We start from the raw sequence: 72,089 nt of genomic DNA on the forward strand, positions 1-72,089 counted from the left end.
ATTTTTCTTTGTTTACAGCTCAGAATAGTGTGAAATTAGAAGTTTAAAATAAAAGAGATGTGTTAAGTCAACTGACAAATCCACAATGTGAAGTGAATAAATGTCATCTAGGAACAGATGAAATATGACAAGTTTAATGGGAAAAAAGAAACAAGTCCCATATGATCTTAACTATGTATAAAAAAATATTTGTAATACCCGTAAGAAGAAAAAAAGTAAAGCAATGCTCCAGTGTTACCTCTAAGGGTTAGGATTATAAGTAACTTTCACGACGCCTATATATTTTATGTCTTCATGAATAGGTTTCATCTAAGCAGGCTTTTGCCAGACTTGCTAACCCACGTGAGCTGAGAGCCCTCTATCCAACTACGCTGCCATAAAAAACGGTGTACAATCACTGAAGGACATGGTAAGTTTATTTGGATTTGGGACAGTGCAGAGTTCAGTCTCAGCTCCCCGATGTCCTCCTGCTGTGGCTCCTGGACCTGGATGAGCTCCGGCTGCGGCTCCGGCGGCTGCGGCCCCTTCTTCTTCCTCTGCTTTGGGAACTGTGCTTCTCCAGGCTTTTGGACGCATGCTTGTGGGATTTCTTGCCCCCGGGGCTCCTCCTCCTCCGCGGCCTACTGTAGTAGTCGTCGTGGCGGCCCGGTCGCTCTCTCCTCTCTGAGTTCTTACTGAAGCAGGAGCCAGTCCGATCTGGAGACAGGTACATGTCTCAATTCGCTTCCCAAAACTCATTGTTGGGATTTCTGAACACGTGAAGAAAGTTGCAGTGTTTCCCTCTTGGACACTGCTGTATTTCAAATAAACCTGCAGGGGCAAAGTGAGGAAACAGCATTTACTGCTGGCACTTCATCCTTTTCAGAAGGTACATTTCTGATGTTTGCTTGTGATAGGACTATTTTCTCCTGGGTATTGCTTAAAAACAGCCTGCATAAATTGATTTCATACTTTAAGTTCCAAGATTTCAAAAATATTCAAATGTTCTAACAAATAGCATTCTGAAACGTAAAGTTTTAATTAACAAGAACATCCCATTTCCCCACTAGATTATGGTTCAGAACACAGCCAAATACTGACCACACTATTTTCTTCCTAGGGCTTCACCATCCTACTGACTGACAGTGCAGATCCCCAAATTAATACTGCAGAACCATTCCTTGGAGTCTAGATGGTAGTGTGATTTGATGCCATGTTGCTGGCAAGACAGAATTACTGGTGAAAAGGGAGCACTTACAGGTTTACAAGAACCTGTATTTTCTTTGTGTTTTAAAATATGATGATAAACATTGCCATACTGTTTCAAATTTTACCAAGTTCTGTTAATATGAAAGATGCTTCTCAAAGTGGACTCTATTTTTTAACAATCCCTTTGACGTTTTTAAACATTTCAAAATAGCAGTAAATTCCCCAAATATGTAAAACAGTTAAAAGTGAAATAAATACCTTCTTTCTTGATACTATATACAAAAGCTAACTCAAAATGGATCTTAAACTCTGAGATGAGACTATAAAATTCTTTAAAAATAAATGTATTCCACTACTTAATAATGAAGTTGTCACTGAAGAAATCAAAGAGGAAATAAAAAAATACCTAGAAACAAATGACAATGGAGACACAACGACCCAAAACCTATGGAATGCAGCAAAAGCAGTTCTAAGGGGGAAGTTTATTGCAATACAAGCCCACCTTAAGAAGCAGGAAACATCTTGAATAAACAACCTAACCTTGCACCTCAAGCAATTAGAGAAAGAAGAACAAAAAAACCCTAGAGCTAGCAGAAGGAAAGAAATCATAAAAATCAGATCAGAAATAAATGAAAAAGAAATGAAGGAAACAATAGCAAAGATCAATAAATCTAAAAGCTGGTTCTTTGAGAAGATAAACAAAAATAGATAAACCACTAGCCAGATTCATCAAGAAAAAAAGGGAGAAGACTCAAATCAATAGAATTAGAAATGAAAAAGGAGAAGTAACAACTGACACTGAAGAAATAAAAAAGATCATGAGAGATTACTACAAGCAACTCTATGCCAATAAAATGGAAAATCTGGAAGAAATGGACAAATACTTAGAAATGCACAACCTGCCAAGACTGAATCAGGAAGAAATAGAAAATATGAACAGACCAATCACAAGCACTGAAATTGAAACTGTGATTAAAAATCTTCCAACAAACAAAAGCCCAGGACCAGATGGCTTCACAGGCGAATTCTATCGAACATTTAGAGAAGAGCTAACACCTATCCTTCTCAAACTCTTCCAAAATATAGCAGAGGGAGGAACACTCCCAAATTCCTTCTACGAGGCCACCATCACCTTGATGCAAAAACCAGACAAGGATGTCACAAAGAAAGAAAACTACAGGCTAATATCGCTGATGAACATAGATGCAAAAATCCTCAACAAAATACTAGCAAACAGAATCCAACAGCACATTAAAAGGATCATACACCATGATCAAGTAGGGTTTATTCCAGGAATGAAAGGATTCTTCAATATACGCAAATCTATCAATGTGATAAACCATATTAACAAACTGAAGGAGAAAAACCATATGATCATCTCAATAGATGCAGAGAAAGCTTTTGACAAAATTCAACACCTATTTATGATAAAAACCCTGCAGAAAGTAGGCATAGAGGGAACTTTCCTCAACATAACAAAGGCCATATATGACAAACCCACAGCCAACATCATCCTCAATGGTGAAAAACTGAAAGCATTTCCACTAAGATCAGGAACAAGACAAGGTTGCCCACTCTCACCACTGTTATTCAACATATTTTTCGAAGTTTTAGCCACAGCAATCAGAGAAGAAAAGGAAATAAAAGGAATCCATATCAGAAAAGAAGACGTAAAGCTGTCACTGTTTGCAGATGACATGATACTATACATAGAGCATCCTAAAGATGCTACCAGAAAACTTCTAGAGCTAATCAATGAATTTGGTAAAGTAGCAGGATACAAAATTAATGCACAGAAATCTCTGGCATTCCTATACACTAATAATGAAAAATCTGAAAGTGAAATCAAGAAAACACTCCCAAAAAAAAAAAAAAAAAAAAGAAAACACTCCCATTTACCATTGCAACAAAAAGAACAAAATATCTAGGAATAAACCTACCTAAGGAGACAAAAGACCTGTATGCAGAAAATTATAAGACACTGATGAAAGAAATTAAAGGTGATACAAATAGATGGAGAGATATACCATGTTCTTGGATTGGAAGAATCAACATTCTGAAAATGACTCTACTACCCAAAGCAATCTACAGATTCAATGCAATCCCTATCAAACTACCACTGGCATTTTTCACACAACTAGAACAAAAAATTTCACAATTTGTATGGAAACACAAAAGACCCCGAATAGCCAAAGCAATCTTGAGAACGAAAAAAGGAGCTGGAGGAATCAGGCTCCCTGACTTCAGACTATACTACAAAGGTACAGTAATCAAGACAGTATGGTACTGGTACAAAAACAGAAAGATTAATGGAAGAGGCTAGAAAGCCCAGAGATAAACCGACGAACATATGGGCACCTTATCTTTGATAAAGGTGGCAGGAATGTACAGTGGAGAAAGGACAGCCTCTTCAATAAGTGGTGCTGGGAAAACTGGACAGGTACATGTAAAAGTATGAGATTAGATCACTCCCTAACACCATACAGAAAAATAAGCTCAAAATGGATTAAAGACCTAAATGTAAGGCCAGAAACTATCAAACTCTTAGAGGAAAACATAGGCAGAACACTCTATGACATAAATCACAGCAAGATCCTTTTTGACCCACCTTCTAGAGAAATGGAAATAAAAACAAAAGTACACAAATGGGACCTAATGAAACTTCAAAGCTTTTGCACAGCAAAGGAAACCATAAACAAGACCAAAAGACAACCCTCAGAATGGGAGAAAATATTTGCAAATGAAGCAACTGACAAAGGATTCATCTCCAAAATTTACAAGCAGCTCATGCAGCTCAATAACAAAAAAACAAACAACCCAATCCAAAAATGGGCAGAAGACCTAAATAGACATTTCTCCAAAGAAGATATACAAACTGCCAACAAACACATGAAAGAATGCTCAACATCATTAATCATTAGAGAAATGCAAATCAAAACTACAATGAGATATCATCTCACACCAGTCAGAATGGCCATCATCAAAAAATCTAGAAACAATAAATGCTGGAGAGGGTGTGGAGAAAAGGGAACCCTCTTGCACTGCTGGTGGGAATGTGAATTGGTTCAGCCACTATGGAGAACAGTATGGAGGTTCCTTAAAAAACTACAAATAGAACTACCATATGACCCAGCAATCCCACTACTGGGCATATACCCTGAGAAAACCAAAATTCAAAAAGAGTCATGTACCAAAATGTTCATTGCAGCTCTATTTACAATAGCCCGGAGATGGAAACAACCTAAGTGCCCATCATTGGATGAATGGATAAAGAAGATGTGGCACATATATACAATGGAATATTACTCAGCCATAAAAAGAAACGAAATTGAGCTATTTGTAATGAGGTGGATAGACCTAGAGTCTGTCATACAGGGTGAAGTAAGTCAGAAAGAAAAAGACCATATGCTAACACATATATATTGAATTTAAGAAGAAAAAAAATGTCATGAAGAACCTAGGGGTAAGACAGGAATAAAGACACAGACCTACTGGAGAACAGACTTGAGGATATGGGGAGGGGGAAGGGTGAGCCGTGACAGGGCAAGATAGAGGCATGGACATATACACACTACCAAACTTAAGGTAGATAGCTAGCGAGAAGCAGCCTCATGGCACAGGGATATTGGCTTGGTGCTCTGTGACCTCCTGGAGGGGTGGGATAGGGAGGGTGGGAGGGAGGGAGACTCAAGAGGGAAGAGATACGGGAACATATGTATATGTATAACTGATTCAATTTGTTATGGGGCAGAAACTAACACACCATTGTAAAGCAATTATACCCCAATAAAGATGTTAAAAAAAATAAATGTATTCAACTTCATCAAAATTAAAAACTGCTTCAAAGTACACCATCAAAAAAGTGAAAAAACATACAGTATAAGATAATTTGCAAAGCATTGTGATAAGGGACTGCTATTTACATTATCTAAAGAACACTTACAACTCAATAGTAAAAAGAAAAGAACCCAATTAAGAAACAGGAGAAGGAGTTCATTTGAGATTTCTCCAGAAGATTATAAAAATGACCAGCAACTTCATAAAAAGATGTTCAACATAACTGGCCATTAGGAAAATGCAAATCAAAACCACAGTGAGATAACCATGTCATAGCTGGTAGGATAGGTAAAATTAAAAGAAAATCAACTGTATTGCAGGCATATAGAGAAGCTGGTACTCATACATTGCTGGTGGAGTTATAAAATAATTCAGATGCTTTAGAAAATGGTTTGGCAGTTTTTCAAAACATTAAACAGAATTACCATATGATCTTGCAACTATGCTACTAGGGCATGTACCCAAAAGAAATGAAACATACTCACATAGAAATCTGTACATCTTAGTTGCATTATATGTAATATCCAAAAGGTGGAAACAACCTAGGAGTCCATCAACTAATGAATAAATTAATAAAATGTAGTATACCATAGAAAGCAATATAATTTAGATTATAAAAAGAGTGAAGTTCTGATACATGCTATAATATGTATGTGTCTTGCAAACATGCTAAGAAGCCAGACACAAAAGGTCAATATTCTATGATTCCATGTATATGAAATGTCCAGAATAGACAAATCTATGGAGAGGGAGAGTAGATTACTGATTATCAGGAGATGGGGGAGTAGAGAATGCAGAGTGGCTGCTTATGGGTGTCAGATTCTTGGAGGGTGAAGAAAATGTTCTAAAATTAGAGATGATGGTCACACAGTTCTGACTGTAATAAAAAACACTGAATTCTGTACTTTAAAAGGATAAATTTTGTTAAGTGAATTGTATATCAAAACTACTGTTACTACAAAAAAAAAAAGAAAAAGTAGAATAGCCTCTTCTTTTGGAGAAGTCTAAGTCATGAACAGATGCACGTCACTGAAATCAAATGGGATTCCCAGGAACTGACAAAAACGACCTACCTTTACAGAGAAAACAATTTTCTCCCTTTCATCTTACAAGTCTTAAAGCTTATGTTGAAATTGTTCTTTTAGTTTTACTTCTAAAAGCTACCCCCATGCCACTTTAACATGCTTTTAAAATGGCAGCATCTGCTACAAGCCGAATGCCAAACCACTATTGTGATTCAGAATTTATGTTACATTTTTTTTTAAATAAGAGATTTTAAGCAAGTGAGTACAAAGCAAACAAACAAAAGTAACAGGGAAGAAAAGTGTTCCCCAAACGCATTTATAGCTTCATCCTTTTTCATCTGAGGCACCTGACAATTTGGCTAAGCCCATCTGATAGAAAGAAATTTGAAAATAACAAGGCCAACAGAACTGCTAGATAGTCTCAGCAAAGGATTCACCCATTTTCTGATTTGGTGATCTGTATTCATGAATTAGTCTGACAACACCCTTAACAGATTCTAAACAGCTATAATCAACCTCTAACTTACAAAAGCAAGTATTTCATGTAAGGCAGAAAATATTACATGATGACATAACAAGATGATAGAATATTCATTAAGGATAAAAGATGGACAGAAACAAACCACTCAAGTGAGGGGAGTCAAAGAATAGAAAACACCTCTAGAAATGTGCTAAGTAAAATGTGGCCTATTAAAGTAGTACGCAGAACTCAGAATCAAAGATTAGATAACCTGGGTGCTACCAATACACTGTGAACTCAGTTACTCATGGCATAACATGACCCACATGGTCTATTACAGATCTAAAATGTGATGTCCTTTATATAATGCTCATGTGTGGGAAGATAAGAGCTATTCCTTGTGATTCAGTTTTTTTAAAAAACCCTTTAACAGGTTTTTTTCCTACTAAGAATGTCCTTTTATATAGCAGTGGAACAATCAAGGGAAAAAAATCATCATGGTATTTTACCTACCACAAGTTGCCATTTTCCATCGGGTCACTGGGCAGAATTCACACTGAAGCTTTCGTCCAGCATACCAATGTCCATTAAACAGAGAAAGGGCTGCTTGACATTCTTCTTCCCTTTACACCACAAATTAACAGATGCATTTTACAGTAATGTTCTAATATATAGATATAACCCTATTATTTATCAACCCTTTTTTAAATTTACTATAGGACTGCAAAGTCACTACTGAGGGAGCCCTTGTGAGATTATTCAAGCTCCTAAAACTCAACATACACTAGGAATCTTTTTACTAACCCTCCAAAAGGTTTTGATGGATGCAAACCGGTTTCTCAATTTAAAAGAGTTGACTATTAAAAATGCAAAGTATTTCCACTGTTAGAGCTTGTTCTTTTTCAGCTAGGATTGTTGTTGCTCTACAATGGTTAATTTAACCAATCAGCTATGTAATGAGGCAAATATCAAGACAAAATAATGATACATTAACTGTTTTCTTAGCTGGTAAAAAATACATATGATTTATATTGGCTTCAATTTCTGACACTTTCAATTTATACTTCTAAATTTTCTATTCTGGTTTTCCTTGCTTTCAAGTTTTGTATCTTAATTACTAAATTATATACATAATAATATAACTATTGAAACTTGTTCAAAACCATATAAATACACAAAGAATACATTTTCTGTATCAGCTCTTGATGTTTACATTGTTAAAAATATCATGCATATAAAAGATATATATCAGTGGAATAATCCCAGAAGTCAACATAAACAAAAGAGATGTGTTACAAAACATGGACATATTTATGTTCAGAATACTTATGATTGATATTGAACATACACATTGCCCCTCAGATGAGGTTCCAAGTTGCAGCTGACCTAAAGAACAATGAAGTATTCTATCATAAAAAAACTTAAGGAAAAAAAAATTCAGTTATCGAATACACTTTGTCTAGGCTAGTATTACCCCATGTAGTTACCAAAAAAAGATTTCAAAAGTGAGATACCTTACTCTCACTTTTATTAAAGGCATACTTCATCATGCAGCAGGACTGCAGGCCCCAATTATGTTATCTCTGTTGATCAGATTCATTCTTCAATAAATATAAAATGTTTCCATATGCATAAAACCACAATAAATATAAATCAGTCATATACAGGCCACTTTAATTTCCATTTTTGACTAAGATTGTAAAAAAATAAGTAGAATGTTAAAGTTGTACTTTCTTGAAATGCTGAAGCCATTTCACTCTATTCTCCCATCTTGCTCACATAAATGAACACCATCTTGAGAATGGGTATATCTTTGAATTCCAGACACAAACATATATACACAAATACATACATATGAATATATAGAGACACAAATGCATATACATATATATTTATATAATGGTAGAAAAACCTGCAAACATTCATAGTAAAGTTTAGATTTTTTTTCCCAAAATAATTTTTTAAGTTTACCAATTTATTAGAATATGTTTATTAGAGCACCCCACTCCCCAAAAGGGAGGGGGACAGTATCAGTATTGAATTACACTATATATGATTTATACTACTACCCTTACAGGAAGAGTAAAAGGCCTCAGAAGACAGTACAAGGGAACTTAGAGATGATTTAGCCCAGTTACACCAAGGACCTTTTAAAAATTTCCATAATAAATGTTTAAAAAGCTTTCATACTAAAAATTTACTAACTGCTTTCCATTTATAATTGCCAGTCTGATTAGCACAAGCTTTGCAATTAACATTATGGACATATCTCAGAGATATTTTGGGTTTGATTCCAGACCACTGCAGTAAATTGAACACTGCAATAAAATGAGTTACACAAATTTTTTGGTTTCTCAGAGCATGTAATAATGAAGTTTATCAAGAGTGCAAAAGCAGGCTTCCCTTGTGGCGCACTGGTTGAGAGTCTGCCTGCCAATGCAGGGGACACGGGTTCGTGCCCCGGTCCAGGAAGATCCCACATGCCGTGCAGCAGCTAGGCCTGTGAGCCATGGCCGTTGAGCCTGCGCGTCTGGAGCCTGTGCTCCGCAATGGGAGAGGCCACAACAGTGAGAGGCTCGCGTACCACAAAAAAAAAAAAAAAAAAAAAAGAGTGCAAAAGCATTATGTCTAAAAAAATGTACATACATTAAAATGCTTTATTGCTAAAAAATGCTAACCATCATCTGAGCCTTCAGCGAGTCATAATCTTTTTGCAATAGTAACATCAAAGATCACTAATCAGAGATACCATAACAAATATAATAAAGTGAAAAAGTTTGAAATATTGCAATTACAAAAATGTGACAGAGACATAAGCAAATGCAGTTGAAAAAAATGGTGTCAATAGATTTGCTCAACATGAGTTGCTATACACCTTCAATTTGTACAAAAACCTCAGATATCTGTGAACTGAAGTAAAACGTATGCCTGTAAAGAGCTCATACAGAGAGCCCAGGGAACTTGGTGCATAGTTCTGCTAAATTTGATCCCCAGACAGAAACCTTGCTGGCCTTTGATCCAGTGTGGGGAAGAAAACTAACTCATAGCTCCACCAACTGATGAGTACAGCTTTCAGTCCACCTATCAAGAAACATAACTGGAGCACATGGGAAGCTGTATAGCCCACAGTACAGCCAATGTTACAGTAACACTTGAGAAGAGCATAGCCCATAGCCTTCCCTGTCTGCAGAGTAAAGCCAATGATCCTATCTGGCCAAGAATTCAGTGCATAGTCTTGCCTGATTGATTTGAGTCCCCAAACATGCTTAACTGACCCTGGGACTTATTTTCCTGCCCTGTGAGGGCAAAGAAAATTTATATCCCTACCTACTGCTGACTATAGTACCCAGAACTAACCATCTAGGACAGCAGTCCCCAACCTTTTTGGCACCAGGGGCCTGTTTCATGGAAGATAAATTTTCCACGGACTGGGGGTGGGGTGGGAGGGGACAGAGGGGAATGGTTCAAGCGGAAATGCAAGTGATGGGGAGTGGCAGATGAAGTTTCACTTGCTCGCCCGCCACTCACCTCCTGCTGTGTGGCCTGGTTCCTAACAGGCCACAGATGGGTACCGGCCCACAGCTGGAGGTTGGGGGTGCCTGATCTAGGAAACTGAACCAGAGAACCCAGGCAACCATAGTCTTCCTTGTACAGGAAACCAAGCCAGCAATCCTCTCCAACTGTTATCAGCCAGCTCTGCCTCTTCCCCCACCATCTCAGAGCTTAGGCAGTGGCCCAGTGCAAAAATAGACCCTGACAAGAAGCCCCACCTGCCAAAGGACTCTATCAACTCACACTTCCAGGACTCTAAGTTAGGCTTGGAGAAGAGACTTCTGGCGAAAAGACTGCTTCCTCAAATGTATCAATGTTAAGAAATCAAGGACCATGAAAAATCAGGGTAACATGGCACCATCAGTGGAAACTAATAAAGCTCTAATAAGTGAACAGAAAGAAATGGAGAATTATAAACTGGTAAATTCAAAACAATCCTCTTAAAGAAGTTTAGTAAGTTACAAGAACACACAGGCAAACAACTTAAAGGAAATTAGGAAAACAATGTGTAAAGAAAACAAAAAGTTCAAGTAAGAAAAGATAAACAAAAATAAAAGCAGGAAAAATAAAAATCCTAGAGGTAAAGGATACAGTGACTAAACTGAAGAGAACCTCAATAGCAGACTTGACCTAAGAATCAATTAAGAAGACAGGACATTTGAAATTATACAATCAGAGGAGCAAAAAGAAAAAATAAAATAGAGTGAAGAAAGCCTACAGGACTTATGGGATACCACCAACAGAAACAATATTTGCATTATGAGAATCCCAGAAGGAAGGAGAAAGAGAAAGGAACAAAAAGTACATTTAAAGCAATAATGACTGGAAACTTCTCAAAGCTGTAAAGAGAAATGACAGATCCATGAGGCATGAAAGGCCCAAAATGGCTAAACCAAGACATTGTAAATTACCCTGTCTAAAGTAAAAGACAAAAAAAAAAATTGAAAGCAAGAGTAAAGTGACAAGTCACATACAAGGGGAAGAAATCCTCCTTACCCCCCGCATAAGAATATAGGTGGATTTCTCAACAGAAACCTTTCAGGCCAGGAAAGAATGGAATGATATATTCATAATACTGAAAAGAAAAAAAGTCAACCAAGAATACCATACCTAGCAAAGCTGTCCTTCAAAAACGAAGCAAATATAAACACTTCCCTGAACAAAGAAAATCTAAGGGATTTCATCACCACTAGACCTGCCTTACAAGAAATGCTAAAGAAAGTTCTTCAAATGGAAGTAAAAGGATAAGAATTACATCATAAAAATATGTTTCACTGGCAATGCTAAATTTTCAAAGTCATTACCATCTCTAATACACAACCGGTGCTGTATAATTCACTTACAACTCTAGTTTAAAAGTTTAATCATATTAAAGATAACCAGGGGAATTCCCTGATGGTCCAGTGGTTAGGACTATGTGCTTCCACTGCAGAGGGCACAGGTTCGATACCTGGTCAGGGAACTAAGATCCATGGTACCGCCAGAAAAAAAAAAAAAAGAGAGAGAGAGAAAGGAAATCACACAAGGATAAAGACTAAGGAAAACATATATTGATATACACTCCTCCTGTAATAGGAAGAGTCTAACAAGAGCCAAAATCAATAAAACATTGATACATTTGACTACATAAAAAAATTAAAGATAACCATAATTATAATAATTTGCCACTGGATACACTATATAAAAAACATGTAAACTGCATTATAACCTAAAGTGTGAGGGGAGGAAATGTAAAAGTGTAAAATTTAGGAATGTAAGACTCAAGGTAACAAGTAAAAAACCTGTAGTAGTTACACAAAGGAACATGATAAATAAGTCAAAGTACACTGATACAGATGACATCAAATCATTTTTTTAAAAATATTTTATTTGTCTTCTTCCCTCCCTCAGACTCAAGTCCTAGGCATTTTTGCATTTGATGGGTCAGGAACATGAGCCCAATGTGGGGATGTGCCATCTTTTTACTTTAAATACATTAAAAAATATTTTATTTATTTATTTTTATTTTTGGCTGTGTCAGGTCTTTGTTGTGGCATGCAGGATCTTTTTTGAGGCACGTGGGCTTCTCTCTAGGTGCAGTGTGTGGGCTCCAGAGCGCCTGGGCTCTGTAGTTTGTGGTACCCGGGCTCTCTAGTTGAGGCACATTGGCTTAGTTGCCCTGAACCATGTGGGACCTTACTTCACCAACCAGGGATTGAACCCACATCCTCTGCATTGGAAGGTGGATTCTTTACCGCCAGACTGCCAGGGAAGTCCCAACGTCAAATTGCAAAAGGAGGTAAAAAAAGAGAGCAGGATAAGAAACAAGCAACAATGAGTCTACAAAATAGTTAGAAAACAATGAAAAAAATGGCAACTATTATTTTCAAAAAATCTACAAAAAATAAATGCTGGAGAGGGTGTGGAGAAAAGGGAACCCTCCTACACTGCTGGTGGGAATGTAAGTTGGTACAGCCACTATGGAGAACAGTATGGCGGTTCTTCAAAAAATTAAAAATAAATCTACCGGGGTTCCCTGGTGGTGCAGTGGTTGAGAGTCCGCCTGTCGATGCAGGGGACACGGGTTCGTGCCCCGGTCTGGGAAGATCCCACATGCCGTGGAGTGGCTGGGCCCATGAGCCATGGCCACTGAGCCTGCACGTCTGGAGGCTGTGCTCTGCAGCGGGAGAGGCCACAGCAGTGAGAGGCCCGCGTATCGCAAAAAATAAAAAAAAATAAATAAATCTACCATATGATGTAGGAAACCCACTTCTGGGTATTTATCTGAAGATATTGGAACATTTATTCAAAAAAATATAGGCATCCTGATGTTCACTACAGCAGTATTTACAATAGCAAAGACATGGTAACAAACTAAATGTCTACTGATGGATGAGTGGGTTAAAAAAAAGTGATATATATATATATATATATATATACACACACACACATATATATATATACACACACACACACACATATACACACAGTGGAATAGTATTCAGCCATAAAAAGGAAGAAAGCCTGCTATTTGTGACAACATGGGTAGACGCTGAGGGCATTATGCTAAGTGAAATAAGTCAGACAGAGAAAGACATATACAGTGTGACCTCACTTACATGTGGAATCTTAAAAACAAATACAAAAACAAAAATGAACTTATTGAAAAAGAGATCAGATTTATAGTTAACAGAGTTGGGAAAACTGGATGAAGGTGGTCAAAAGGTACAAACTTCCAGTTGTAAGATAAATAAGTACTGGGAGGTACACTGATTATAGTTAACACCATTGTGTAATATATCTGAAAGTTAAGAGAGTAAATCCTCAGAGTCCTCATCACAAGGGAAAAAACTTTTTTATTAATTATATGAGGTGATGAATGTAACTAAACTTGCTGTGATAATCATTTTGCAGTATGTATAGGTCAAGTCATTATGTGGGACACCGTAAAGTTATAAAGTGCTGTATGTCAATTATATTTTAATACATCTGAAAGAAAAAATATACCATAGAGCTCAGAATTTTAAGCAAAAGAAAATTTTAGATAGTGGTTATGCATGAACAGCAAGATTTCCATTAAGGAGCCGTAAGGTTTAGAAGCAGTATGATTTAGAGATCTCAAGAAGGAATACAGTGATAATTCACTTTTGATATGAGGAAAATTCATAAAAAGGTAAAGTGACATGTTCTGGAGCACAGGGTTAGTCAAACCACAATGACTCCATGGCCTGCGCTTCTAACGATATTGTGCTGTGTCTGACAGGCACTTCCACTTCACTTTTTATTAGTTGTACAGTCATTCCTTGGTTTCCTTAGGGGATTGGTTCCAGGACTCCTTGGATACCAAAATCCATGGATGCTCAAGTCCCTTATATAAAAGGGTACAATATTTGCACATAACCTATGCACATTCTCCCATAAACTTTAAATCATCTCTGGATTACTTATAATACCTAATACAATGTAAATGCTATATAAGTAGCTGTCAGTGTGTGGCAAATTCAAGTTCTGCTTTTTTGGAACTTTTTGGATTTGGGGGTGGGGGCTGGGGAATACCTTCAATCCACCGCTGGTTGTATCTGCAGTTGCAGAATCTGCAAATGTGGAACGTACAGATATAGAGGGCAAACTGTACTGAGAATTAGTGAGAAGTCAGGACGATATATACAACAGTAGCAAAAGATAAGAGGAAAGAAAATTTTAAAAGAAATTAAAAACAAACTCAGAGTCAGTAAACAAAAGTATAGCTCTGAATTTAGAAATTAAATTTAGTCTTGAACTGTGGCAAGAGTGTCCTTTACTAGAAGTTGCTGTGTTTTTTACTTTCAATTTACCTGTTATTTCCAACTATCAGAAAAAAAAAATCCATAGCTTTAATTCCATCTTTTTTCAAATTACATGACAGCCTCTGCTTTAAGATAACAAAATCATTAAGGTCAGAATCTGATCAAAGCATAAACAAGGTAGGAGGCTTCTCTATCAGGATTCCACTATTGGTTCTTGAGAGCAAAAGACCTGACTTTAAGACCTGACCTTTAAAAATATATATATATATATTTTTTTTTTGTGGTACGCGGGCCTCTCACTGTTGTGGCCTCTCCCATTGCGGGGCATAGGCTCTGGACGCGCAGGCCCAGTGGCTGTGTCTCACGGGCCTAGCTGCTCCATGGCACGCAGGATCCTCCCGGACGGGGGCACGAACCTGTGTCCCCTGCATCGGCAGGTGGGCTCTCAATCACTGCGCCACAAGGGAAGCCCTAAAAATATTTTTTAAAAGTTATGTGTAATTTGCATTCCTTTACTCAGTAACACAAATCATGATTTTTGGAACATTATGTTTTGTTTGAAAATATCCAATCTATAAACATGATCTAAAAAAAGGTCAAGGTTTATGTTCTTTGGTAGTTCCAGAAGAAATAATGCATACTTTGGGCAGAAGTTGCAAGCTGGCACTATCAACATAATACATCAATCAGCAAGCTGTGTTACAATGCAGTTGTAGCTGAGACCAACTACAAGTAAGATGGTCCATTCCCCATCATATGCAGCCCCTTAATAAATGCTTGGACAGCTCTCTGCAGAGGACCTTATGCAGAGAATTCACAGGCTGGAAAAGAGAGGGACCATAAAGGTACTGAGTGGATGAAAGATCTTTTCTCATCAAAACCTCAGAACCCAGGAAATGTCATGCTAGTACCTCTTTACAATTTCAAGTAGTATCTCTACTGTATTGCACTGAGGTGGATGGAGAGGGAGACAAAAGGAATTAACATTTCCTTCCAACATGGCACCAGACCCTACACCACAGTGCACGTCCCACCCAGGCGGAGAGCCTGTACCCTTGCTTTCCCATCCCATCCAGTACTTCAGAGGGAGGTGAACTTGTCCCGTCCTCCATGCGCACTGCATGTGCCCACCTTGAACTGGACCACTTTCCCCACGTTCTTGAACTTGGGGAGCATGTCATCATAGAAGTCCACGAACTGCTGGTAGGTCTCCTCTTCGCTGTACTCCAGGCTTGCGTCAGGGTCATAGTCGTCCCTTCTGCACTGCTCCATCCCAAACGTCGTAAACATGCTTTTAATAAGAAGGGGGGACTTGATGACGGGAAACTGTGTTTACATGAACACTGTAACAACAGTTAATCTTATTCTATATATAATATTTTACAGTTTTCATGGCATTTTATGTTTTTCTCTGATCCTTGCAACCCACTAAGACAATCATGGGTAGTATTTCCCCCACTTTGAAAAGAAGCAAGCTGAGGCCTAAAAAAGCTCACTTGTCCAAGTCACACGGCTTGTGAGAAATGATCCAGATCTGACCACCTTACAGTCTAGGGCCTGTTTGTTATATGGCATTATATATATATAATTTAATTTTTATTTAAGAAACAATGTTAACGTTTACGAAAAATGGGATTCTCTTTTGCAGTTTCAACTGGGTCAGGGCTGTGCTGACTTAACTCACTGGTACTTGAATAATTTAAAAATGCTTCATATGACCTTTATTATTTTTACTTTCTTGTCCTAAGATAACATGAGAATATAATTTTTATTTCAAGGTTCCAAGTAATTAACAGTTCATGGTTAATATTTTGTAGTTAAAAACTGGTCAGTCGTGGATGCCAGCGACCTGGGGGAAGAGAGAAATGCAGAGTTGTTTTATGGGTATAGAGGTTCAGTTTTGTAAGACAAAAAAGTATATAGAGATTATACATCTATGTACCTACTGAGATAATGCATACAGAATGCCCAATACAAATCATGCATAGGTCTGAAATGTTCAGCGCTAACTAATGTGAAATTTTCTACTCTCCAAATGACCTTCTAGATTATTCAATCTGTAATGTGATCCATATTCCCAAGTAGCTACCTACAGAATTGGGAGGACTTACCTTGGTTGGCACTGTTAACTGTAAAATGAAATTTTATAGCTGTAAATAAATATAGTAGCAAACAAGCACCTTAATTAATGAATTTAAAATTCTGTTCACAGGATTATAACCCAGATCTAGTTTCTAGGGTGTCAAATGAGCATCTGGGAATTTTGGGACACAGCCGAGTCACTGTTTAGGGAAAATCCCCACTGTACCTGGAAATACCCACACAAGCTTGAGTATGTTAAAAAATGATGGCCTGACAGCTCCTATTGAAAAGTTAGCTAAGTGGTATTTTTGAAGGCATGGTACTGATCCTCTGTGATTCCAAGAATCACCTGAAAAGAACTGGAACGCATTAAAATGCAGAGTCAAAAGTACTGCATATTCAAAATAACTTGTTTCCTTCTCTCTGCCTTGCTTCCCATTTCCTCTATTTTATTTAACTTAGTATGTAGCTTTTTACAGTCACTTCTGGAAGAAGGTAAGATATGAATAAATACTCAAGACAGATATGAATATCTTCAGTATCATTAGTAGTTATGTTCTTTTGGGGGGCAGGGGGAGGAAAGAACTCTCAAAGCCGTGACTCCAAAAAATGCCAATTCTAGAAAGATTCCAGATGAACTTAGTTCTACTTATAAAAACATGCAACCAAAGAAATGCTTAGGTTATGAATGTATTTTTCCAATGATCTCGCAAACCTTAACAGAAAAGAATGCTTGAAATGATCTGGGGCAAGTCACTACAGTTCTCTGTAAAAGTGGAACAGTAAATTTGTCTGAGAAGATGGCCTTAGATTTAACTGCTAATTCCACAGACTTCTATCTCACAATTCGTCACCTGAATGATGAAAATGCCTGAGTAACTCATATACATATATATATATATTTATATATATATATAATATATTATATATATATTAATATATATATAATATATATAAATATATATATAATATATGTATATATTTCTTTTTTTGGACAGTTTTAATGCTAATTTCATATGCCTGTGAAAGTATTAAGAACTGTCACAAACTAATCTGACCACTGTGGATATTTCCTTGAAACAGCTCTCAGGTGTGGGTTTTCAGAGTGTGAGGTTCCTTTCCCCTTTCCGCAAATTAAGTACAGTCAACTGATTTCCTAAAACTGTTTAGGATATCTCCCTTCTTCTCACATAAACCCAATAAAAGGACAGTCTTTTTTTTGCCTTGCTGTGTGGCTTGTGGGATCTTAGTTTCCCAACCAGGAATTGAACCTGGGCCCTCCAGAGTGAAAGTGCGAAGTCCTAATCACTGGATCACCAGGGGACTCCCAAGTATAACCTTAAAGTCTTAAAATTCACGGGAATATTGGGAGTACAACATAAACAAGGGATCAGGCAGCTAAAATCTTGAAACTTGGACTTTAGTTCAACTATGCACACAAATGTGAATACATTTTGAGTCTCAGCTGTCTTTCAAACATAATCCACCAAATATTTATGAGGGGGAGTATATTAAATCAATGAATTATTACTATTTTTGATGAAATTAAACCTACATTTGGGTTCTAAAGGTTACTAAACAGAATAAAATCCCTCTTCTTGGTTAGCTCCTGGTTCCTCAAGAGGAAGCTTTCACTGTTCACCACATTTTATGAATCCCTTCACAGATAACCTGGGCAAGTATAATCCCAGCTATAAAACAAAAAGGGAGTTAAATATTCTACGATAATGGCTCTCAATCCTGGGGCACACTGAAAACATCTGGAGACATTTCAAAATGTCTGAGATTTTGATTAACATAATTTGAAGTGAGGCTAAAGAATATTTTTCTTTAAAGTTTTTAATATGATCCTAATGTGATTCAAGGTTCAGAATTACTGTTTTTAGACATGTAAAAAGGTGAAGACAAGTTTAGGGTGGAAAAAAAAGAAAGCAAAGGTCAGTATTTTGAAGAAGGAAAAACTCACAGCAAGGATAATTTTATGAGTAAAATATAAAAGAACCACATAGTTTCATGGATTTGGCATTAATAGGACATAAAAATTATGATTAGATCTTCTCCTCTGTAGAATACATAATAAATTTACTGAATTACTTACTACTGACAGAGATTACTCTAATTACTCAGTTTGTCTCCTGTTACCCATCTTTTCGTTTATCCTTGGTCAACCAGCATCTTAAAACATTAAATGGGGGCTTCCCTGGTGGTGCAGTGGTTGAGAGTCCACCTGCTGATGCAGGGGACATGGGTTCGTGCCCTGGTCCGGGAAGACCCCACATGCCGCGGAGCGGCTGGGCCCGTGAGCCATGGCTGCTGAGCCTGCGCGTCCGGAGCCTGTGCTCCGTAACGGGAGAGACCACAACAGTGAAAGACCCGCATGCAGCAAAAAACAAACAAACAAACAAACAAAAACAAACAAAAAAAACATTAAATGGAAAATTCTGGAAATAAACAACTTGTAAGTTTTAAATTGTGCACTGTTCTAAGCAGAGTCATGAAATATTGTGCTGTCCTACTCTATATCCTGCCAAGGATCTCCATCCAATGGCACCACCTGCTCCTGGCATCCAACCATCAATATCATCATGGTTTAATGATACAGTATCACCAAAACAGATGATCTTCCTTCCTTCTATCATCATCAACAGAAGCCTAAGTCATTTATCTCATGTCATCTCATCATGTGGGCATTTCAGGATCTCACATCATCATAAGGGTGAATGTAGTACAAGATATTTTGAGAAAGACAGCACATTCCTATAACTTTTATTACAGCATACTGCTATAATTGTTTCATTTTATTATTATTAATCTCTTACTGTGTCTATTTTAATAATTAATCTTTGTTATTGGTTTTGGTTATTGGTTATTGTTATAGGAAAAAACATAGCATACTGTGAGTTTGGTACTTACTGTGGCTCAGCCATCCACTGGGGTGCTTGGAACATATGCCCTGTGGATAGGGGCAGATTATTGTGCCTACTTTGAATTGTTTATTTATTTATTTCCCAAATGCGGGCCTTTCACTGTTGTGGCCCCTCCCATTGCGGAGCACAGGCTCCGGATGCACAGGCTCAGCGGCCATGGCTCACGGGTCCAGCCGCTCTGCGGCACGTGGGATCTTCCCGGACCGGGGCACGAACCCATGTCCCCTGCATCGGCAGGCGGACTCTCAACCACTGCACCACCAGGGAAGCCCCCAAATAGTTTATTGATAAATGAACCAAATTATAAAAATGACAAGTGCCTGGAATACAGATATTTGTTAAATGAATGAAGAGATCAACACTTAGTTTTCCACATGAATGTCCTGTTTCAGAAACACTGATCCCAAAGAGATACAGAACAAGAATGGTTCAGAGAACTACAGAAACAATGATCATAATGAAAACACAAGCAAACACTTAGGGCTTGCCACATGCCTGGCACTGTTCTGTGTGCTTCCCATGTATTCACTCATTTCAGGCTCACAGTCACCTTATAAGGGTGATACTATTTTTAATCCCTGTTTTATAGATAAGGAAAATACGGCACAGAGATCTTAATTAATTTTCCCAAAATGACAGCTACTAAACCTAGTTTTTGAACCAAGAGGGCTGTTCCTGAGCCTGAGTATACTGAGAATGGTTAATGTGAATACTCCCTCTCTTCACTCTGATCCTATCCTGCGCAGATATCCATTTAAACAAAGCAATTTTAAAAAGCTCATTTTGTGCAAGTGTTTTCCACTGGAAAAACAAAGCCAGGGTTCTAAGGTTCCTGGAAACAGCACAAATGTATTATTTCCCCAATCATGTTGTCCACATGGACCAATGCAAGCACAGGGTAAAAAACAAGAAGCAAAAGATCTTTATAAAGTGTGGGAGCAAAGTAAAGGAAGCACCACCAGAGAACTAGGTTAAGTCTACCCAAGAAATAGGTATGGGGGAAGCAGAGTACAGTCAGCTGGAGGACTGGAAAAGTGGCAAAAAGGCAGCAGATACATGATCAATAATTTAAACTGAAGACTGTGTCTCTCCCAAAAAAAAGAACTCAAGAACCTCAATGGTTCAACTCTCTTAATTCTGATGTGATAAAACAAAACTGGTTACCTATCTCCAAATCTGCAGGCTCCCGTTTTACTGTAGAATGGACAATTAGCTCGATCTTTCTCCATTATTCTTAAGTCCGTGGGTGGTTCTGGATTTTGCCATGTGGCACCACTTTCCAACTGTTGAAAATAACCATAATTTTACTGGTAGTTTTAAAAATCCATCAGAATTAAAGATTTAAAGTATATTCGAAATATTGTGGTCAAAAATAAAAACAGATTCATGTAAGAATATACACATTTAAGTTGTATCACAGAATCTAGACTCTACAAAGAATTGTCATGAGACAGGGGCTATATGTCTCTCCTGGCTCCCAGTCACTGCCCATCATCAGGCATCACTATGGCTACGAGGAGCAGTCATCAAGGTTTCCCTTCTGTCCATCCATTCCGAAAAGTGTTGAAGGACTTGTTAGGGAACCATTCCCTGAGAACAACCTAAGTTACTCTGAATCAAGTTAAATCATCCCTATGGGCATAAGAGTGTGTGATGTTGTTTACATACACTTTAAGGACTATAAACAATTCCAGTCCACCAGGGTGATTTTTGTTTTTGTTTAGCAGTTCACTTCTGTTGTTGCTGCTGTACAAATCACACACCTACAGAGTGATTCCCACATTCAGACAGGATCTAAGTAGTTTACCACAAAATTAACATTACCAGAAGTATTCTTTTTATTTATTTATTTATTTATTTATTTATTTATTTATTTTTGGCTGTGTTGGGTCTTCGTTTCTGTGCGAGGGCTTTCTCTAGTTGCAGCGAGCGGGGGCCACTCTTCATCGCGGTGCACAGGCCTCTCACTGTCGAGGGCTTCTCCTGTTGCAGAGCCCAGGCTCCAGTCACGCAGGCTCAGTAGCTGTGGCACACGGGCTTAGTTGCTCCGTGGCATGTGGGATCTTCCCAGACCAGGGCTCAAACCCGTGTCCCCTGCATTGGCAGGCAGATTCTCAACCACTGGGCCACCCGGGAAGCCTCAGAAGTATTCTTTTTAAAGAAATGTTCACTGGTATCAAAATTTTAATGAAAGTTTTGAAAAATACCTCATTTTCAGCCGGTTCCAGCATCTTCTGCACAGATTCCTACAAATGCAAACATGGGATTAATAAAAATCTGGAAGTCAGGTAACTCATAGCTAGTTTTTTTTTTTTTTTTTTTTTTTTTTTTTGCGGTACTCGGGCGTCTCGCTGTTGTGCCCTCTCCCATTGTGGAGCACAGGCTCCAGATGCGCAGGCTCAGCAGCCACGGCTCACAGGCCCAGCCGCTCCGCATCATGTGGGATCTTCCTGGACCGGGGCACGAACCCACGTCCCCTGCATTGGCAGGCGGACTCTCAACTACTGCACCACCAGGGAAGCCCCATAGCTAGTTTTTGTGGTTAAGAATCTCAACTTAAAATTTTAAAAAGCTTATACATGCAAGGTTTTATGTTCTTATTTGCTTTCTACAGCACAGATCTTCTGAAAAGCTTTCAAAAGGATATAGGTGAGAATTTTTATTGAAATAGAAAATGTAATAAAACACATTATAAAATATTTAAGAATATTCCTGTAAGTTTCAGGAACAACAGTTACTATGTTTAAGCATATATACCACATACAAGTTTTTAAGATGAGGTATCAGTATTATAAAACACAATGCTAGCCACAACATCATTAACATTTTAAAAAAGTCAAAAATATGACATGAACAGTAGTATTTAGGATTTATGAGCTATTTCAAACTTTTTGATAAGGCAAAGTAAGTTCTCCAAAATTTCAGTAAATTTCTATTTAACTGACATTTAAACAAATTTTAATCATGTTAGACTTCTCTTCTCTAGCTCCTTAAAGAATTACATAAAAGACTTGATAAATCTAGTTGCATGTAAGAGTCCTCCAAGCTCAAAACAGAACTTTTGTTTCCTCCTTGTCGACCCTCTAAGTGTCACATCTCAGTAAATGGTGCTTCCTTTTACTTCCCCTCTTATTCAAACTAAACACCTGAGAGTATGACTTGGATTCTTCCATTCCCTTTCACACCTCTACCCTCAATTTACCATGAGCAATCTTGTTGACTCTGTATTAACGTACCCCAGATCTGTGTACTTATCTTTGTAAAGCACTATCATCATACAAATTACCAACATATCATATCCTATTTGAAACAGCAGCGTATCTTGACTCTTGCCTCTTTGGTCACTGTTCCCTACTCCCTATTCTTTTCTTTTTGCTTTATAACAAAGTGAATCAGTTATACATATACATATGTTCCCATATCTCTTCCCTCTTGTGTCTCCCTCCCTCCCACCCTTCCTGTCCCACCCCTCCAGTTTCCCTATTCTTTATACAAAAGTGATAAATGATTTGTTAAAAGTAAAGACAATGGCTTTCCATTACACTTAACATGAAGTCCAAACTCCTCCTTCAAATCCAGGAGGCCTTAAATGATCTGACCCTGTCTACCCTTCTGATCTCCTCCCTGCCCCTGCCACTCTCTCCTTTGGTCTCTGGGATTCAAACATCCTCACCTCCTTTCAGTTCTACGTTCTGGGCCCTTCCCTCTGCGTAGAGCCCCTGAGATTTTTGTACTCAGGTAACAGCATAAAACATCGGCTTCTCAGAGAAATATTCCATGATCATTTATCTAAGGAAGTACTCAACTATGCCCATCACTCTATCAGATCACCTTGTTTTATGTCTTTGTAGCACTTAACACCACTGGAAATTATCTTTTTGGGCAACTTATCATATGGCTCCCCCATCTAGCAAAGTAACACTAAGAGCAGGGACTGTATCTTTTCCACTGTCTTATCCCATTAACTAGACAACTGTCTAGCACATAGCAGAATCACATATATTTCTTAAATCCACTTAGAATCTACAGTCATTCCTCTGTATGTGTGGGTTCCACAGCCATCAACCAACGATAGTACAAAAGTATTTGGGGGGCTCCCCTGGTGGCGCAGTGGTTGAGAGTCCGCCTGCCGATGCAGGGGACATGGGTTCGTGCCCCGGTCTGGGAGGATCCCACGTGCCGCGGAGCGGCTGGGCCCGTGAGCCATGGCCGCTGAGCCTGCGTGTCTGGAGCCTGTGCTCCGCAACGGGAGAGGCCACAGCAGTGAGGGGCCCCGCGTACCGCAAAAAAACAAACAAACAAACAAAACAAAAACAAAAACAAAAAAAAGTATTTGGGAAAACACCCCACAAAGTTCCAAAAAGCAAAGTCTTAATTTGCAATGCGCTAGCAACTATTTTTGTACCTTTTAAAGTGTATTGGGCATTATAAAAATCTAAAAATGATTTAAAGTATATAGAATGATGTGCCTAGGTTATATGCAAATCCTACACCATTTCACTTGAGCACCCACTGATTTCAGTACCCTCAGGCAGGGGTCTCCAATCCCTGGGCTGCACAGCAGGTGAGCAGCAGGCAAGTGAGTGAAGCTTCATCTACCGCTCCCCATGGCTCGCATTACCACCTGAACCATTCCCACCCTGTCCACGGAAAACTGTCTTCTACAGAACTGGTCCCTGGTTCCAAAAATGTTGGGGACTGCTGCCATCAGGGTCCCTAGAACCAATCAATCACCAGAGATACCCAGGGATGACTGTACTTTATGCTTCTCTTTAATGCCTTCTAGACTTCCTTAAAAAAATCAGAGCATTTAAAAGAAGCCAGAGCTTCTATCTGAACCCTGGAAACCTCAAATGAAAAAAATTCCATAGTTAAAATGGCAATTGAGTCCTCTCTATAAAAAAATTTAAAAGTTCCAAATTTCTTGTCCCCTGATACATCTCACCTCATCTAGAAAGTAGTGCTCAAATTAAGGTGCCTAAAATTTGCACTGGAGTTAACTAATGGCTGAAATACAAAAAACAAAGTTGTGGAGACTATTTCTACTCCATTATGACCAAGACACAACCAAATCCATTTTTCTCCATTATGAGATGGTTAACTACTCAATTTTATGTTATTCAAACTTAGAATACAGAAAAGAAAAATGCTGATGAATCATTTCAAGTAAAGATGGGTTGTGAATTTTTGAAATAATCACCCTATTAAGGAAAGCAGCAAAATACATCAAATCAATGTTTAGAAAGAATCCTGAAAGACATGAAAGATATGTACATACACCTTACAGATTACCTTTTTAAATTAGCAAACTGTCTGTTAGCTACAGGTTTGAAAGCAAGTCAAGATTTAATGAGAACAACGATAGCAAAAATCTAAATCTTAAATATTCGATCCCTGCTTTCTCAAAATCAAATAGTTTTGGTGGCAGGACACAAGCTGTTAAGCCTTTAAGGAATGAAATAAACATGTCAAGTATACAAAATGTTTTTTCCTAAACAAGTCAACTCACACAGTTGAACCTGAGAGTCACATCATTTGCTAGAGTGGTACAAAGTGTAAAGCAGGGGCCAGCTGTCTGCTTCTATATAAAGCTTTATTAGAACATAGCTACACCTATTTGTTTCCATACTGCCATGGCTGCTTTTGCACTACACTGGGTAAAGCTGAAGAAACCGTTAAATTAAGATAGTCTTAACTGCTATTGCATGGACACAAAGAATATGTATGTCTCCACTAAAAAATACGGCTTTTTAAAAACAAACCAAAGAACTACAAGCCCTCACATGCCCATAGCTTCAAATCCATCATATAGCCTATCTGCACACTATACACAGTGTATTTATCCTCCTATGATAAGAACCACCTCTTTTTCTCTTTTCTCCTGTAGTTTCTGTTCCTCCTCTTCTCTCTCTCTTCTCTGATATTCTTCCCATTCTTCCCTCAACTTTCTCTTCCAAGAGAAAAGAAACGTATTTTTCCCCCATACTTAATTTTTAAAACATTCAACATATGGGATAAATAAATTAAAAAAATTAAATATATTGGTTACAAAGACCATCACTTTCAAAGATTTTTTTTTTTTTTGCGGTACGTGGGCCTCTCACTGGTGTGGCCCCTCTCGCTGCGGAGCACAGGCTCCAGACGTGCAGGCTCAGCAGCCATGGCTCATGGGCCCAGCTTCTCCGCGGCATGTGGGATCTTCCCGGACCAGGACATGAACCCGTGTTCCCTGCATCGGCAGGCGGACTCTCAAGCACTGTGCCACCAGGGAAGTCCTCAAAGTATTTTTGTTGCTGTTGTTCAAGGCATGTAATTGTTAACGTGAAAAAGTCATTCTCTATTTTAATTAGAAGTTATTTTAGTTAACTAGTTAGGTAGTTGATTAATTTGACTAAAAGCATACCTCTTGTTCTTCCTGCTGTTTACTAGCTGCCTCTTCCTTTTGCTTCTTTATTCTTAAATCCTCTTGTGCTTTCTGCTCCCTCAACAACCACTCCTCATGTAAGTTTTGCCTATTGATATAATTATGTAATCAAATAAAAGAATTGGCATCATTCTACACACACACACATATACGCTATATATAATAGCAAATAACACATTTTCAGGATGGTTAAAATGTCATGAAAGTTATCTTACATAAAGCCTTTAGGAGGTGCAAGAGAATTAGAGGACATAATAGAGCACCTGGAAGAGCACTACAATCAGCATCTTCCTAGAAGGTAACAGCTTAAAGTCACTACTTCTACATTCTTGCATGACATTTGTTCTGTCACTTTTCTCATATTAAAAAAACCAGCAGTAACAATGAAGTTTGTCCTAGTCTGATCACAGAGATGCGCAGGTGCCAATAAGGCAAATAACAAGTTTCAAAGCAACATCCAGGTTTCTACATTTAGAAAGTATAATCCTTCCATTCTATGCATTTTAATTTTTTTTTTTTTTTGCGGTACGTGGACCTCTCACTGTTGTGGCCTCTCCCATTGTGGAGCACAGGCTCCGTACGCGCAGGCTCAGCAGCCATGGCTCACAGGCCTAGCCACTCCATAGCATGTGGGATCTTCCTGGACCGGGGCACAAACCCATGTCCTCTGCATCGGCAGACGGACTCTCAACCACTGCGCCACCAGGGAAGCCCATGACTTCAGCTTTTTAAAATAATCAATACTGGCTATAGATATATAATGATAATATATATAAGATGTATATGTAACAGATATATACCTGGTTATATACATATATCAATCCTGGATAACATATACAGCCGTTCGTATATCATACTACTGAATTCCTTTCATTTATATAGATGCAAAGTTGGTATGTTCTGTAGAAAAATGTCATACTTTAGAGATGCAAGCTGAAATATTTAGGAATGAAGCATCATATATCTGCAACTGATGTGTAAATTATTTGGGAAAAAAAATTTAGGTGTACATGGATGTGTATCTATCTGTATGTATTTATTCATATATGGATATACATAGAAATATATGTATGTACATACATAAAGAAAAAGAGAGAGGACAGAGAAAACATGTTCATTAGCATATCTAGATAAAGAGTTCATAGATGTTTATTGTACTATTTTTTCTGTATATTGAAACATTTTCTGTATTGAAACTTTCTGTATATTGAAACATTTTCAAAATAAATACATTATTTTTCCCATAATAAAAAATTATATGCTGTTCCATTTAAAATTTAAATTTGAGAGAAAAACATGAAGACATGGAGAGCACACAGGGAAAACTGAAGCAACTTAAGGAAATGCAGCATAAGCTTTCCATGATTCAAGATTAAAAGAAAAATATTTTATATCTGTCACATATGTATTATAGGTCTAACCAAATGCTTACCCATTCCTAGATTAAACTGCTTTTCTAAGCAAGTAAATTTTATTATTTCAGCATTTTAAATTGAAAGAAAATAGTGTCACACATATACACCAAAGAACGGTAACTTCTAACTGATACAATTATTCAGATAAATAAGTGACCTAATCTGGTACAGAGGATTTGACTCTGAATTACTTACAGAGATTATTTCCACTGATTGGACACTGCCTGGATACTCAAAAATATCTGCTGATACTCAAAAATATCTCCTCATTCACTTAATCCCCTAAACCTCCAAAATCACGTTCACACACTCCAAAGAAGTGATTATAAACAATCTGAGGTGTAGCATTTTCTCTACAGATATAATCAAATATATACAGCATATATTTAAGTACAAAATATATAAATGTATTGTGCATGTAACTCTTTAAAACAAAAATAGAATCGTGCTACAGTTTTGTAACTTGCTTTTTTACACTTTATCTTAATTTGTGACAAGACAGTTTATTTCAGGTTATCCAAGGTTAAACTAGATGCCAAAAAGGCTACCAGTAACTGCAAGCTCAGTATTCCACAAATTTCTAACAATCATTAGCCAACTCATTCTTATAGTAATATTGTCTGTATTTTAGAGAATATGTGTGTGTAATGTTTGCCCATCCAATCTGTACTACAATGAATGAACAGAAATGTTTTTTATTCTATACATTCACTAAGTATTACTAGATAAAGAAATGTGAGTCAATGTGCAAAACCAGGAGCAAAGCTCATAATCGAGAGACAACTGCTTAGTTTTGGATATGGCATTATCTATAAAATCAAGAGCAAAGCAGCGATCTATCCTTCAACATACTAAATCTACCAAGAGAAATTATCAACTTGACTACTAAGGCTTGCTGTGAGTGTACCTTATAAAGTCAAAAGGAAAAAAATGATGCAAGAAAACACAAACTATTACTGAATTTAAAACAGGGAAAGAAAGAGAGAAAGAGGCTTTAGAAAACTGTATGCTGGAAGAAAACAGATTAAATACACAATGGGAGATAGCTGAGAATTTTAGGAATTAAAAAAAAATAAAAAGTGTAAGTAACTCCAACCTATCCTGTTTATCCTTTTCTCCTGATGTTTTGTCCTACCTATAGTGGACTAGTTTCCACCTAATAATAGAGACATGTCATTACACATTGCATGTGAACACACTAATCTTTCCATTCCAAAAATTCCATGTTGTGGTACTAAAATCATTACCTGGGAACACCAATGGTAAATGAAATCTCTATGGTTGTTTTTCCAAGTCCAAGAATCCTGGTTACTTGAGGCCATAGTCCCGTAGTTCAAGAACTGTCTTGGACAATTTAATAAGTAAGTTCTGGAAAACATGTATGACAACCATTATAAGCCAGTATTGTGTGATTTCAGTGCATCCATCTGCATTTATAACCATGTTGGCTCAAGTAGTACTAAGTTTACTGCATTAAACAGACAGGTTTATACAAAAATGTTAAGGTCTGATATTTTAAGGCCAAATAACGTTATGATCAGTGTACAAATTAAGGTTCCCCACTTTTTTCCTACAGAAAAACACTGGTAAATAACTTTAGGCAACAATAATAGAGGCACTGCAAATGCCACGTAATGCAGTTATAGCCATGAGAACGATAATTATTTTTTAGGAATTTGTTCCACATAATCCCTAACATTACACTAATATAGATTTGAAAAGGCTGTGTGATTTTATTTGGTTTTCTTTTCTGTAAATATACAACGTTATAGTCAAATAAGAGCTTCACGACTAGTTTTACACTTGTAAATATTTAAATAACAATAGTTTGATTTATTAGTTGAGTCAATATAAAGTGTCTTACATTACTGCAGTCTGAGAAAAACTTGAACAATATGTAATTAAAACCCTTGACCAGTACAAAGGAAAACACTCCCTGAGTACTTAACGTGTCCTAGAGCTGTGCTAACTGCTGAAAATTCACAATTGTTGCATCTGTTACATCAAGTTCTTTAATATATACATATCAACAGTAGTAATTCACCATACCTTTCCCCTTTTTCTTCAGAATGTTAACATTTTCTCTTACATGTGTCTAACGTGTTTATTTGCAAAGAAGCAGACACTACACTTCATCAGGTACACACCTCCCTTCTGACACTGGGGTCTCAAGTTAGGGCGGCAGCTGGGGGGAAAAACTTCTTACACAAAAACAAGATGAGGAGTCCGTTACCTGAGTCTCTCAGTCGAGCGAGTTACCGGCGACGTTTGTTTCGTTTTTTCTTCTTTAGGGCGGCTCTGTATTTCTTGCGGCTGAAATATCAAAATATACAGCAACATTAGTGGTCCCTCGCGCAGCGCTGCCTTAGCTTCCCTCTCCTCTGCGTTCAGAGCAAGAAAGTCGCTCTGGTACTCGGGAATGAAATCTTGCTTTTCATATTTTGATTACAAAACTGTCTTGCCTTTCTACGCTCAGCCAGTAAGTCTCTTCGATTCCGGCAGCTTCCTCCTCGCCTTTCTGAACCCACCGACGCCAGTGACAGTACCGGGAGCGCTCTGGCTTGCTTGGCTTAGCCTGCACATCACCTACGCCCAGCCCAGGCCCACCCTGGCTCTTCTTGTCAGTCACTTCTCCCAGCCAGCTTACCTCAGTTTGTTGGGAAACATCTGCAATGATGCCACCTTAGTCATAACTCTCTGCCCTAGAGGCGGGCCTAACGCGGAAACGGTCATGCGCAAGCGCAGGCATCACTTCCTCTACTGTGACGAAGCAAAACCGGAAATCGAGAGGCGTCTGGCCACAGCTCAACTTATAGAGAACTATTAAAATAAATGTCTCCTTCCCGAAATTTACTTCTGCGGTTCTTTCGGCACCCTGGAATTAATTCTTTTCTACTTCGCACGTTACTGGTGATTTGTTCCTATGCTATAGTGTGAGTCTTGTGGCCAAGAGGCGAAAATCATCTCTCGTCCCTGTTCACTCTTACCTCCGAAGCCGACTTCTCCAACCTCTACTTCTTACGCAGCTCCACCTATCAGCGCCTCGTATAAAGCTCCAGATTCCGTCCCTTTCCTTTCAACGGCCTAAAAAGAGAACCTTACTGTTAGGTCAGGAATACAAACTCAGCCTCCAGTGTATTTAGGGCCAGACAAGGAACAATGCATAGATAATATTATAAGCTACCTGCAAAGATATTTAGGTAGTATAATCGTCTCAGCCTGAGTTGAATTTTTTTTTTTGTTTGGCCTCAGAGAAATGAACATTAAAAAATTTAAAATACCTTTGACGTATAACGCGTAAAATTAAGCTGTGCAACATGTTATTTTGCTAATTCACGTATTGTAGTACGATTGCCATTGTAGCAATAATTAGCACCTCTTCACTCTTCTAATTATTTATTTCTGATTAACTTGTAGTCTCTTAGCAACTTTGATGATGATAAATACAAAATTGTCTATATTCATTACCATGAATTAGATCCCTAGGACTTATTTACTACTTGTTGCCAAGTTAGTACCCTTAAACAACATCTTAGCTGAGTTTGGAAAGAAGAGGACGGTTACCTAAGTAGAGAAGAGTGACAGTGTGTTGCGGATCAGCATAAGCAAAGGCACTGCGTGCTGAAACATGTAGAATGTACTTGGAACCACACAAATTTTGACCATCAAATTTAAAGTGCTATTCTATATTATAAAGTAACATAATGATAGAGGTAGGCCGCAGCCAGGTTTTGGAGGAGGAACTCGTAAGTCATAGTGAGACAATTGATTACGTTTCCTAGGCAAGGAGAATAGTTGGACGATTTTAAACAGAAGCTTGGTGTTACATATATTTTTAGGTAGATTACTCTGGTTCATAATATAGAGGATAAACCTGGAATATTACAATCACTAGGTGAGAGATGATGAGAAATTAGATTGGGGCTGTGAAAGTAAAAATTAGTCTGGCTAATAACCAGATCTTGATGTACATATACAAGACCATAGACAAAGCCAAGGGAAAATGTTTCTCTAAAATTTACATTGCAGCTTCAGAATGATTAATAACCATCATATTTTGGGTGACCTTTGTTCTAATCTACTCTACAACAAAAATTGGTGAGATAGCCAATTACTAAACTGCCCTTGCTTCTCCTAGCTCCTTGAGGAATCATTTAACAGAATTCCCAATCCTACATGAAATCTTGTTTCACTGAGGCTTGAAACAACATACTTATTCCTTCACCTCCAAGTTGACCTTGTCTACCTCAGTGCACCAGTATTTGGAGACACAGACTTTCAAATTAGAGGGAAGAGGAGCTACAAGTTTTGGCTATATGAGCTCCTGAGTCAGTCTTCATTTCCCTAATTTGTAAAAATCAAGATAGTAATAATATTTCCCATCTTGTAAGGGTTTTCTTGTGAAGGTTGACTAAAGTTATGCATACTATGTGTTGACACAGTGCCTGGGAATAGAGTCTCCAAAGCATTAGCTGTTGGATTATCATTATGAAAATTTCTTGATGCCCTTTCAAGAGTGGCTTAGGTACTTGTTATACACACATTCTGAGCACAAGTATTTCAACTGTAGTAGAAAACAGCTCTCATATTATTTTGCACTTTGTTGACATTACCTGTCTGCTTCTACCAATAAACCATAAACTCCTTGAAGGTAGAGACTTGGCAACTGTATCCGTAACTGAGTTGTTTCTTGAGAGTTTCCAGGGTGCAATCTGAACCTGATCCCCATACTCACAGGGCAGAAAGAAACCAGAGAAAGAGGCAGATCACTCCAGATTGCTAGGTGGCAGTTTTTTAAAAAATTTATTTATTTATTTTTATTTTTGGCTGTGCTGGGTCTTCGTTTCTCTGCGAGGGCTTTCTCTATTTGCGGCAAGCAGGGGCCACTCTTCATCGCGGTGCGCAGGCCTCTCACTATCGCAGCCTCTCCTGTTGCGGAGCACAGGCTCCAGACGCGCAGGCTCAGTAGTTGTGGCTCACGGGCCTAGTTGCTCCGCGGCATGTGGGATCCTCCCAGAACAGGGCTCGAACCCGTGTCCCCTGCATTGGCAGGCAGATTCTCAACCATTGCACCACCAGATAAGCCCCCCGGCAGGAGTTCTTTAGACCCAACCAAGTTGTCAATTACTTGCCGTGCGGTCTTAATTTGGATGTTTGGTGGTCGTCTGCGTGGATCTTTTCAAGCCCAAAGAGACAGAGCAATAGGAGAATGAGAAAGATGGAGGGGAAAATGCCTTGGCCTCAGTGCGCTTCTTCACGGCCAGAGAGCTGGTCTCTGGCAGACCCTGCAGGCGACGTCAGCTGCCACTTAACGGGCTACTTGAATCTACATGGCTCAGGATAAGTCCCAGCCGCCTTCAGAGGGGAGCCATAGCCCAATAGGCGGATCGAGATTATGGTCTTTGAGGCCCCGCATTGGGTGCCAGAAAAGATGTTGCAGGAAAGAGAGTGGGGTGTGAGAGGATGGTCACATCCCAAGTCATGTCTGCGTCCCTGGGATGGCCGCCCAGTGTGGGTTCTTGGCTTTGTGCAGGCAAGAATTCAAGAGCAAGACACAGTAAAGTGAAAGAAGGTTTATTCAGGGAGATACACACTCCATAGGCAGAGTGTGGGCCATCTTGGAAGGAAAGAGGCCTAGGTGGCTGTTTTAATAAGCAAGGAAACTTAATTACAAATCTTATCTTTTGTAGCTCCAAGACAAGTAGATTTCTGGATCTGCCCACCAGGATCTTAAAAGTTAATATAGAGGCCATAATTGGGTTCAGTAATGTACTCAGACCAGATAGGCTCAGCGCAACATTTTATTTCAAGGCTGTATACTTAGAGCAGCTTCTGGGAGCAGGGAAGGCAAATGGAATGCACATTGCAAGGACAGAGAAGAGGACCAAATGCCCGGGTCCAGCTCAGGGTCAACTGGTGGTCGTATCTGTTGATGGCTTCCTCCAACAAATTGGAGAATCCCCCCAGAGTATAAAATGTTCTAATTGTTCAAGTCATCAATTTTCTGGTCCCTGTGACTTAGGCTGAGATTGCTGATATTCAGAAAGCATAAGTGTTGGGTCGCTGTAACATTCTTTATAAATTAGACTACTTTTATTTCAGAATAATAAGAAGAATATCTTCTAAATGTATTCCTAATTTAAAAATACAAATGTAGATTTTTATTTCATTATGATGTATAACTGAATGGAAATATCCTTTTATAGGAGTGAAATATTTATTTTCAATAATAAACTACTGAAGATTTCCTGATGTGAACACACTGAATGTACAGTTGCATATGGAACAATCTTATCTGATAAAACCCCCCAAAGTAGATGAGTAACTCCTACACGTCAGGCAAACAGAAAAAATGGACGTAAAAGCAGTTAAAAGAGCCTGAGATACAGTCTTACCATAAACCCCGTGCCTGGTGCCATTACCCACAATCAGGCTGAAATTCACAATCTCAGCCTCCGCCTGAAAAGGGTCGGATTTGAGCCCCACATTGGGCATTCCAACTGTTAAGATAAGCACCTAAGAGACAAGCCTCCAAAGCTTTGAAAACCAACAGGGCTTGTGTCAATGAGACTCACAGGCTATTGCTCACTGAAATACAGCTTCATATATAGACTCACCCACACCAATGCCAGCACAGAGGCAGCCCACTGAGAAATGTCCAGTCTTTCTGTGAAAGAAGCCTATCTGCTTACCTTAAAGCTTTGGCCTTAGATGCAGGTTTCTAATTTAATACACACTGAGGGGCATACTGAAATACTCTCCAAATAAAGAGGTTGGTGGGTACCATCTTCATGCTCTTCCTCTACCGCACTCCAGGTCTCTGGAATCTCTGAGAAAGGAGCTTTGTACACATCTGGCACCTTGGCTTTTGTGGCTGTCACCCAGGAGACCATGCCCTGGTGACTCTATTGGCTGGCAGGGCTTGTGTTCATAGGTTCAGTGGGATTGTAGCAAACAAAGAAACAGTTCTTAGCTGGCTATTACCCAGGACTCATCACACAGGAACACTCATCTCCTAGTCTTCCTCTGAAACAGGTATATTCATATACTTTGAAAGCTGCTGCCTGAGGGTCAGGCTTTCAATCAGCCTGAATATAGGTGATGACTAAAATTCTCCCTTTTCAGATAGTGACAGGTCTTGGCACACTTCAACTACTGGGAACCACTAAAAACAAATAGGGTTTGAGACACAACTAAGAGCTGGGGCAGGATTGAACAATAAGGTTTATCTCCTACATGAGGCCACTCCTTCAAGTCTGGGAGAATTGGATATTTTATCTAATGCATAGATAGTCACAGAGAGTCAAGAAAAAGAAAAGAACAGACAAATCAGTTCTAAGGAAAAAAAACCCCTCAAATAAAAACCTTAAATCTCAGTTTAAGTTACTTATCTGAAAAAGTGTTCCCTCAAATGGTCATAAAGATGCTGACTAAACTCAGGAGCACAATGAGAACAACGAACAAAGTGAGAATTTCAAAAAAGAGGTAGAATATATTAAAAAGTTAGAAAAAATCACTGCATTAATTTTCAGAACAAGCTTTGTTCAAGTCAGGGGCTTCCCTGGTGGTGCAGTGGTTGAGAGTCCACCTGCCGATGCAGGGGACGTGGGTTCGTTCCCCGGTCCAGGAAGATCCCACATGCCGTGGGGCGGCTGGGCCTGTGAGCCATGGCCGCTGAGCCTGCGCGTCCGGAGGCTGTGCTCTGCAACGGGAGAGGTCACAACGGTGAGTCACAACGTACCACAAAACAACGTACCACAAAACAAAACAAAAAACAATTATTCAAGTCAGTTTCATTACTGAAATAACTCTAAAAGCTAATTCTATTTCCAAAGTATAACTAATATCATTTGAATTAAAAAATCAAGAGAAAAATAAAGTTTACAAAATTTTAATGCAAAGAAGTTTCCTGCTAGGATATTCTGATTAATGAAAGAAAGTTATCTTTATCCAACAACATTACATATGTATATTTGCCCTGAAATACAACATCTATTTATTCTCAGATATGTGTATTTCAGGTTAGCCGTTTGCTATGCAAAACTTTGTCAGTAGAAAATTGCTAATTATCTCAAAAGAGACTAAAAAATACTTGAATTCTTTAAAAGATTTAGTACAGAATGCTGTCACTAATATGACATTATAAAATGAGAAAATTCTGATTAAAAGAACATTTTAGTTTTCAGACACATTTTAATCTAGGAAGGTTGACATTAATTGCACAAATACATGATGAAATATTAACAGTTTTAAAAACTAAATCTCTCTCTTTCTATAGGAATATAAACAGATGCATAGGTTTAGATATACCTTCCCTGGGGGAGGGAATGACTCATAAATATATTTGTCTAATTATTGGAGATGTTAACTTTTTGACCATTAAATAACCATCCTGAAATGAAATAGTTTTCTAACATTTACTGCGTTTTGAAACACTTACTAGCATTGAAAAATACATAACTTGGGCTTCCCTTGTGGCACAGTGGTTGAGAGTCCGCCTGCCGATGCAGGGGACACAGGTTCATGCCCCGGACCGGGAAAATCCCACATGTCTTGGAGCAACTAAGCCCGTGCACTGCAACTACTGAGCCTGTGCTCTAGAGCCCCAAGCCGCCACTACTGAGCCCGCGTGCCACAACTACTGAAGCCCGCGCATCTACCAGACTGCAGTAAGAAGATTGTACCTGCTTAGATCTCAGCTTTTCAATAAAGTCATAACAGAGCAGGAAAAAGTCCAGAGAAGAGTGAAGACAGAATTATTAAAGGTCCAGAGCTGCTGCTCCATTCAGAGAACCTTTAAGGATTAGTGGGATTCCATCTGCAAAGACCAGAGCTGCCAGGGGATATGACTGAAATCTATAAACTCATAAAAGGCAGAACTGAGAGGCTTCCCTGGTGGCTCAGTGGTTGAGAGTCTGCCTGCCGATGCAGAGGACACGGGTTCGTGCCCCGGTCCGGGAAGATCCCCCATGTCGCGGAGCGGCTAGGCCTGTGAGCCATGGCCACTGAGCCTGCACGTCCAGATCCTGTGCTCTGCAATGGGAGAGGCCACAACAGTGAGAGGTCTGTGTACCGCAAAACAATAACAACAAAACATAACTTACAGATGAAAATTCTGGGCCATACATAATTTGTGAGAAGATGTTTCAAACTTTTCATTGTTTACACTGCCATCTATCTCTTCATTCATACTTCTTTCTGAGTTCACTTTGGCTATTTATAACTCGCAAGAAAATCATTCATATTATTCAAAACTTCCAGTACTCTCATAGGCTTTCCCATAAAATATCTTCATTTTTTTACTCTGGTCCTAATATATCTTCAAGTTTATACATTAATTTTTTCTCTATTTTCATCAGACTTGCCAAAGTTTTATCTATTTTTGTTTATTGTTGTCTGTGAAAACAAGCTCTTAGATTTAATTTTCAATTTTATTATCTATTGATTGATCAATCTTTTTTACATTTAATCTTTTCTATTGTTTCATTATAATTATTTTGTAATTATTTTGATTTGGGAAGTACACTTATTTACATATTTTTAGTCTTTCTCTGTTAATGTGAAACTATATGAGTTTTCCTCTGAATACTCTCTGGACAAATAACATAAACATTTTAGAAGTACTGTAATCTCATTTTCCTTATTTTGTTTGTTTTGTTTTCTTCAATTCCACCTATGAGTGAAATTATGGTATTTGTCTTTCTCCTCTCACTTATTGCACTTAGCATAGGACCTTCAAAGTCCATCCATGTAGTAGAAAATGGCAGAATTTTATTCTTTTTTATGACTGAGTAGAAAGCGAATATATATATATACATATATATATATATATACAATTTCTTTATCTGTTCATCCAACCGTGCACACTTAAATTGTTCCAATATGTTGGCCATATACTGCAATGATCATAACAATGCGTATATTTTGTGAACCAGTGTTTTCATGTTTTTCAAGTAAATATTCAGAAGTGGAATAGCTTCTGAGTCATAGAGTAGTTCTATTTTTAATTTTTTGAGGCACCCCTATATCATTTATCATAGAGACCACAACAATTTACAGATCCACTAACAGTGTGCAAAGATTTCCTTTGTCCCACATTCCCTCCAACATTACTTATTTCCTGTCTTTTTGATAAGAGCTATTATAAAACATGTTAGATGGTATCTCATTGTGGTTTTCATTATTTCCCTAAAAATTAGTGATGTTGAACATTTTTTTCATGTGCCTGTTGGCCATATTCTTTGGAAAAATGTATATTCAGATCCTCTGTCCTTGTTTTTTTTTTTTATTTTTTGCGATGCGCATGCCTCACACTGTTGCGGCCTCTCCCGTTGCGGAGCACAGGCTCTGGACGTGCAGGTCCAGCAGCCATGGCTCACGGGCCCAGCCACTCCACAGCATCTAGGATCTTCCCGGACCAGGGCACGAGCCCGTGCCCCCTGCATTGGCAGGCGGACTCCCAACCACTGCGCCACCAGGGAAGCCCTGCCTTTTCATTTTGATATTGTTTTCCTTCACTGTGCTGATATAGTCCAATTTTTAAAATTTTTTTTTTTGTTTCCCTTGCCTTTGGAGTCAGATATACAAAAACATCACTGAATCCAATGTTGATAAAATTACCGCCTATGTTTTCTTCTAAAACCAAAACGAAATTTTATGGTTTAGGTCTTAAAATCAACTCTTTAATGCGTTTTGAGTTAATTTTTTTGTGGCATAAAACAGTGGTCTAGTTCCATTCTAGACTACTTTTTTTCATTCATTGACTGTGGCATAGACTACTACTTTTTTCATTCATTTCATTTCATTCATTGACTGTGGCCAACATTGTTTAATGAAGAGACTATAGTTTCTCCATTATATATTCCTTGCTCTTATGTTGTAAATTAATTGTCCATATATGTTTCAGTTTATTTCTGGGCTCTCAAATCTTCTCCATTGATCTATGTGTCTGTGGCTTTCTTCTTTTTTTTTACCAGTACCATAGTGTTTTGATTACTATGCACTTATTTTTCTTCCTCAAGGTTGATTTTGGAAAGTCAGAATTTTTTGTGTTTTTATACAAATTTTAGAATTATTTGTTCCAATTCTGTCACTGGGATTTTGATAGGGAGTGCACTGAATCTGTGGATTGCTTTGGATATTTTAACAATATTAATTCTTTGAATCTACAAACATGGAATGTCTTTCCATTTATTTGTGCCTTCTTCAATGCCTTTTGTCAGTCTTACAGTCTGAAGAGTTCTGGTCTTTCACTTTTTTTGTTAAATTCATTCCTATGTATTTTATTCTTTTTGGTTCAATTATAAATGGAATTGTTTTGTTAATTTCTCTTTCATGTTATTCACTATTGGAGTATAGATGCCACAGATTTCTGGGATTTTCTATCCTCCAACTTTATTGAATTAATATATTAGTTCTGACAGTTTCTTGGTGGAGTCTTTAGGATTTTCTATATATAATCATGTCATCTGCAAATAGGGGAGTTTTGCTTCTTCCATTCTTATTTGTATGCCTTTAATTTCTTTTTCTTGCCTAACTGTTATAGCTAGAACTTCTGATACTATGTTGAATAAAAGTGGTTATAGTGGGCATTCCTGCCCTGTTCTTGATCTTAGTAGAAAAGCTTTCAGCTTTTCATCATTAAGTATGCTGTTATCTGTGGGTTTGTTATATATGACTTTTATTATGTTGAGTTATATTCCCTTTCCACATGCTTTGTTGACAGTTATTTTTTATCATGAATGAATGTTGAATTTTGTCAAATACTTTTCCTTCATCTATTGAGATAATCATATGATTTTTATCCTTCATTTTGCTAATGTGATATTTCATATTGATTTATTTGTGGATGTTGAAACATCTTTACATTCCTGCATAGGTTCTCCTTGATTATGGTATATGATCCTTTCAATATATTGATGGATTCCATTTGCTGATATATTGCTGAATGCTGCTAATGTTTTATTGAGGATTTTTACATCAAAATTTATCAAGGATATAGTTCTATAATTTTCTTTTTTTGTGATATACATGTCTGGTTTTGGTATCAGGCTAATGCTGACCTCATAGAGTGGATTTGGAAGATTTTCCAAATTTTCAAATCTCTGAATACTTTGTAAAATTTTCCAGTAGGGCCATCTGCTGTTGGACTTTTGTTTGTTGTAAGAGTTTTCCAGTACAGGCATACCTCGTTTTATTGAATTTTTCTTTATTGCTCTTCATAGACATTGAGATTTTTACAAATTGAAAGTTTGTGGCAATCTTGCATAGAGCAATATATTGCTACCATTTTCCCAACAGCGTTTCCTTACTTCATGTCTCTGTATCACATTTTGGTAAGCCTTGCAATATTTCAGACTTTTTCATTATGCTGATTGGTGATCAGAGATTTTTTTTCTTTTTTGGCTGTGCTGCACCAAAAGTCCCCTGACCAGGGGTTGAACCTGGGCCCTCGGCACTGAGAACACCAAGTCTTAACCACGGGGCCACCAGGGAATTCCTCAGAGAGCTTTAATGTTACTATTGTAATTGTTTTGTGGTGTCATGGACTGCACTCTATTAATTGATGAACACTGAGTGTGTTTTGACTGCTTCACTGGCCAGCTCTTCCCCAATCTCTCTCCCTTTACTCAGGCCTCCTTATTCCCTGAGACAGAAGAATATTGACATTAGGCCAATTAATAATCCTACAATGGCTTGATAATTGTTGAAGTGACAGAAGAAATTACCATGTCTCTCAATTTAAATCAAAGTCTAGAAATGATTAAGCCTAGTGAGGAAGGCATGAAAGCTATGCCTTTTGTGTCAGTTAGCCAAGTTGTGAATGCAAAGAAAGTTCCTGAAGAAAATTAAAAGTGCTACTCTGATGAACACACAATTTTTTAAAAAGTGAAAGACTTATTGCTGATATGAAGAAAGTTTTAGTGGTTTGGATACAAGATCAAACCATTCACAAAATTCCCTTAAGCTAAAGTCTAATCCAGAGGAAGGCCCTAAATGTTTTCAATTCTGTGAAGACTGTGAGAGGTGGGAAAGCTGCAGGAGAAAACATTTAAACTGGTTCATGAGGTTTAAGAAAAGAAGTTCTCTCCATAACATAAAAGTGCAAGATGAGGCAGCGAGTCTAATGTAAAACCTGCAGCAAGTAATCCAGAGGTCTAGCTAAGATATTTAATGAAGGTGGCTATGCTGCACAGCAGATTTTCAGTGAACATGAAACAGCCTTCTATTGGAGGAAGATGCCATCTAGAATTTCAAAGCTAGAGGGAAGTCAATGCCTGCCTTCAAAACCTCAAAGGACAGGCTGACTCTCTTGTTAGGGTTTAATGCTGCTGGTGACTTTAAGTTGCAGCAAGTGCTCACTTAGTATTCTTAAAATCCTAGAATTATTCGTATCTACTCTGCCTTTTTTCTATAAATGGAACAATACAACCTAGATGACAACATACACAGACAAACGAACACACACACAGCTCACTGTGAATCAAGGCACACTCTATACAAGTACACACACATGCACTCACACACACATGGCTAACTGTGACTGAATTCAGAGTATGTAACAGCACACACACACACAAACACACACACACACTGTGACACAATGCCCAGCCTATACCTGCACACACACGCACACTCACACACACACCACACTGTGACTCAATGCTCAGCCTATACCAGCACACAGGTATGAACACAAACACACATGGCTCACTGGGACTCAATGCACAGTATCTAACAGCACAAACACACACACATGGCCATGACTCAGTTCATAGTCTATACCAGCAAAAACACACACATGGCTTACTGTGACACAACACACAGCCTAAACCAGCACACGTGGACACACACACACACACACACACACACACGACTCACTGTGTCTCAATGCACTGTCCATACCTGCACAAACACACATACACACACAGATGCCTCACTTGGACTCAGTGCCCAGACTATACAAACGCACACTCACACACACTCACAGATCATTGTGATGCAATGCACAGCCTATATCAGCACGCATACTCACACACACACACGGCTCTCTGTGACTCAATGCCCAGCCTACAACTGAAGAGACACACACACACACACTCACACACACCTCACTGTAAATCAATGCATAGCCTATACGAGCAGAGAGCTACACACACAGAAACACACATGGCTCATTGTGACTGCTCAGCCTATACATGCACACACTTGAACACTCACACATACACCTCACTGTGACTCAATGCTAATCCTATACCAGCACACAGTTATGAACACATACACACACATGGCTCACTGTGACTCAATGCACAGTATCTAACTGCACACACACAAACACAAACATAGCTCACTGTGACTCAGTGTGCAGACTATACCAACACACAAACACAAGCAACGGATACACACACACCTCAATGTGACACAGCGCATAGCCTATTCCAGTACAGACACACAGGGCTAACTGTGACCCAATGTGCAGCCTGTACCAACATGCAAACACAAACACACACAAACACATACCTCATTGTGACTCAATGCACAGAATATACCAGTACATACACACACACGGCTCACTGTGACTCACTGCACAGTCTATACCAGTGCCACACCCAAACACACAGCTCATTGTGACTAAATGCAAAGCATATACCAGCACACACACACACACACACACACACACACACACAAGGTTCACTGTGTCATAATTCACAGCTTATGACAGCACACATGCATGCAGACACACACATGGCTCACTGTGATTCAATCCACAGTCTATAATATGACACACACACACACCTCACTGTGACTCAATGCTCAGTGTATAGCAGCACACACACACACACACACACACACACGGCTCAATGTTACTCAGTGCACAGACTATAACAGCACCATACCTGAACACACAGATCCATTGTTACACAATGCAAAGTATATACCAGCACACACGCACGCAAACACACACAATGGCTTACTGTGACTCAATGCACAGTATCTAACAGCACACACACACATCTCACTGTCATTCAATGTGCAGCCTATACAAGCGCACACACACACACACACACACACACAAGGCTCACTGTGACTAAATTCACAGTCTCTAACATCACACACAGACACACACCTCACTGTGACTCAATGCACACCTACACCAGCACAGACACATAGACACACAGACACACACCTCACTGTGACTCAATGCACAGCCTATACCAGTACACACACACACACACACAGCTCACTGTGACTCAATGCCCAGCATACACCTGAAAAGACACACACACTCACACACAAACCTCACTGTGTCTCAATGCATGGCCTATACCAGTGCACAATCACACACAAACCTCACAGTGACTCAATGCCCAGCATATATGTTCACACACATACACACTCACACACACACAGCTCACTGTTAATCAATGCAAAATGTATAGCAGCACAACACGCACACCCCCCCACAAAGATGAATGTGAATCAGTGCATAGCCTATACTAGCACACATGCAAGCACACACACAGAAACAATGCGCAGTCTATAGAGTGACACACAGAAACACATGGCTCACTGTTACACAATACGCAGGTTCTACCAGCACACACAGAAACACACAGCCATATATATGCACGGCTCATTGTATCTCAATGTACATCTTATACCAGAACACACACGCACACACACACACACACATACAAAGCCACACACCACACTGTGACTCAATGGTCAGAATATACCAGCATAAACACATGAAAACAGCTCACTTTGATTCAATGCACGGCCTATAACAGCAGGACACACACACAGCTCACTATGTGTCAATGCAAAACCTATACCAGCACACAGACACACAGGAACACACACACACACACACACACACACATGGCCATGACTCAGTTCACAGTCTATACAAGCACACACACATACACAGCTCACTGTGACTCAATAACCAGCCTACACCTGGACAGACACACACACACACCGCACTGTGAATGAATGTACAGCCTATACCGGTACAGAAACATACACAAACAAACACGGCACACTGTGACTAATAGCCAGCCTTTAGATGCAGACACATGCACACTCACACACACACACCTCACTGTGACAGAATGTTCCGCCTGTTCCGGGACACACACACACACACACACACTCCCAGCTCATTGTGAAACAATGCAAAGCGTATACCAGTACACACCCACACACACAGTTCAATGTGAATCAAGGCACAGCCTATAAAAACACACACGCATGAACATACACACACATGGCTAACTGTGACTGAATGCACAGTATGGAACAGCACACACACACACACAATCACACACACACCTCACTGTGATTCAACGTGCAGCCTCTACGAGAACACTCACACACACACACGACTCACTGTGACTGAATGCGCAGCCTATACCAGCACACACACGAACACACACAGCTCACTGTGATTCAATGCCCATCCTATACTTGCACACACATGCACACTCACACACACACCTCACTCTGACTCAATGCTCAGCCTATGCCAGCCCAGAGGTATTCAAAAACACACACAGAACTCACTGTTACTCAATGCACATTACCTAGCAGCACACATACCCACACACACACACAGTTCACTTTGACTCAATTCACAGTCTAAACAAGCATTACACCCACACTCAGAGCTCATTGTAACTCACTGCACCGCCTATATAAGCACACACATACACACACAGCCACAGACACCCACTGCTGTCTGTAATACAGTGAACATCTTGTACCGCAATAAGAAACTCACAACCACACTGTGACTCAGTACTCAAACTATACCAGCACATGCTCACACACAGCTCACTGTGACTGAATAGACAGCGTATACCAGCACACACAACTACACAGCTCACTATGAATCAAGGCAAAGCCTGTACCTCATGCACAACCATGCACAACACACATGGTTGAGACTCAGTTCACAGTCTATACCAACACAACACACACGTGGCTCACTGTGATACAACACACAGCTTAAACAAGCACACCGTGACACACACACACAGATGCACACAACACACAGTGACACAATGCACAGTCCATACCTGCATGGAAACACATACACAGAGACGGCTCACTGGAAATGTGCACAGCCTATACCAACAAACCCTCACAGACACTAACGGATCACTGTGACTCAATGCACAGCCTATATCTGCATGCATAAACACACAAACACGCTGCTCATTGTGACTCAATGCACAGCTTATAACAGCACACATGCATGCACACAGACCCATATGACTCACTGTGAATCAATCTACACTCTCTAACAGCACACACAGACACACAAAAAACTCACTGTGACTCAATACACAACCTATACCAGCACACACAGACACACACAAGGCTCACTGTGACTCAATGCTAAGCTTACAACTGAACAGAGACACACACTCACACACACACCTCACTGTGATTCAATCCTCAGACTATACCAGCACACTCACATGCACACAGATCAGTGTGACTGAATTCACTGCCTATACCAGCACACACACACACCCAGCTCCTTATTGGGTAATGCATACCCTATATCTGCATGCAACACACATGCTGTGACTCAGTTCACGGTCTATACCAGCACACACACACATGGCTTACTGTGATAAAACAAGTAGCCTAAAATAGCACATGTGGACACACACAGAGACACACACATCTCACTGTGACTCAATGCACTGTCCATAATTGCACAGACACACACACACACACACAGATGGCTCACTGGGACTCTGTGCACAGCCTATATCAACAAACCCTCACAGACACTAACGGATCACTCTGACTCAATGCATAGCCTATATCAACAAGCATACACACACAAAAACACGGTCATGTGACACAGTGCACAGCTTATAACAGAACACATGCATGCACACACACAAAAACAAACATGGCTCACTGAGACTCAATCCAGTCTCTAACAGCACACAGACACTCACACTCAAACCTCACTGTGTCTGAATACACAAGCTATACTATTACACACACACAGACACTGAGTCACATGTCACTGACTCAATGCACAGCCTATCTAAGCGCGCGCACACACACACACACACACACACACACACAAAGCTGATTGAGACTCAGTGCCCAGCCTACACCTGAACAGACACACAAACCTCACTGTGACTCAATGCTTAGAGTATGCCAGCACACTCAAATGCACACAGATCTGTGTGAGTGAATTCACGGACTATACCAGCACACAGACACACACACAGCTCACTATGAGTCAAGACCTAGCCTATATCTGCATGCACACAAATACACACACGGCCGTGACTCAGTTCACCGTCTAACCAGCACACTCACACACGGCTTCCTGTGACACAACATGCAGCCTAAAACAGCACACGTGGACACACACACACACACAAGACTCACTGTGACTCAATGCACTGTCCATATTGGCACAGACAAACATACACACAGACGGCTCACTGGGAATCTGTGCACAGCCTATAGCAACAAACGCTCACAGACATTAATGGATCACTGTGACTCAATGCACAGCTTACATCAGCAAGCATACACAGACACAGAGAAAGCCATGTGACTCAGTGCTCAGCTAATAACAGAACACATGCATGCACACACACACACGGCTCACTGAGACTCAATCCACATACTCTAACAGCATTCACACTCAAACCTCACTGTGTCTCAATACACAACCTCTACAAGCACACACACACACACACACTGACATGCATGTCACTGTGACTCAATGCACAGCCTATACATGCACACACACACACACACACACACACAAGGTTCACTGTGACTCAATTCACAGACTTTAACATCACACACACACACACACACACTTCACTGTAACTCAAACCTACACCAGCACAGACACGTAGACACACACCTCACTGTGACTCAATGCACAGCCTACACCAGCACACACACACACACATGCACAACACACATAGCTCACTGTGACTCAATGCCCAGCATACACCAGAAAAGACACACACACTCACACACAAACCTCACTGTGTCTCTATGCATGGCATATACCAGTGCACACACACACACACACACACACACACACTCCTACTTGTGACTCAATGCCCAGCCCATATGTTCACACACATGCATAGTCACACACACACAGCTCACTGTGAATCAATGCAAAATGTATAGAAGTACAACATGCAGACACAAAGCTCACTGTGAATCAATGCATAGCCTATACAAGCACACATTCAAGCACACACACAGACACTATGTGCAGTCTATAGAGTGGCACACAGAAACACATGGCGCAGTGTTACACAATACATAGGCTCTACCAGCACACAAAGAAACACACAGCCACACATACGCACAACTCACTGTATCTCAATGTACATCTTATACCAGAACACACACACACACATACAAGCTACACACCACACTGTGACTCAATGCTCAGAATATACCAGCATGCACACATGAAAACAGCTCACTCTGACTCAATGCACGGCCTATACCAGCACAACACACACACACATCTCACTACGTGTCTATGAAAAACCTATACCTGCACACAGACACACAGACAGACAGACACACACGCAAACACACACTCATGGCCATGACACAGTTCACAGACTATACAAGCACACCCACACACACTGCTCACTGTCACTCAATAATCAGCCTACACCTGGACAGACACACACACACACCTCACTGTGAATGAATGCACAGCCTATACCAGTACAGAAACATACACAAACACACACCACACATGGTGACTAACTGCCAGCCTTTAGATGCAGACACATGAACACTCACACACACACACCTCACTGTGAAAGAATGCTCTGCCTCTACTGGCACACACAAACACACACACACAGAGTTCACTGTGAAGCAATGCAAAGTGTATACCAGCACACACCCACACACACAGTTCAATGTGAATGAAGGCACAGCCTATAAAAGCACACACGCAAAAACACACACACACATGGATAACTGAGACTGAATGCACAGTATGGAAAAGCACAGAAGCACACAATCACACCACACCTCACTGTGATTCAATGTGCAGCCTCTACAAGAACACTCACACACACACACGACTCACTGTGACTGAATGCGCAGCCTATACCAGCACACACACAAACACACACAGCTCACTGTGATTCAATGCACAGCCTATACTTGCACACACATGCACATTCACACACACACTTCACTGTGACTCAATGCTCAGCCTATGCCTGCCCAGAGGTATTCAAAAACACACACAGAGCTCACTGTGACTCAAGGCACATTACCTAGCAGCACACACACACACACACACACACAAACACATAGTTCACTGTGACTCATTTCACACACTAAACAAGCATCAAACCCACACTCACAGCTCACTGTCACTCAATGTGCAGCCTATATATGCACACTCATACACACACAGCCACAGACTCTCACAGCTCACTGTAATAGAGTGTACATCTTGTACCGCCATAAGAAACTCACAACCACACTCTGACTCAATGCTCAAACTATACCAGCACATGCTCACACACACAGCTCACTGTGACTGAATTGACGGCCTATACGATCACACACACATAAACAGCTCACTATGAATCAATGCACAGCCTGTACCTTCATGCACAAACACACACACATGGCCGTGATTCAGTTCACAGTCTATACCAACACAACACACACATGGCTCCCTGTGACACAACACACATCCTAAACCAGCACACTTAGTGACACACACACACACACACGCACATGACTCACTGTGAGTCAATGCACCGTCCATACCTGCACAGAAACACATACACAGAGACGGCTCACTGGGATGTGCACAGCCTATACCAACAAACCCTCACAGACACTAACGGATCACTGTGACTCCTTGCACAGCCTATATCTGCATGCATAAACACACAAACACACTGCTCATTGTGACTCAATGCACAGCTTATAACAGCACACATGCATGCCCACAGACACACATGGCTCACTGTGAATCAATCCACAGTCTCTAACCGCACACAGCCACACTCAAAACTCACTGTGACTCAATACACCACCTATACCAGCAAACACACACACATAGAAGTCTCACTGTGACTCAATGCCAAGCCGACAACTGAACAGACACACACACACACACACCTCACTGTGATTCAATCCTCAGACTCTACAAGAACACTCATATGCACACAGATCAGTGTGAATGAATTCACTGCTTATACCAGCACACACACACACACACAGCTCAGTATTAGTCAAAGCATAACCTATATCTGCATGTACACACACACACACACACACACATGGGATGTCTCAGTTCACAGTCTATACCAGCACACACACAAACGGCTTACTGTGACACAACAAGCAGCCTAAAACAGCACATGTGAACACACACACACACAACTCACTGTGACTCAATGCACTGTGCATATTTGCACAGACACACACACAGAGAGATGGCTCTGGGACTCTGTGCACAGCCTATACCAACAAACCCTCACAGACACTAATGGATCACTGTGACGCAATGCACAGCCTATGTCACCAAGCATACACACCCAAAAACACGGCCATTGGACTCAGTGCATGGCGAATAACAGAACACATGCATGCACACACACAAACAAGGCTCACTGTGACTCAATGTGCCACCTATATAAGCACACACATACCCACACTGCCACAGACACACACGGCTCATTGTAACTCAGTGTACATCTTACACAGGCACAAGAAATTCACAAGCACACTGTGACTCAATGCTCAAACTGTACCAGCACATGCTCACACACACAGCTCACTGTGACTGAATTCACGGCCTGTACCGGCACACACATATACACAGCTCACTATGAATCAATGCACAGCCCGTAGCTTCATGCACAAACACACATGGCCGTGACTCATTTCACAGTCTATACCAGCACACACACACACGGCTTACTGTGACACAACAAGCAGCCTAAAACAGCACATGTGGACACACACACACACAACTCACTGTGACTCAATGCACTGTCCATATTTGCTCAGAAATACACACACAGAGTTGGCTCACTGGGACCCTGTGCACAGCCTATACCAACAAACCCTCACAGACACTAACGGATCACTGTGACTCAATGCATAGCCTCTATCAGCATGCATAAACACACAAACTTATTGTTCATTGGGACTAAGTGCACAGCTTATGACAGCATACATACATGCCCACAGACAAATATGGCAGACTGTGAATCAATCAACAGTCTCTGACAGCACACACACACACAAACACACACAATCCGCACCGTGACACAATACACAAACTCTATCAGCACACACACACACAAGACTCACTGTGACTCAATTCTAAACCTGCAACTTAACAGACACACACACACACACCTCACTGTGACTCAATGCTCAGACTATACCAGCACACTCACATGGACACAGATCAGTGTGACTGAATTCACAGCCTATACCAGCACACACACACACACAGCTCACTGTGAGTCAACGCATAGCCTATACATGCATGCACACACACACAGACACATGGCTGTGACTCAGTTCACTGCCTATACCATCACACACTCACAAAAAACTTAGTGTGACACAACGGCAACCAAAAAGAGCACATGTGGACACACTTATACCCAGAGACACACATGACTCACTGTGACTCAATGCACTGTCCATATTTGCACAGACACACACACACAGCTGGCTCACTGGGACCCTGTGCAGAGCCTATAACAACAAACCCTCACAGACACTAACGGATCACTGTGACTCAATGCACAGCCTATATCAACAAGCATACAAACACACACAAACACACAAACCTCACCGTGGCTCTGTGCATGGCTTATACCAGTGCACAAAGACAGACACTCACACACACACCTCATTGTGACTCAATACCCAGCCTATATGTTCACACATATGCACGCTCACACACACACAGTTCAGTGTGAATCAATGCAAAACATATAGCTGCACAGCACGCACAACCACACACAAAGCTCAATGTGAATCAATGCATAGCCTATACAGGCACACATGCATGCACACACACAGACACTATGTGCAGTCTATAGAGTGACACACAGAAAAACATGGCGCAGTGTTACAAAATGCGCAGCCTCTACCAACAGACACACACACACACACACAGCCACACATAAACACGGCTCACTGTATCTCAATGTTCATCTTATACCAGAACACACACACACACACCACACTGTGACTCAATGGTCAGAATATACCAGAACGCACACATGAAAACAGCTCACTCTGACTCAATGCATGGCCTATACAAGAACATCACACACACACAGCTCACTATGTGTCAATGCAAAACCTATACCAGCATGCCCACACACACACACACACACACACACACACACACACAAAAGACCATGACTCAGTTCACAGTGTATACAAGCACACACACACACACGGCTCACTGTGACTCAATAACCAGCCTACACCTGGACAGACACACACACACAGCTCACTGTGAATGAATGCACAGCCTATACCAGTACAGAAACTTACACAAACACACACCACAGATGGTCACTAACTGCCAGCCTTTACATGCAGACACATGCACAGTCACACACACACACCTCACTGTGAAAGAATGCTCTGCCTGTTCTGGCACGCACAAACACACACACACACAGTTCACTGTGAAGCAATGGAAAGCATATAACAGAACACACACAGTTCAATGTGAATCAAGGCACAGCCTGTAAAAGCACACACGCAAGAACACACACACACATGGATAACTGAGACTGAATGCACAGTATGGAACAGCACACACACACACACCTCACTGTGATTCAATGTGCAACTTCTACAAGAACATTCAAACACACACACGACTCACTGTGACTGAATGCGCAGCCTATACCAGCACACACAGAAACACAGAGCTCACTGTGATTCAATGCACAGCCTATACTTGCACACACATGCACATTCACACACACACTTCACTGTGACTCAATGCTCAGCCTATGCCTGCCCAGAGGTATTCAAAAACACACACAGAGCTCACTGTGACTCAAGACATATTACCTAGCAGCACACACACACACACACACACACACACACACACATAGTTCACTGTGACTCACTTCACAGACTAAACAAGCATCAAACCCACACTCACAGCTCACTATGAATCAATGCACAGCCTGTACCTTCATGCACAAACACACACACATGGCCGTGACTCAGTTCACAGTCTATACCAACACAAGACACACACGGCTCACTGTGACACAACACGCAGCCTAAACCAGCACACCGTGACACACACACACAGATGCACACGACTCACTGTGACTCAATGCACCGTCCATACCTGCATGGAAACACATACACAGAGACGGCTCACTGGGAATGTGCACAGCCTATACCAACAAACCCTCACAGACACTAACGGATCACTGTGACTCAATGCACAGCCTATATCTGCATGCATAAACACACAAACACACTGCTCATTGTGACTCAATGCACAGCTTATAACAGCACACATACATGCACACAGACACATATGGCTCACTGTGAATCAATCCACACTCTCTAACAGCACACACAGACACACACAAAACTCACTGTGACTCAATACACCACCTACACCAGCACACACAGACACACACAAGGCTCACTGTGACTCAATATCAAGCTGACAACTGAAGAGACACACACACACACAGATCACTGTGATTCAATCCTCAGACTATACCAGCACACTCACATGCACACAGATCAGTGTGACAGAATTCACTGCTTATACCAGCACACACACACACACACCCAGCTCCTTATTGGTCAATGCATAGCCTATATCTGCATGCACACACACACACACATGCCGTGACTCAATTCACAGTCTATACCAGCACACACACACACGGCTTACAGGGACACAACAAGTAGCCTAAAATAGCACATGTGGACACACACACACAGAGACACACACATCTCACTGTGACTCAATGCACTGTCCATATTTGCACAGACACACAGACAGCTCACTGGCACTCTGTGCACAGCCTATACCAACAAACCCTCACAGACACTAACGGATGACTTTGACTCAATGCATAGCTTATATCAGCAAGCATACACACACAAAAATACGGTCATGTGACTCAGTGCACAGCTAAGAATAGAACACATGCATGCACACACACAAACAAGGCTCACTGTGACTCATTTCACAGTCTCTAACATCACACATAGACACACACCACAGTGATTCAATGCACACTGACACCAAAAGAGACACACACACACACAGCTCACTGACTCAATGCACAGCCTATACCAGCACACTCACACACACTCACACACACACATGGCTCACTGTGACTCAATGCCCGGCATAAACCTGTAAAGACACACACAAATATCCCTGTGTCCCAGTGCATGGCCTATACCAGTGCACAAACTCACACACACACCTCACTGTGACAAAATGTCCAGCCTATATGTTCACACACATGCACACTCACACACACACAGCTCACAGTGAATCAATGCAAAACTTATAGCCGCACAACATGCACAACCACACACTAACTCAATGTGAATCAATGCAGAGCCTATACAAGCACACATGCATACACACACACAAACACAATGCACAGTCTATAGAGTGACACACAGAAACCCATGGCTCAGTGTTACACAATGCGCAGCCTCTAGCAGCACACACACACACCCACACACACAGCCACATAGATGCACGGCTCACTGTATCTCAATGTACATCTTATACCAGAACACACACACACACACACACACATACACAGCCACACACCACACTGTGACTCTATGTTCAGAATATACCAGCATTCACACATGAAAACAGCTCACTCACACTCAATGCATGGCCTATACCAGCACAAAACACACACGTAGCTCACTATGTGTCAATGCAAAATCTATATCAGCATTCACACACACACACACGGCCATGACTCAGTTCACAGACTTTACAAGCACACACACACACATGGCTCACTGTCACCCAATAACCAGCCTACGCCAGGACAGACACACAAACACACCTCACTGTGAATGAATGCACAGCCTATACCAGTACAGAAACATACACAAACACACAAGGCACACTGTGACTAATAGCCAGCCTTTAGATGCAGACACATGCACACTCACACAAACACACTTCATTGTGAACAATGCTCAGCCTGTACCACAACACACAGACACACACACACACACACACCCCCAGCTGACTGTGAAACAATGCAAAGCATACACCAGCACACACCCACACACACAGTTCAATGTGAATCAATGCACAGCTTATAAAATCACACACAAATGCACACACACACACGGCTAACTGTGACAGAATGCAAAGAATCGAACAGCACACACACACACAATCACACACACACCTCACTGTGATTCAATGTGCAGCCTCTACAAGAACACTCACACACACACACGGCTCACTGTGACTGAATGCGCAGCCTATACCAGCACACACACAAAAACACACAGCTCACTGTGATTCAATACCCAGCCTCTACTTGCACACATACACACACTCACACAACACCTCACTGTGACTCAATGCTCAGCCTATACTAGCCCAGAGGTGTTCACAAACACAAACAGAGCTCACTGTGACTCAATGCACATTAACTTGAAGCAAACACACACACACACACACACGGTTCACTGTGACTCAGTTCACAGTCTATACTAGCATCACACCCACATTCACAGCTCACTGTGACACACTGCACCACCTATATAGGCACACACATACACACACAGCCACAGACACCCAAGGCTCACTGTAACTCGGTGTACATCTTGTACCGGCAAAAGAATCTCACAACCAAATTGTGACTCAATGCTCAAACTATATCAGCACATGCACATGCAAACAGCTCACTGTGACTCAATTGACAGCCTACACCATCACACACACATAAACAGCTCACTATGAGTCAATGCATAGCCTATGTCTGCATGCATACACACACACATGGCCGTGACTCAGTTCACAGTCTATACTTGCACACACTCACACATGGCTTACTGTGACACAAAACGCAACTGAAAACAGCACATGTGGACACACACACACCCAGAGACACACATGACTCACTGTGACTCAATGCACTGTCCATATTTGCACAGACACACACACACAGATGGCTCACTGCGACCCTGTGCACAGCCTATACCAACAAACCCTCACAGACACTAACGGATCACTGTAACTCAATGCATAGCCTATATCAACAAGCATACAGACACACACACAAATACGGCCATGTGACTCAGTGCACAGCTTATAACAGAATACATGCATGCACACACACAAAAACAAACATGGCTCACTGATACTCAATCCACAGTCTCTAACAGCACACACACACTCACACTCAAACCTCACTGTGTCTGAATACACAAGCTATACTGTTACACAATCACACAGACACTGACACACATGTCACTGTGACTCAATGCACAGCCTATCTCAGCACACACACACAGACATACAAAGCTGAGACTCAATGCCCAGTCTACACCTGAACACACACACACACCTCATTGTGACTCAATTTCCAGACTATATGTTCACACACATGCACACTCACACACACACAGCTCACAGTGAATCAATGCAAAACATATAACCACACAACACGCACAACCACACACTATCTCAATGTGAATCAATGCATAGCCTATACCAGCACACATGCATGCACACACACAGACTCAATGCACAGTCTACAGAGTGACACACAGACACACATGGCTCAGTGTTACACAATGCGCAGCCTCTAGCAGCACACACACACACACAGCCACACACATGCACGGTTCACTGTATCTCAATGTACATCTTATACCAGAACACACACACACACACAGCTCATTGTGAAACAATGCACAACGTATACCAGCAGACACCCACACACCCACACTCACAGTACAATGTGAATCAAGGCACAGCCTATAAAAGCACACATGCATGCACACACACACACAGCAACCTGTGACTGAATGCCCAGTATGTAACAGCACACACACACACTCTTACACACCTCACTGTTAATCAGTGTGCAGCTTCTACAAGCACACTCACATACACACACTGCTCACTGTAACTGAATGTGCAGCCTATATCAGCACGCACACAAACACACACAGCTCATTGTGCTTCAATGCCCAGCCTATACTTGCACACACTTGCACACTCACACACACACCACACTGTGACTCAATGCTCAGCCTATGCCAGCCCAGAGGTATTCAAAAACACACACAGAGCTCACTCTGACTCAATGCACATTACCTAACAGCACACACACACACACACTCAAACACATGGCTCATAGTCAGTTCATAGTCTATAGCAGCATCACACCCACACTGAAAGCTCACTGTGACTCACTGTGCGACCTATATAAGCACACACATACACACAGAGCCACAGACAGACACGGCTCACTCTATCTCTGTGTAAATCTTGTACCGGCAAAACACACTCACAACAACACTGTGACTCAATGCTCAAACTATACCAGCATATGCAAACAGCTCACTGTGACTGAATTGATTGTCTAAACTGGCACACATACATAGTCAGCACACTATGAATCAATGCACAGCCAGTACCTTCATGCACAAGTACACACACATGGCTGTGACTCAGTTCACAGTCTATACCAAAACAACAAAAACATGGCTCACTGTGACACAACACGCTGCCTAAATCAGCATACTTTGACACACACACACACACACACAGAATCACAAGACTCACAGTGACTTAATGCACAGTCCACACCTGCAGATAAACTCATACAAAGTGATAGCTCACTGGGACTGTGCACAGCCTATACCAAGAAACCCTCACAGACACTAACGGATCACTGTGACACAAATGCACAGCCTATATCTGCATGCATAAACACACAAACACACTTTCATTGTGACTCAATGCACAGCTTATAACAGAACACATGCATGCACACACACAAACAAGGCTCACTGTGACTCAGTGTGCCACCTGTATAAGCACTCACATACACACGCTGCCACAGACACACACGGCTCACTGTAACTCAGTGTACATCTTACACAGGCACAAGAAATTCACAAGCACACTGTGACTCAATGCTCAAACTATACCAGCACATGCTCACACAAAGAGCTCACTGTGACTGAATTCCCAGCCTATACCGGCACACACACATACACAGCTCACTATGAATAAATGCACAGCCCATAGTTTCATGCACAAACAAACACACATGGCCGTGACTCATTTCACACTCTATACCAACACAACACACACAGGACTCACTGTGACACAGCACACAGCTTAAAGCAGCACACTTTGACACACACACACAGATGCACACAACTCACTGTGACTCAATGCACCGTCCATACCCGCATGGAAACACATACACAGAGACGGCTCACTGGAAATGTGCACAGCCTATACCAACAAACCCTCACAGACACTAACGGATCACTGTGACTCAATGCACAGCCTATATCTGCATGCATAAACACACAAACACACTGCTCATTGTGACTCAATTCACAGCTTATAACAGCACACATACATGCACACAGACACATATGGCTCACTGTGAATCAATCCACACTCTCTAACAGCACACACAGACACACACAAAACTCACTGTGACTCAATACACCACCTACACCAGCACACACAGACACAAACAAGGCTCACTGTGACTCATTTCACAGTCTCTAACATCACACATAGACACACACCACAATGATTCAATGCACACTGACACCAAAAGAGACACACACACAGCTCACTGACTCAATGCACAGCCTATACCAGCACACTCACACACACTCACACACACACATGGCTCACTGTGACTCAATGCCCGGCATAAACCTGAAAAGACACACACAAATATCCCTGTGTCTCAGTGCATGGCCTATACCAGTGCACACAAACACAAACTCACACACACACCTCACTGTGACAAAATGTCCAGCCTATATGTTCACACACATGCACACTCACACACACAGCTCACAGTGAATCAATGCAAAACTTATAGCCGCACAACATGCACAACCACACACTAACTCAATGTGAATCAATGCATAGCCTATACAAGCACACATGCATACACACACACAAACACAATGCACAGTCTATAGAGTGACACACAGAAACCCATGGCTCAGTGTTACACAATGCGCAGCCTCTAGCTGCACACACACACACCCACACACACAGCCACATATATGCACGGCTCACTGTATCTCAATGTACATCTTATACCAGAACACACACACACACACACACACACACACATACACAGCCACACACCACACTGTGACTCTATGTTCAGAATATACCAGCATTCACACATGAAAACAGCTCACTCACACTCAATGCATGGCCTAAACCAGCACAAAACACACACGTAGCTCACTATGTGTCAATGCAAAATCTATATCAGCATTCACACATACACACACGGCCATGACTCAGTTCACAGACTTTACAAGCACACACACACACATGGCTCACTGTCACCCAATAACCAGCCTACGCCAGGACAGACACACAAACACACCTCACTGTGAATGAATGCACAGCCTATACCAGTACAGAAACATACACAAACACACAAGGCACACTGTGACTAATAGCCAGCCTTTAGATGCAGACACTTGCACACTCACACAAACACACTTCATTGTGAACAATGCTCAGCCTGTACCACAACACACAGACACACACACACACACACACACCCAGCTGACTGTGAAACAATGCAAAGCATACACCAGCACACACCCACACACACAGTTCAATGTGAATCAATGCACAGCTTATAAAATCACACACAAATGCACACACACACACGGCTAACTGTGACAGAATGCACAGAATGGAACAGCACACACACACACAATCACACACACACCTCACTGTGATTCAATGTGCAGCCTCTACAAGAACACTCACACACACACACGGCTCACTGTGACTGAATGCGCAGCCTATACCAGCACACACACAAAAACACACAGCTCACTGTGATTCAATACCCAGCCTCTACTTGCACACACACACACACTCACACAACACCTCACTGTGACTCAATGCTCAGCCTATACTAGCCCAGAGGTGTTCACAAACACAAACAGAGCTCACTGTGACTCAATGCACATTAACTTGAAGCAAACACACACACACACACACACACACACGGTTCACTGTGACTCAGTTCACAGTCTATACTAGCATCACACCCACATTCACAGCTCACTGTGACACACTGCACCACCTATATAGGCACACACATACACACACAGCCACAGACACCCAAGGCTCACTGTAACTCGGTGTACATCTTGTACCGGCAAAAGAATCTCACAACGAAATTGTGACTCAATGCTCAAACTATATCAGCACATGCACATGCAAACAGCTCACTGTGACTCAATTGACAGCCTATACCATCACACACACATAAACAGCTCACTATGAGTCAATGCATAGCCTATGTCTGCATGCATACACACACACATGGCCGTGACTCAGTTCACAGTCTATACTTGCACACACTCACACATGGCTTACTGTGACACAACACGCAACTGAAAACAGCACATGTGGACACACACACACCCAGAGACACACATGACTCACTGTGACTCAATGCACTGTCCATATTTGCACAGACACACACACACAGATGGCTCACTGCGACCCTGTGCACAGCCTATACCAACAAACCCTCACAGACACTAACGGATCACTGTAACTCAATGCATAGCCTATATCAACAAGCATACACACACACACACAAATACGGCCATGTGACTCAGTGCACAGCTTATAACAGAACACATGCATGTACACACATGAAAACAAACATGGCTCACTGATACTCAATCCACAGTCTCTAACAGCACACACACACTCACACTCAAACCTCACTGTGTCTGAATACACAAGCTATAGTGTTACACAATCACACAGACACTGACACACATGTCACTGTGACTCAATGCACAGTCTATCTCAGCACACACACACAGACATACAAAGCTGAGACTCAATGCCCAGTCTACACCTGAACACACAACACACCTCACTGTGACTCAATGTCCAGACTATATGTTCACACACATGCACACTCACACACACACAGCTCACAGTGAATCAATGCAAAACATATAGCCACACAACACTCACAACCACACACTATCTCAATGTGAATCAATGCATAGCCTATACCAGCACACATGCATGCACACACACAGACTCAATGCACAGTCTACAGAGTGACACACAGAAACACATGGCTCAGTGTAACACAATGCGCAGCCTCTAGCAGCACACACACACACACAGCCACACACATGCACGGTTCACTGTATCTCAATGTACATCTTATACCAGAACACACACACACACACACACACACCTCATTGTGAAACAATGCAAAACGTATACCAGCAGACACCCACACACCCACACTCACAGTTCAATGTGTACCAAGGCACAGCCTATAAAACCACACATGCATGCACACACACACACAGCAAACTGTGATTGAATGCCCAGTATGTAAGAGCACACACACACACTCATACACACCTCACTGTTAATCAGTGTACAGCTTCTACAAGCACACTCACATACACACACGGCTCACTGTAACTGAATGTGCAGCCTATATCAGCACGCACACAAACACACACAGCTCATTGTGCTTCAATGCCCAGCCTATACTTGCACACACTTGCACACTCACACACACACCACACTGTGACTCAATGCTCAGCCTATGCCAGCCCAGAGGTATTCAAAAACACACACAGAGCTCACTCTGACTCAATGCACATTACCTAACCGCACAAACACACACACACTCACACACATGTCTCATAGTCAGTTCATAGCCTATAGCAGCATCACACCCACATCGAAAGCTCACTGTGACTCACTGTGCGACCTATATAAGCACACACATACACACAGAGCCACAGACAGACACGGCTCACTCTATCTCTGTGTAAATCTTGTACCGGCAAAACAAACTCACAACAACAATGTGACTCAATGCTCAAACTATACCAGCATATGCAAACAGCTCACTGTGACTGAATTGATTGTCTACACTGGCACACATACATACACAGCACACTATGAATCAATGCACAGCCGGTACCTTCATGCACAAGTACACACACATGGCTGTGACTCAGTTCACAGTCTATACCAAAACAACAAAAACTTGGCTCACTGTGACACAACACGCTGCCTAAACCAGCATACTTTGACACACACACACACACACACACGCACAGAAGCACAAGACTCACAGTGACTTAATGCACAGTCCATACCTGCAGATAAACCCATACAAAGTGATAGCTCACTGGGACTGTGCACAGCCTATACCAAGAAACCCTCACAGACACTAACGGATCACTGTGACACAAATGCACAGCCTATATCTGCATGCATAAACACACAAACACACTTTCATTGTGACTCAATGCACAGCTTATAACAGAACACATGCATACACACACACAAACAAGGCTCAATGTGACTCAGTGTGCCACCTATATAAGCACACACATACACACACTGCCACAGACACACACGGCTCACTGTAACTCAGTGTACATCTTACACAGGCACAAGAAATTCACAAGCACACTGTGACTCAATGCTCAAACTATACCAGCACATGCTCACACAAAGAGCTCACTGTGACTGAATTCCCAGCCTATACCGGCACATACACATACACAGCTCACTATGAATCAATGCACAGCCGGTAGCTTCATGCACAAACAAACACACATGGTCGTGACTCATTTCACACTCTATACCAACACAACACACACAAGACTCACTGTGACACAACACACAGCCTAAAGCAACACACTTTGACACACACACACACACACAGAAGCACATGACTCACTGTGACTCAATGCACCGTCCATAGCTGCAGAGAAACACATACACAGAGATGGCTCACTGGGACTCTTTGCACAGACTATTCCAACAAACCCTCACAGACACTAACGGATCACTGTGACTCAATGCATTGCCTCTATCAGCATGCATAAACACACAAACACACTGCTCATTGTGACTGAATGAACAGCTTAAAACAGCACACATGCATGCCCACAGACACACATGGCTCACTGTGAATCAGTCGACAGTCTCTGACAGCACACATACACACAAACACTCACAAACCCACTGTGACTCAATACACAAACTCTATCAGCACACACACACACAAGGGTCACTGTTACTCAATGCTAAACCTACAACTGAACAGACACACACTCAGACACACACCTCACGGTGACTCAATGCTCAGACTATACCAGCACACTCACATGCACACAGATCAGTGTGACTGAATTCATAGCCTATACGAGCACAAACACACACACACCTCACTATGAGTCAATGCATAGCCTATACCTGCATGCACACACACACAGATACATGGCCGTGACTCAGTTCACTGACTATACAAGCACACACTCACACACAGGTTACTGTGACACAACACACAACCAAAAACAGCACATGTGGACACACACACAACCAGAGACACACACGATTCACTGTGACTCAAAGAACTGTCCATATTTGCACAGACACACACACACAGATGGCTCACTGGGACCCTGTGCACAGCCTATAACAACAAACACTCACAGACATTAACGGATCACTATGACTCAATGCATAGCCTATATCAACAAGCCTACATACACACCCAAACACGGCCATGTGACTCAGTGCACAACTTATAACAGAACACATGCAGGCAGACACACACACATGCGGCTCACTGAGACTCAATCCACGGCTCTAACAGCACACACACTCAAACCTCACTGTGTCTGAATACACAAGCTATACTAGCACACACACAGACAGACACTGACACACATGTCACTGTGACTCAATGTATAGCGTATCTCAACACACACACACACAAAGCTAACTGAGACTCAATGAGCAGCCTACACTTGAACGGACACACACACCTCACTGTGACTCAATGCACAGCCAATGCAAGCACACACACACACAAGGCTCAGTGTGACTCAATTCAGTCTCTGACAACACACACCTCCCTGTGACTCAATGCATCCCTACAACAGCACAGACACATAGACACACACCTCACTGTGACTCAATGCACAGCCTATACCACTACACACACACACACATGCACACACACTCACGGCTCACTGTGACTCAATGCCCAAAATTCACCTGAAAAGACACACACACTCACACACAAACCTCACTGTGGCTCTGTGCATGGCTTATACCAGTGCACAAAGACAGACACTCACACACACACCTCATTGTGACTCAATACCCAGCCTATATGTTCACACATATGCACGCTCACACACACACAGCTCAGTGTGAATCAATGCAAAACATATAGCTGCACAGCACGCACAACCACACACAAAGCTCAATGTGAATCAATGCATAGCCTATACAGGCACACATGCATGCACACACACAGACACGATGTGCAGTCTATAGAGTGACACACAGAAAAACATGGCGCAGTGTTACAATATGCGCAGCCTCTACCAACAGACACACACACACACAGCCACACATAAACACGGCTCACTGTATCTCAATGTTCATCTTATACCAGAACACACACACACACACACCACACTGTGACTCAATGGTCAGAATATACCAGAACGCACACATGAAAACAGCTCACTCTGACTCAATGCATGGCCTATACAAGAACATCACACACAGACAACTCACTATGTGTCAATGCAAAACCTATACCAGCATGCCCACACACACACACACACACACACACACACACAAACGGCCATGACTCAGTTCACAGTGTATACAAGCACACACACACACACGGCTCACTGTGACTCAATAACCAGCCTACACCTGGAGAGACACACACACACACCTCACTGTGAATGAATGCACAGCCTATACCAGTACAGAAACTTACACAAACACACACCACAGATGGTCACTAACTGCCAGCCTTTACATGCAGACACATGCACAGTCACACACACACACCTCACTGTGAAAGAATGCTCTGGCTGTACTGGCACACACAAACACACACACACACAGTTCACTGTGAAGCAATGGAAAGCATATAACAGCACACACACACATACAGAGTTCAATGTGAATCAAGGCACAGCCTGTAAAAGCACACATGCAAGAACACACACACACATGGATAACTGAGACTGAATGCACAGTATGGAACAGCACACACACACACACAATCACACACACACCTCACTGTGATTCAATGTGCAGCCTCTACAAGAACATTCAAACACACACATGACTCACTGTGACTGAATGCGCAGCCTATACCAGCACACACACAAACAAACACAGCTCACTGTGATTCAATGCACAGCTTATACTTGCACACACATGCACATTCACACACACACTTCACTGTGACTCAATGCTCAGCCTATGCCTGCCCAGAGGTATTCAAAAACACACACAGAGCTCACTGTGACTCAAGGCACATTACCTAGCAACACACACACACACACACACACACACATAGTTCACTGTGACTCAGTTCACAGACTAAACAAGCATCAAACACACACTCACAGCTCACTGTCACTCAGTGTGCAGCCTATATATGCACACTCATACACACACAGCCACAGACTCTCACAGCTCACTGTAATAGAGTGTACATCTTGTACCGCCATAAGAAACTCACAACCACACTCTGACTCAATGCTCAAACTATACCAGCACATGCTCACACACAGCTCACTGTGACTGAATTGAGGGCCTATACCATCACAAACACATAAACCACACACTATGAATCAATGCACAGCCTGTACCTTCATGCACAAACACACACACATGGCCGTGACTCAGTTCACAGTCTATACCAACACGACACACACACGGCTCACTGTGAAACAACATGCAGCCTAAACCAGCACACTTTGACACACACACACAGATGCACACGACTCACTGTGACTCAATGCACCATCCATACCTGCATGGAAACACATACACAGAGACGGCTCACTGGAAATGTGCACAGCCTATACCAACAAACCCTCACAGACACTAACGGATCACTGTGACTCAATGCACAGCCTATATCTGCATGCATAAACACACAAACACACTGCTCATTGTGACTCAATTCACAGCTTATAACAGCACACATACATGCACACAGACACATATGGCTCACTGTGAATCAATCCACACTCTCTAACAGCACACACAGACACACACAAAACTCACTGTGACTCACTACACCACCTACACCAGCACACACAGACACACACAAGGCTCACTGTGACTCAATATCAAGCTGACAACTGAAGACACACACACACACACAGATCACTGTGATTCAATCCTCAGACTATACCAGCACACTCACATGCACACAGATCAGTGTGACAGAATTCACTGCTTATACCAGCACACACACACACACACACCCAGCTCCTTATTGGTCAATGCATAGCCTATATCTGCATGCACACACACACACACATGCCGTGACTCAATTCACAGTCTATACCAGCACACACACACACGGCTTACAGGGACACAACAAGTAGCCTAAAATAGCACATGTGGACACACACACACAGAGACACACACATCTCACTGTGACTCAATGCACTGTCCATATTCGCACAGACACACAGACAGCTCACTGGCACTCTGTGCACAGCCTATACCAACAAACCCTCACAGACACTAACGGATGACTTTGACTCAATGCATAGCTTATATCAGCAAGCACACACACACAAAAATATGGTCATGTGACTCAGTGCACAGCTAAGAATAGAACACATGCATGCACACACACAAACAAGGCTCACTGTGACTCATTTCACAGTCTCTAACATCACACATAGACACACACCACAGTGATTCAATGCACACTGACACCAAAAGAGACACACACAGCTCACTGACTCAATGCACAGCCTATACCAGCACACTCACACACACTCACACACACACATGGCTCACTGTGACTCAATGCCCGGCATAAACCTGAAAAGACACACACAAATATCCCTGTGTCTCAGTGCATGGCCTATACCAGTGCACACAAACACAAACTCACACACACACCTCACTGTGACAAAATGTCCAGCCTATATGTTCACACACATGCACACTCACACACACACAGCTCACAGTGAATCAATGCAAAACTTATAGCCGCACAACATGCACAACCACACACTGACTCAATGTGAATCAATGCATAGCCTATACAAGCACACATGCATACACACACACAAACACAATGCACAGTCTATAGAGTGACACACAGAAACCCATGGCTCAGTGTTACACAATGCACAGCCTCTAGCAGCACACACACACACCCACACACACAGCCACATAGATGCATGGCTCACTGTATCTCAATGTACATCTTATACCAGAACACACACACACACACACACACATACACAGCCACACACCACACTGTGACTCTATGTTCAGAATATACCAGCATTCACACATGAAAACAGCTCACTCACACTCAATGCATGGCCTAAACCAGCACAAAACACACACGTAGCTCACTATGTGTCAATGCAAAATCTATATCAGCATTCACACATACACACACGGCCATGACTCAGTTCACAGACTTTACAAGCACACACACACACATGGCTCACTGTCACCCAATAACCAGCCTACGCCAGGACAGACACACAAACACACCTCACTGTGAATGAATGCACAGCCTATACCAGTACAGAAACATACACAAACACACAAGGCACACTGTGACTAATAGCCAGCCTTTAGATGCAGACACATGCACACTCACACAAACACACTTCATTGTGAACAATGCTCAGCCTGTACCACAACACACAGACACACACACACACACACACACCCAGCTGACTGTGAAACAATGCAAAGCATACACCAGCACACACCCACACACACAGTTCAATGTGAATCAATGCACAGCTTATAAAATCACACACAAATGCACACACACACACATGGCTAACTGTGACAGAATGCACAGAATCGAACAGCACACACACACACAATCACACACACACCTCACTGTGATTCAATGTGCAGCCTCTACAAGAACACTCACACACACACACGGCTCACTGTGACTGAATGCGCAGCCTATACCAGCACACACACAAAAACACACAGCTCACTGTGATTCAATACCCAGCCTCTACTTGCACACACACACACACTCACACAACACCTCACTGTGACTCAATGCTCAGCCTATACTAGCCCAGAGGTGTTCACAAACACAAACAGAGCTCACTGTGACTCAATGCACACTAACTTGAAGCAAACACACACACACACACACCCATGGTTCACTGTGACTCAGTTCACAGTCTATACTAGCATCACACCCACATTCACAGCTCACTGTGACACACTGCACCACCTATATAGGCACACACATACACACACAGCCACAGACACCCAAGGCTCACTGTAACTCGGTGTACATCTTGTACCGGCAAAAGAATCTCACAACCAAATTGTGACTCAATGCTCAAACTATATCAGCACATGCACATGCAAACAGCTCACTGTGACTCAATTGACAGCCTATACCATCACACACACATAAACAGCTCACTATGAGTCAATGCATAGCCTATGTCTGCATGCATACACACACACATGGCCATGACTCAGTTCACAGTCTATACCTGCACACACTCACACATGGCTTACTGTGACACAACACGCAACTGAAAACAGCACATGTGGACACAAACACTCTTTGCACAGACTATTCCAACAAACCCTCACAGACACTAACGGATCACTGTGACTCAAGGCATAGCCTCTATCAGCATGCATAAACACACAAACACACTGTTCATTGTAACTAAATGCACACTTTATTACAGCATACATGCATGCCCACAGACACACATGGCTCACTGTGAATCAGTCGACAGTCTCTGACAGCACACACACACACACACACTCACAAAACCACTGTGACTCAATACACAAACTCTATCAGCACACACACACACAAGGGTCACTGTTACTCAATGCTAAACCTACAACTGAACAGACACACACTCAGACACACACCTCATGGTGACTCAATGCTCAGACTATACCAGCACACTCACATGCACACAGATCAGTGTGACTGAATTCACAGCCTTTACGAGCACAAACACACACACACCTCACTATGAGTCATGCATAGCCTATACCTGCAGGCACACACACACAGACTCATGGCCGTAACTCAGCTCACTGTCTATACAAGCACACACTCACACACGGCATACTGTGACACAACATGCAACCAAAACCAGCATATGTGGACACACACACACCCAGACACACACATGACTCACTGTGACACAATGCACTCTCCATACTTGCACAGACACACACACAGAGATGGCTCACTGCGACCCTGTGCACAGCCTATACCAACAAACCCTCACAGACACTAACGGATCATTCAGAATGCACAGAATCGAACAGCACACACACACACAATCACACACACACCTCACTGTGATTCAATGTGCAGCCTCTACAAGAACACTCACACACACACACGGCTCACTGTGACTGAATGCGCAGCCTATACCAGCACACACACAAAAACACACAGCTCACTGTGATTCAATACCCAGCCTCTACTTGCACACACACACACACTCACACAACACCTCACTGTGACTCAATGCTCAGCCTATACTAGCCCAGAGGTGTTCACAAACACAAACAGAGCTCACTGTGACTCAATGCACATTACATTGAAGTAAACACACACACACACACACACACACACGGTTCACTGTGACTCAGTTCACAGTCTATACTAGCATCACACCCACATTCACAGCTCACTGTGACACACTGCACCACCTATAGAGGCACACACATACACACACAGCCACAGACACCCAAGGCTCACTCTAACTCGGTGTACATCTTGTACCGGCAAAAGAATCTCACAACCAAATTGTGACTCAATGCTCAAACTATATCAGCACATGCACATGCAAACAGCTCACTGAGACTCAATTGACAGCCTATACCATCACACACACATAAACAGCTCACTATGAGTCAATGCATAGCCTATGTCTGCATGCATACACACACACATGGCCGTGACTCAGTTCACAGTCTATACTTGCACACACTCACACATGGCTTACTGTGACACAACACGCAACTGAAAACAGCACATGTGGACACACACACACCCAGAGACACACATGACTCACTGTGACTCAATGCACTGTCCATATTTGCACAGACACACACACACAGATGGCTCACTGCGACCCTGTGCACAGCCTATACCAACAAACCCTCACAGACACTAACGGATCACTGTAACTCAATGCATAGCCTATATCAACAAGCATACACACACACACACAAATACGGCCATGTGACTCAGTGCACAGCTTATAACAGAACACATGCATGCACACACAGAAAAACAAACATGGCTCACTGTTACTCAATCCACAGTCTCTAACAGCACACACACACTCACACTCAAACCTCACTGTGTCTGAATACACAAGCTATATTGTTACACAATCACACAGACACTGACACACATGTCACTGTGACTCAATGCACAGTCTATCTCAGCACACACACACAGACATACAAAGCTGAGACTCAATGCCCAGTCTACACCTGAACACACAACACACCTCACTGTGACTCAATGTCCAGACTATATGTTCACACACATGCACACTCACACACACACAGCTCACAGTGAATCAATGCAAAACATATAGCCACACAACACGCACAACCACACACTATCTCAATGTGAATCAATGTATAGCCTATACCAGCACACATGCATGCACACACACAGACTCAATGCACAGTCTACAGAGTGACACACAGAAACACATGGCTCAGTGTTACACAATGCACAGCCTCTAGCAGCACACACACACAGACAGCCACACACATGCACGGTTCACTGTATCTCAATGTACATCTTATACCAGAACACACACACACACACACAAACACAGCTCATTGTGAAACAATGCAAAACGTATACCAGCAGACACCCACACACCCACACTCACAGTTCAATGTGTACCAAGGCACAGCCTATAAAACCACACATGCATGCACACACACACACAGCAAACTGTGATTGAATGCCCAGTATGTAAGAGCACACACACACACTCATACACACCTCACTGTTAATCAGTGTACAGCTTCTACAAGCACACTCACATACACACACGGCTCACTGTAACTGAATGTGCAGCCTATATCAGCACGCACACAAACACACACAGCTCATTGTGCTTCAATGCCCAGCCTATACTTGCACACACTTGCACACTCACACACACACCACACTGTGACTCAATGCTCAGCCTATGCCAGCCCAGAGGTATTCAAAAACACACACAGAGCTCACTCTGACTCAATGCACATTACCTAACCGCACAAACACACACACACTCACACACATGTCTCATAGTCAGTTCATAGCCTATAGCAGCATCACACCCACATCGAAAGCTCACTGTGACTCACTGTGCGACCTATATAAGCACACACATACACACAGAGCCACAGACAGACACGGCTCACTCTATCTCTGTGTAAATCTTGTACCGGCAAAACAAACTCACAACAACAATGTGACTCAATGCTCAAACTATACCAGCATATGCAAACAGCTCACTGTGACTGAATTGATTGTCTACACTGGCACACATACATACACAGCACACTATGAATCAATGCACAGCCGGTACCTTCATGCACAAGTACACACACATGGCTGTGACTCAGTTCACAGTCTATACCAAAACAACAAAAACTTGGCTCACTGTGACACAACACGCTGCCTAAACCAGCATACTTTGACACACACACACACACACACACGCACAGAAGCACAAGACTCACAGTGACTTAATGCACAGTCCATACCTGCAGATAAACCCATACAAAGTGATAGCTCACTGGGACTGTGCACAGCCTATACCAAGAAACCCTCACAGACACTAACGGATCACTGTGACACAAATGCACAGCCTATATCTGCATGCATAAACACACAAACACACTTTCATTGTGACTCAATGCACAGCTTATAACAGAACACATGCATACACACACACAAACAAGGCTCACTGTGACTCAGTGTGCCACCTATATAAGCACACACATACACACACTGCCACAGACACACACGGCTCACTGTAACTCAGTGTACATCTTACACAGGCACAAGAAATTCACAAGCACACTGTGACTCAATGCTCAAACTATACCAGCACATGCTCACACAAAGAGCTCACTGTGACTGAATTCCCAGCCTATACCGGCACATACACATACACAGCTCACTATGAATCAATGCACAGCCGGTAGCTTCATGCACAAACAAACACACATGGTCGTGACTCATTTCACACTCTATACCAACACAACACACACAGGACTCACTGTGACACAACACACAGCCTAAAGCAGCACACTTTGACACACACACACACACACAGAAGCACATGACTCACTGTGACTCAATGCACCGTCCATAGCTGCAGAGAAACACATACACAGAGATGGCTCACTGGGACTCTTTGCACAGACTATTCCAACAAACCCTCACAGACACTAACGGATCACTGTGACTCAATGCATTGCCTCTATCAGCATGCATAAACACACAAACACACTGCTCATTGTGACTGAATGAACAGCTTAAAACAGCACACATGCATGCCCACAGACACACATGGCTCACTGTGAATCAGTCGACAGTCTCTGACAGCACACATACACACAAACACTCACAAACCCACTGTGACTCAATACACAAACTCTATCAGCACACACACACACAAGGGTCACTGTTACTCAATGCTAAACCTACAACTGAACAGACACACACTCAGACACACACCTCACGGTGACTCAATGCTCAGACTATACCAGCACACTCACATGCACACAGATCAGTGTGACTGAATTCATAGCCTATACGAGCACAAACACACACACACCTCACTATGAGTCAATGCATAGCCTATACCTGCATGCACACACACACAGACACATGGCCGTGACTCAGTTCACTGACTATACAAGCACACACTCACACACAGGTTACTGTGACACAACACACAACCAAAAACAGCACATGTGGACACACACACAACCAGAGACACACACGATTCACTGTGACTCAAAGAACTGTCCATATTTGCACAGACACACACACACAGATGGCTCACTGGGACCCTGTGCACAGCCTATAACAACAAACACTCACAGACATTAACGGATCACTATGACTCAATGCATAGCCTATATCAACAAGCCTACATACACACCCAAACACGGCCATGTGACTCAGTGCACAACTTATAACAGAACACATGCAGGCAGACACACACACATGCGGCTCACTGAGACTCAATCCACGGCTCTAACAGCACACACACTCAAACCTCACTGTGTCTGAATACACAAGCTATACTAGCACACACACAGACAGACACTGACACACATGTCAATGTGACTCAATGTATAGCGTATCTCAACACACACACACACAAAGCTAACTGAGACTCAATGAGCAGCCTACACTTGAACGGACACACACACCTCACTGTGACTCAATGCACAGCCAATGCAAGCACACACACACACAAGGCTCAGTGTGACTCAATTCAG

The 72,089-nt window shown here is 41.6% G+C and overlaps 1 long non-coding RNA gene and 1 pseudogene across 1 annotated transcript; both read right to left on the minus strand.

The window, feature by feature from the left end:
- Positions 1 to 448: 448 nt before the first annotated feature.
- On the minus strand, positions 449 to 26,013 carry LOC132419232 (U2 small nuclear ribonucleoprotein auxiliary factor 35 kDa subunit-related protein 2-like; annotated as a pseudogene).
- A 2,471-nt stretch (positions 26,014 to 28,484) lies between these two features.
- LOC132419208 (uncharacterized) lies at positions 28,485 to 29,834 on the minus strand. The gene is made up of 3 exons (XR_009518154.1): positions 29,823 to 29,834; positions 29,409 to 29,488; positions 28,485 to 28,543 (listed from the first exon to the last, which is right to left on the minus strand). It is a non-coding gene; the product is annotated as an uncharacterized lncRNA (long non-coding RNA).
- Positions 29,835 to 72,089: the final 42,255 nt, after the last annotated feature.

The sequence above is a fragment of the Delphinus delphis genome, chromosome Y (assembly GCF_949987515.2).
Source record: "Delphinus delphis chromosome Y, mDelDel1.2, whole genome shotgun sequence".
In the NCBI taxonomy this organism is placed as follows: domain Eukaryota; kingdom Metazoa; phylum Chordata; class Mammalia; order Artiodactyla; family Delphinidae; genus Delphinus; species Delphinus delphis.